This window comes from Tamandua tetradactyla, chromosome 16 (genome assembly GCF_023851605.1).
Source record: "Tamandua tetradactyla isolate mTamTet1 chromosome 16, mTamTet1.pri, whole genome shotgun sequence".
NCBI classification, from domain to species: domain Eukaryota; kingdom Metazoa; phylum Chordata; class Mammalia; order Pilosa; family Myrmecophagidae; genus Tamandua; species Tamandua tetradactyla.
The window spans coordinates 24,250,224-24,322,312 of NC_135342.1; the positions used below are offsets into that span (position 1 = coordinate 24,250,224).

The 72,089-nt window shown below is 40.7% G+C and overlaps 1 long non-coding RNA gene and 4 pseudogenes across 2 annotated transcripts; 2 read left to right on the forward strand and 3 right to left on the reverse strand.

Annotated features, from left to right (window-relative positions):
• Positions 1–11,295: 11,295 nt before the first annotated feature.
• On the reverse strand, positions 11,296–48,324 carry LOC143659185 (uncharacterized). Of its 2 annotated transcripts, XR_013163472.1 has the most exons (7): positions 48,225–48,324; positions 43,358–43,434; positions 41,943–42,057; positions 35,243–35,397; positions 32,765–32,852; positions 22,215–22,366; positions 11,296–11,822 (listed from the first exon to the last, which is right to left on the reverse strand). It is a non-coding gene; the product is annotated as an uncharacterized LOC143659185 (long non-coding RNA). The 2 variants fall into 2 exon arrangements; XR_013163473.1 differs by lacking the exon at positions 35,243–35,397.
• LOC143659960 (cyclin-G2 pseudogene) lies at positions 30,760–31,760 on the reverse strand (annotated as a pseudogene).
• Positions 48,325–48,393: 69 nt separating the features above from the next.
• Positions 48,394–50,006, reverse strand: LOC143658358 (uncharacterized; annotated as a pseudogene).
• Positions 50,007–50,067: 61 nt separating this feature from the next.
• LOC143658360 (microsomal glutathione S-transferase 1 pseudogene) lies at positions 50,068–53,046 on the forward strand (annotated as a pseudogene).
• Positions 53,047–66,381: 13,335 nt separating this feature from the next.
• On the forward strand, positions 66,382–67,025 carry LOC143660215 (peroxiredoxin-like 2C pseudogene; annotated as a pseudogene).
• Positions 67,026–72,089: the final 5,064 nt, after the last annotated feature.

Sequence of the window (72,089 nt, forward strand, 5' to 3'; positions counted from 1 at the left end):
AAAGGTAAAAAGAAGAAAAATTAGATATGACATATAAAATTGAAAAGGCAAAATGGTAGAAGAAAGTACTACCCATACAGTAATAACACTAAATGTTAATGGATTAAACTTCCCAATCAAAAGACATAGACTGATAGAATGGATTTTAAAACTGGACCCATCTATATGCTGTCTACAGGAAACACACCTTAGACCCAAGGATAAATATAGGTTGAAGTGAAAGATTGGGAAAAGATATTTCATGCAAATAACAATCAGAAAAGAGCAGGAGTAGCTACACCAATATCCAACAAATTAAACTTCAAATGCAAAACAGTTAAAAGAGACAAAGAAGGACACTATGTATTAATAAAAGGAACAATTCAACAAGAAGACATAACAATCATAAATATTTATGCACCGAGCCAGAATGTTCCAAAATACATGAGGCAAACACTGAAAGCACTGAAAAGAAAAATGGACACATCTATCATAATAGTTGGAGACTTCAATTCCATGCTCCCATCAATGGACAGAACATATGGACAGAGGATCAATGGAGAAAGAGAGAATTTGAATAATACAATAAATGAACTAGACTTGGCAGACATTTATAGAACATTGCACCCCACAGCAGCGGGATACACCTTTTTCTTAGGTGCTCGTGGATCATTCTCAAGGATGGAACATGTGCTGGGTCACAAAGCAAGTCTCAATAAATTTTAAAAGATTGAAATCATACAAAACATTTTCTCAGATCATAAAGGAATGAAGTTGGAAATCAGTGATAGGCGGAGTGCCAGAAAATTCACAAATATGAGGGGGCTCAACAGCACATTCTTGAGCAGCCAGTGGGTGAGGGAGGAAATTGCAGAAGAGATCAGTAAATATCTTGAGGCAAATGAAAATGAAAACACAAATATCAAAGCTTATGGAATGCAACAAAAGCAGTTCTCAGAGGAAATTTGTTGCCCTAAATGCCTATATCACAGGGGAAGGGAGGGCAAGGATCGAGGAATCAACTGTTCACTTGGAAGAAGTAGAGAGGGAGCAGTGGATTAGCCCCGAGACAAGCAGAAGGAAGAAAATAATGAAGATTAGGGCAGAAATGGATGAGATTGAGAACATGAAAACAATCAAGAAAATCATCAAACCCAGAGGCTGGTCCTATGAGAAAATCAGTGGGACTGATGGACCCTTAGTAAGATTGACAAAAAGAAGAAACGAGAGGATACAGGTGAATGAGATCAGAGATGGAGGAGGACACCTGACCACTGACCCCATGGGAGTGGGGGAGGTGATGACAGGATGCTGTGAACGACTTTATGCTAATAGATACAACATTGTGGATGAGGTGGACAACTTTCTAGAAGGGCATGGACAACAACTTTGACTCAAGAAGAAATAGACGACCTCAACAAACCAATCATAAGTGAAGAAATTGAATCAGTCATTAAGAAGCTCCCCAAAAAGAAAAGCCCAGGATCAGATGGCTTCACATGTGAATTCTACCAAACATTCCAGAAAGAATTAGTACCAATCTTGCTCAAACTCTTTCAAAAAATTGAAGAGGAAGGAAAGCTACCTAACTCATTCTATGAAGCCAACACCACCCTGATACCAAAGCCAGACAAAGATATTACAAAAAAAGGAAACTACAGACCAATCTCTCTAATGAATATAAATTCAAAAATCCTCAACAAAATTCTAGCAAATTGAATCCAGCAACACATTAAAATAATTATACAGCATGACCAAGTAGGATTCATCCCAGGTATGCAAGGAAGGTTCAACATAAGAAAATCAATTAATGTAATACACCGTATCAACAAATCAAAGCAGAAAAACCACATGGCCATCTCAATTGATGCAGAAAAGGCATTTGAAAAAATTCAACATCCTTTCCTGTTGAAAAAACTTCAAAGTATAGGAATAGAAGGGAACTTCCTCAAAATGATAAAGGGAATATATGAAAAACCTACAGCTAACATCATCCTCAGTGGGGAAAAACTGAAAACTTTCCCCCTAAGACCAGAACAAGACAATATGTCCACTATCACCACTGTTTTTCAACATTTTGTTGGAAGTTCTAGCCGGAGCATTAGACAAGAAAAAGAAATACAAGGCATCAAAATTGGAAAGGAAGAAGTAAAACTCTCACTGTTTGCAGACGATATGATACGATATGTTAAAAAACCCGAAAAATCCTCAGCAAAACTACTAGAACTAATAAATGAGTACAGTAAAGTGGCAGGTTACAAGATCGACACACAAAAATCTGTAGTGTTTCTATACATTAGTAATGAACAATCTGAAGGGGAAATCAAGAAACGAATTTCATTTACAATTGCAACCAAAAGAATAAAATATTTAGAAATAAATTTAACTAAAGAGACAAAAGACCTATACAAAGAAAACTACAAAAAATTGTTAAAAGAAATCACAGAAGACCTAAATAGATGGAAAGATATACCGTGTTCATGGACTAGAAGACTAAATATAGTTAAGATGTCAATTCTACTTAAATTGATTTACAGATTCAATGCAATACCAATTAAAATCCCAAAAATTTACTTTTCAGAAATAGAAAAACCAATAACCAAGTTGATCTGGAAGGGCAGGATGCCCTGAATAGATAAAAGTATCTTGAGAAAAAAAAAAAATGAAGTCAGAGGTCTCATGCCACCTGACTTTAGGGCGTATTATGAAGCTACAGTGGTCAAAACAGCATGGCACTGGCATAAAGATAGATATACTGACCAATGGAATAGAATAGAGTGCTCAGATATAGACCCTCTCATCTATGGACAGTTGATCTTTGATAAGACAGTCAAGCCAACTCACATGGGACAGAACAGTCTCTTTAGTAAATGGTGCCTAGAGAACTGGATATCCATATACAAAAGAATGAAAGAGGACCCGTATCTCACACCCTATACAAAAACTAACTCAAAATGGATCAAAGACCTGAACATTAGATCTAAGACCATAAATCTTTTAAAAGAAAATGTAGGGAGATATCTTATAAATCTTATACTAGGAGGTGGTTTCCTAGACCTTACACCCAAAGCAAGAGCACTGAATAAAGAAATAAATAAATGGGAACTCCTCAAAATTAAACACTTTTGCACATCAAAGAACTCCATCAAGAAATTTAAAAGACAGCCTACACAATGGGAGACAATATTTGGAAACTATATATCAGATAAGGGTCTAGTATCCAGAATTTATAAAGAGATTGTTCAACTCAACAACAAAAAGACAGCCAATCCAATTACAAAATGGGAAAAAGACTTGAACCGATACTTCTCAGGTGATGAAATACAAATGGCCAAAAGGCACATGAAGAGATTCTCAACTACCCTGGCTATTAGAGAAATGCAAATCAAAACCACAATGAAATATCATCTCATACCCACCAGAATGGCCATTATCAACAAAACAGAAAATGACAAGTGCTGGAGAGAATGTGGAGAAAGAGGCACACTTATCCACGGTTGGTGGGAATGTCAAATGGTACAACCGCTGTGGAAGGCAGTTTGGCGGTTCCTCAAAAGGCTAAATATGGTATTGCCATATGACCCGGCAATACCATTGCTAAGTATCTACTCAGAAGACATGAGGGTAAGGGCACAAATGGACATTTGCACACCAATGTTTATAGCAACATTATTTACAATTGCAAAGAGATGGAAACAGCCAAAATGTCCATCAACAGAGGAGTGGCTAAACAAACTGTGCTATATAGGTATGATGGAATATTATGCAGCTGTAAGGCAGAATAAAGTTATGAAGTATGTAACAGTATGGATGGACCTTAAGAACATTATGCTGAGTGAGCTTAGCCAGAAACAAGAGGACAAATACTGTATGGTCTCACTGATATGAACTGACATTAGTGAATAAACTTAGAGAATTTCATTGGTCACAGAGACCATCAGGAGATAGATATAGGATAAGATATTGGGTAATTGGAGCTGAAGGGATACAGATTGTGCAACAGGACTGAATGTAAAAACTCAGAAATGGACAGCACAATACTACCTAACTGTAATACAATGATGTTAAAACACTGAATGAAACTGAATGTGAGAATGACACAGGGAGGAGGGCTGGGGGCACAAATGAAATCAGAAAGAAAGATAGGCCATAAAGACTGAGATGGTATAATCTAGGAATGCCTAGAGTGTATAATGATAGTGACTAAATGTACAAATTTAAAAAATGTTTTTGCATGAGGAAGAACAAAGGAATGTCATTACTGCAGGGTTATGAAAATAGATGGCAATTAATATTTTAAAACTTTAACTTATGTGTGAAACTTAAGCAAAAAATGTTTATTTGGTACATAATTTATATTTTGACTAGTGCATTTCCTAATATAACTTATGTAGACAGCTTAATTGAACACCATAAGTACATGGAACCTTGAGTAAGACATGAGATTTTGTTGGTTTGTCCAGAGTGATGCCCCGATAAATCCCAGAGTGATTTGAACAGTGAATAAAATAGTATTTGCAAAGTCCCCTTCGGAGAATGGTGAGAAAAGGGGAAAATTCAACTTCCCCAAGTTGAATTCTTGATACTCTCACAAGCAGTGTGGACAACCAAAGCTATAGTCTGACACCCAATCTTGGGGGTTGTTCATATGAAACTTAACCCCACAAAGGATAGGTCAAGCCTACTTAAAATTAGGCCTAAGAGTCACCCCCAAGAGAACCTCTTTTGTTGCTCAGATGTGGCCTCTCTCTCCAGCCAATACAACAAGCAAACTCACCACCCTCCCCCTGTCTACATGGAACATGACTCCCAGGGTTGTGGACCTTCCTGGCAACATGGGCCAGAAATCCTAGAATGAGCTGAAACTCAGCATCAAAGGATTGAGAAAACCTTCTTGACCAAAAAGGGGGGGGAGAGTGAAATGAGACAAAATAAAGTGTCAATGGCTGAGAGATTCCAAACAGAGTTGAGAGGTTATCCTGGAAGTTGTTCTTACGCATTAAATAATATCACCTTCTTAGTCAAGATGTAATGGAGAGAACTCCTGAAAATGTAGAGCTGCATTCCAGTAGCCATGTTACTTGAAGATGATTGTAAAATGATATAGCTTTCACAATGTGACTGTGTGATTGTGAAAACCTTGTGTCTGATGCTCCTTTTATCTACCTCATCAACAGACAAGTAAAACATATGGAGTAAAATAAATAATAGGGGGAACAAATGTTAAAATAAATTTAGATTGAAACGCTAGTGATCAATGAAAGGGAGGGGTAAGGGGGATGGTATGTACGAATTTTTTTGTTTGTTTTCGTTTTGTTTCTTTTTTCTGAATAGAGGCAAATGTTCCAAGAAATGATCATGATGATGAATATGCAAGTATGTGATGATATTGTGATTATATATGTAGAATGGAATGACTGAAATTTAAGAATGTTTGTGTTTGTTTGGTATTTCAAAAAAAATTTTTTTTAATTAAATGAAAAAAAAAAAGATGCATGCAGGGCCCACTCTGTTCCCTCTGGAACAGGACCAGGGATCCACAGTCAGAGCAGAAGTTGGTTCCACCTCACATTATGGAGGAGGTGGCCAGCAAGGGTGCCAGGAGCTTCTTCTGTGGTTTCTGAAGCTGCATTTTCTTGATTCAGCACTTGCTCATTTAAAGCATCCCTTTAGCTGTCTTCCATAGTTTTAAGGAATTGTATGGTCTTTAAGATTCTTCTCCTGTCTTTGCCTGATGAGAGCGGGGGTGGCACAACAGCTACCTTCAGAGACAGCTTCCAGTGATCCAAAGTAACTGATGAAAAGTAGGTATCAGCAATCAGACCGCACATTCTTGTAGTTTGAGGGGTCAGGTCTTTGTAGCCCACCCAATACCTGCAGCATGAGCTGTGGTTCCCACCGCTGCCCACCACAAGTCTAGGGGGGATCATAGCTGCTGCAGGGAGGGTGGAACTCACGAGTATTTATTACAATTTACCAGCCTCTCTTCCCACTCCTTCCTGGATGCTGATTGGTCAATTTTCTTGATTTACAACTTGACTTTGATGCAATATTAATTTTTAAAGATTTCTTCCTGCTGTACTTGCTGGAAAAGTTCATTTAACAGCCATATGGAATTTCATTGTATGACAATCTCCTGCTGTACTGCAACTCTTCATCCTTCTTTACTTTTACCTACAAACACTTTCAAATGTGTAAGGCCATGCTTTTGATATTTACTTCTTCGTTTTTATGCAATATGCTTCTACTACTATTGATTTTACACATTAACTATTGACCTTCTATTATTGTTGGTGATGAGCTAACTCTGAGCTCCATCCACACTCCCCACTACCTCCCATTATAAGGTTTTGGCTATTTTGATTTTATCAGTATAAAAAGTGATTATATTATAACCATATGATATGTTCATTAAAGAAGTCAACTATTACTCTACAACAGCATTTTTCAAAGTGTTGTCTGAGAACCCACGAAGACCCCTGAGGCCCTTTCAAGAGGGCTGTGCTGTCAAAACTATCTAATAACTCTAGGGTTTTTTGTGGTAGAATTTTCCATAAGCTATGTAATGGATGGTATCGTAACAGACTGAGTGCAAACGCATTTGTGAAATTTCAGGTATCTTCTATTAATGAGATCTGCAGAAATGTAAACAACATCACTCTTTTCACTATACTTTTCATTTGGGAAAGTATACTTTTTCATACAATATATTGTTTGTGTTTCCATTTAAAGGGTTTATTTTTTACTTTTATATAAATAACTGCATATTTAAGATTTTCTGAGTTCCTATTTCTATCATGATAAACCTTGAAAGAGTTAACCAACATAAACCAAAACTCTTTGGAGTCCTCAATAATTTCTAAGACTATAAAAACTTTTGGAGACTAAAAAGTTTGAGAATCACTTTATCAATGAATTTCTGTTGTTTTAGAGCCAACTCCCTCTTAATTCTTTGTTTAGAATACATCTTCCTTTACTTTTTCTACATTCTTCATTGCATCTATCCACAGACCCCAATTCTATTTTCCCAGGAAAATCAGATATCTTATCAAATCTGCATTTCCCAGAGACTCCTTACTTGGAAGCTTTTATTTTCTTCTCTAGTCTGAGCTGATTGACCTCTAATGTATGGTAATGTATGGTGTTGTAACAGACTGAATGCAAAAGCATTTGTGAAGTTTCAGATATCTTCTATTAAGCCAGACATTATTGAGGTATGCAAAAATGTAAAAATGTCTACATGTTTTTTTCTCCTCTACCCTTCTGCACTCATCTGTACCTTATACAGATGCAATCAATGTCAAATATTTTAGAAATATTTGGTACGCAGCCCTCAGCCTGTGGATTTCTTTACTCCTTGGCAAGTTTGTTTCCTCTTGTTCCTAAATCTCTCTCTCTCTCTCTTTTCTTTACTAAGTCCTTATTTTGAGGGCACACTCCATAAATGCTTCCTTAAAAAGAGTGCATGGCAGGTAAATTTTAAGAATCCTTGCATTATATAAAAATTTTTATTCTACCCTTACATTTGGTAAATACATTTGTCGAGTACTGAATTTATGTTTGACTCTCTCTTCAGAATGTTTGAGTTCATACTTTATGGTCTTTTAAGCTGACACTGCTCTTAAGAAGACAAATATACTCTGATTACCTTGGAAGTCATTATACGCCCATTAAAACATTTAAAATTTACTATTCATATTTTTATTTATTCTTGGCTCTCAGAATTTTACAATACATCTTTGTCTAAATACTTATTCATTTGTGTCAGAAACTCATGTCCTTTCTTCACTTTTTAGAAGTGTTCTTGCACTGTTTCTTTGATACTTTTCTCTGCTTTTAAAATCTGCTCTGAGTTCCTGGAATTTTCTTAATCTAATTCTAAATTACCTTTTTAGTGACTTTGTTTGTTGTACTCCTTTTGTCTTTTTACTCTAGTTTCTGGAAGATTTTCTTAACTTGCTTTATTAGGTCTTACACGGAACTGATTGCCAATAGATTATTGGGGGGGGGGGGGGGTGCGTGGACCGAGAATAGAATCCGGGTCTGCGGCATGAAAGGCGGGCATTCTACCACTGAACCTGTGCACCCTTCCAATAGATCTCCAAAATCTACTTTTCTACTTTTTATTAAGAATTAGTGCCTAGATTTAGGTTCCAGACACACACACACACACACACACACACACACACACACACACAAAGAATTAGTGCCTAAAATTGCTTAACCAATTAATTTTTTTTTCTCAAATTCTGACACCAATGTCATAACAGCTTCCTAAAAAGTATTGGAATATTCATTCTGCCCCTCCCCACCAGAAGTTTTTCAATAGCACCGGAGTTGTGTATTCCGTGTTATAAGCCCTGGCATATCCCGTCTTGACAATGACCTAGTGTTTTTGAAAGATGGCTTGTGGGAAGCAGGAATTTTTAAGTCACATTGACTTTGGTTGGGCAAGCTTGGAACCAAGGAAATCTATTTCCCCGAAAGTCAACTCTATGACCGTCTTTTGCTCATAAATTTGGGTGAGGAGGCACTCAAAGTGAAGACACAATTCAGGCAACAAGGAAAGGTGGAGAGATTTTTTTTTCCCCCCCTACAGGAAAAAAAAAAAAATCCCTGATCTGTGTTCTGTTCAGACCGGCGTGGGCCTAGTGAATGTCTTTGGGAGAGCGGCGGAGCAGCAGCGCCGCTGCTGGTGGCCGGTTCGCGCGGCGGCGGGTGGAGATGAGGCCCCCGTGGCGCGGGTCTGAGCACAGCCGAGCCCGGGCGCCTGCCCCAGCGGCAACCGCGACGCGGCCGCCCCCGACAGCGAATGGCCAGCCGGGACCCGCACCGGGGCCGCGGCTCTGCCCACCCGGAACCCGAAGGCGCCAAGCAAGAAACCAGGAGGATGCGGGGAGAAGGTTGGTTAGTGGCCTTAGCTGGGACACCAGCAAAAAGGGCCTGAGAGACTATTTTACCCAGTTTGGCGTTTGTTGACTGACTCTGCGATAAAAATGCATCCCAACACTGGAGGGCCAAGCTGTGTTCCAGTAGCCATGTTTCTTGAAGATGACTGGATAATGACACAGCTTTCCCAATGTGACTGTGTGATTGTGAAAACCGTGTGTCTGATGCTCCTTTTACCTACGGTGCGGACAAATAAGTAAGAAATATGGATTAAAAATAAATAATAGGGGAACAAATGTTAAAATAAATTGAGTAGATTGAAATGCTAGTGATCAATGAAAGGGAGTGGTAAGGGGTATAGAAAAAATAGGGAAAACAAAGGCTAAAATATATTGGGTAGATGGAAATACTAGTAGTCAATGAGAGGGAGGGGTAAGGGGTATGTATGTATGTATGAGATTTTTTCTTTTTTCTTTGTATTTCTTTTTCTGAATTGATGCAAATGTTCTAAGAAATGATGAATATACAACTATGTGATGATGTTGTGAGTCATTGATTATATACCAAGAATGGAATGATCATATGGTAAGAATGTTCGTCTTGTATGTTGTTATGTTTAAAAATATAAATAAATAAACACTGGGCGGCCAAGAGGGTTTGGATTTTTTCTCTTCAAAGATGCAGTCAGGGGCGGGCCACGGTGGCTCAGCAGGCAGGAATGCTTGCCTGCAACGCGAGAGGACCCGGGTTTGATTCCCGGTGCCTGTCCATGTTTAAAAAAAAGATGCAGTCAGTGTGAGGGTCCTAGAGAAGAAGGAACCCAGGTTGGATGGCCGCATCACTGACCCCAAAAAGGCCATGCAAAGTTCCCTGTGATGGAAATGTTCGTGGGGTGTGTCGGAACCCCGAATCCATTGACAATGGAAAAGATCAGGGAATACTCTGCGAGTTTGAGGGGTGGAGGCCAGGAATCCAAAATCCAACAAAAGTCTGGGCTTCGGCGATATTGTGAGAATAATTAACAGCACTGAATGGAATGTGGACGTGGTGGAGAGGGAAAGTTTAGAGTCATGTGTGTCACCGGAAGGAAAATTGAAGGTTAAAACATGGGGATGTATAACACTGAATCTTGTGGTGGACAATGCTGTGATTAACTGTACAGACATAGAAAAGTTCTTTCATGAGCTAGAACAAACGCATGACGCTATTACAGGGAGTTAATAATACAGGGGGATATGGGGGGAAATGTACCTATTGCAAACCATGGACTATAGTTAGCAGTAACAGTAACAAGTTTCATCACCAGGAACAAATGTACCACATCAATATTATGGGTCAGGAATGGGGGTGCAGGTGGGATGAGGGATATGGGAGGATGTGGGTTTTCTTTTGTATTTTTATTTCTTTTCTGGAGTGGTGAAAATGTTCTAACATTCATCATGGGGATGTCTGCACAACTGTGTGCTGATGCTCTGAGCTGGTGTTTGTATTCTTGGGGCGATTTTTATGGTGTGTGAATGTATCTCAATAAAACTGTGTTCAAAGAGAAAAAGACACCATCTTTAAGAGGAACCCGTGAAGAAAGGTCTGGAGGAAAAGTTCCACCCCATCTGTGGAAGCAAGTGTGAAGTCAAGGTGGCCCAGCCTAAAGAAGTCCAGCAGCAGCTGTATGGCTCTGGGGGCCACAACCAAGGGGCTCAAGCAGTCGGGAAGGGAGCAGAGGTCAGAGTCAGAGCTGGAACCAGGCACAGGAACACAGTTCCACCAGTAGGGCCATGGGCCTGCCTATGGTGGCTCCAACTAATTGCCCTATGGTTATTATGGCTGCAACCCCTATGACTACAGTCAGGATAGTACAAATTATAGGAAGAGCTAGAGACAGTGGCCTTCAGAAAAACTGCAAGCTATACCGACCCCACACACTTTGTTTGGATATCGAGTGAACACAGTTACATGCTAAATTTAACTTGACAAACTTTCTAAAGCCTGTCCCATGTGCATCTTCTTTAAAATTTTCCCCCTGGAAATTACTCTGCAGTTTACTATTTCCCGAGCTGTAGTTGTCTTAGGTAGCACGTGGTGTCCCCGAGGCCAGAGTGGCACTACAGGCTGAGATTGTACCAGGTTCCCCAGAGCCAGGTGGGAGGGTCTGTTTCCACCTGCCGCTCTGCAGCCTGCACCTGTGAACCCTGGCTATAAAGAGTCACCTGTTATCTTAGGAAACCAGGGTCACCTTTTAATTTTATATTATTTATGTCATACATTTCTTGCAATGAAAGTGTTAATTTTACTGTAGTCTTTGGTACTTTTTGGGAATTTATTGTATCAAAAGGTATTTTACCTGTGTCCTGATTTTGCCAGGATCTGGATATTGAAGCTATCCAAGCTCTTGAAATAAAAATGTAAAACCCCCGACCCTGCAAAAAAAAAAAAAAAAGTCTTTGGGAGTGTCTCCCTGTTGATTCAGCTTTGGATCACGACTATTCTCAGGAGCGTGGACAGGTCAGTGTGGACTCACACTGAAGATCAATGCCAGGCAGCGCCTCTCAGCGGGATTGCCTTGGGAAGAGATATTGATCAAAGTCTCTGGGATCATCTTCCCCAGGTAAGGCATACCGTTCCACAAATTGGTCTATGTCACAGGGAATGGAGGCCCAAGAAGGAGCACAGCACCCTAAACATGCATCTTGGAAAGCATAAGGCTGAGAATCCCATGACGAACTACAAATGGAGGCACCAGCCCCCTCAGGTTGCTCAGTTCCGGAGTTCTTATGTATATCAGGACCATGGGCATCCAAAATCCCAGGACGCAAGGGGCTTTCTGCAGCAGTTTTGGTGAACAGGGTCTTCTCCACCTTCACTGGCGCCATCTGGGTTGGTGCTTCTTGTGGAACCGTTGGCTGAGTTTGTTTCTGCTGCTTCTTCCATCTGTTACGACGATTCTTAAACCAGGTCTGGGGAGGAAGAAGGTAAGTGGGTAGAAAAGGAGCATGTGACCACAAGGAATTTTGGGGGTGAGAAAGCTAGTCTCACATCTCTTTCACATTTATCTGCAAGGGAGGTCCTTTCTACTTCCTGCTCACCTGTATTCCAGGGGGCAAAGAGGGTGCAGGATTGTAATAGAAATGGTAAAAGAAGAAGACATTGCTCTCAGACCAAAGAGCAAGAGGTGGTAAGTAAAGGGGGAGGGTCTATTAAGAGGGTAGGTTTTCAGGGAGAGAGTTATCACAGCTGAGAGTGTGGGGTGGGAGTCTAGAGCTTCAGGGGATCACAGGGTTCTTCCAGCGTTTTTTATGTCATAGATTACCAGTGAGAAGTTAATTGTAAGGCATCTAGATAATTGGGATGGTCCTGATTAAGCAGACCTAAGAAATAAATAAGAATAGATCCACATTGGAGTATCTGAGATCTTGCCTTAAAGGGTCCTAAGTTAGCATTGTGGATGTGGAGTCAGAAAGGCCTGGGTTTCAATTCCACCTCTCAGTTTATAATCCTTGTAAAGTACTCCTCCTATGTGAGCCTAGTGCTCCTCAACAAAATGGGTGGTCGTTGAGAATAAGAACTGTAAAATGCTTCCTATCAGTCCTTTCGTAGCTGCTCAAAAATAGAAATCATTGTGATGATTAAAAGTATGGAGAGTGACATAATCCACATGAAAATATAAGCCATCCCATGGAAAAGTATCAAGTAATAAAAGGACAAATTCCATTTGCTTGGATCTCTGGAGTACCATAGAGACTGAAGAAGGACTTCAAAACATGCTGAATTGAAGAAAAAGAAAACACCACAATCAGGTAGGAAATGTGTGTCCCAGACCCAACAGCCCAGACCCCTGCCTGTCACTTGGTCCCATGCAACCTGGGGGTTGCGCAGAGGCAGCATGGCCCAGGCACCTCCCAGTGCAAATGCAGACCAGGGAGTCACTCACAGCAGCGAGTTAGAACCACATGCATTTCAAGACACAGGGACCCAAGTCTGCAGAGACCCAGGGTGGGACCCTTGCTCAGGAGTGCCACATATAAAGTGCCCCCAGAAGAAAGAAAGACCATGGCAGAAATGTTGGCAGGAGATGCACACATTCAATCCAGTCTGTTTGCTGTACCACTTAAACAGAGTACAGACCTTTCTGAATGGACCCCCACCTGGATCCCTGGGATAGGATACCCTAATGGGGAAGAAACCAGAGATAGAAAACGCTCACATTAAAAAAAAAAAAGTGGGAAAAACTAAAGTTCTGTAAGACGTTAGAGGTCCTAGAACTGAAAAGTATAAGGAAAAGGGGTCACTGAGGTAGGGAAAGAATTTAAACAAATCATAGGAGCTGGAGAGAAAATGCTACACAAAAACAAACAGAACAGATCAAGATTTCCAGAGAAAGGACATAGGAAAGGAAGCCTTCTCCTGGAGTGAAACAATTGCACACAAAAAAGGCAATGTTAAAAACTGTACCACATGTCCAATGCAAGAATCACGTGCAGAAGAGCTGAGAAAATCTGAACACCTTAAACACAGGCCACTCTAACGATACTGAATAAGTAGGACTAAGCTTCAAAAAAGAGCCTTAACACAAAGTCAATCAACAATAAAACCTTAGGCAAGGGTTTTGGTCTGACCTTCAGAATTAACACATCAAAATAATCAGATGCTAAGACATCAGCAAAAAAATTACAAGCCATACTAAGAAACAGGAAGATATGATTCAGTGAAGGGAACATATTAAAACTTCAGTGAAGACACAGAATTTGGAACAAGTAATCAAAGAAGCTCAAATAAATCTCCTAAATTAATTCAAGGAGATGAAGGAAATAGGGTAGACATACTAGTGGTGGATATAGAGTTAAAAGATATTAAGAAGATGATATGTGAGCATAAAGAAGAATTCAAAAGTTTAAAAAAGAAGCATAACAGAAATTATGAGATTGAAACTACACTAGCAGCATACAACAGCAGGTTTGAAGAGGCAGAAAAAGAAACAGCCAACTAGAAGACAGGACAATCAAAATCAAACAGACAGCAGAACAGATAGACAAAAGAATAGAAAATATTGAACAGTGTCTCAGGGACTTGAGTGACAGCATGAAGTGTACAAACATACATATCTTGGGTGCCCCAGGAAAAGAGAAGGGAAAGGGGGCAGAAAGAATATTTAAGGAAATAATGGCTGAAAATTTCCTAACTTTTATGAAAGTCAGAATAAAACCCTAATAGAATAAATCCTAATAGAATAAAACAAAATGAACCCTAAAAAACCTACTCTGAGATAAATACTAATCAGAATGTCAAATGCCAAAGATAAAAATAATCCTGAAAGCAGCAAAAGAAAAGTAATTTGTCACATATAAGGGATCCTCAATAAAGCTAAGTGCCAATTTCTCATCAGAAACTACAGAGGCAAGAAGGCAGTGGTATGGTATATTTAAAGTACTGAAAGATTAAAAACTGTCAGCTAAAAATTATTTATTTGGCAAAACGGTCCTTCATAAATGAGGGGCAGTTTAAAATATTCATAAACAGAAATTGAGAGAGTTTGTCAACAAAAGAATTTCCAAGAGAGCTCTTCAGGTTTAAAAGGAAAGACAGAAGGGAGTGGTTTGTAGTAGTGTGAAGAAGTGAAGATCTTCAGTAAAGGAAACAAAGGGTAAATGTAAAACCCAATAGTACTGTGTCCTTAATATATAACTCTACTCTTTAATTCCTAGAAAAGTTAGAATACAATTGAATAATAAAAGTCGTATTTCCTGATAATGAACATGCAAAATATAAAGAGATAATGTGGGACAAAAGCAATATACAAAGGGAAAATGGAAGAATATGATGGCAGAGAACAGCTATGCCACTGCAGCTAAGCTGGTGTCTTTTCAAATCAGTAGTTTATAGACATAGGTTGTGTAACACAAACCCCAGGGTAACCACAAAGAAACTATTTTTAAAATATAGAGAAACAGAAATGATAAAGAGATCAGACAGATCCCTTTAGTTGCAAAATAACTATACAGAAAAGGAGGTTGCAATAAAGGAAAAGAGACCAAAAAAAAAAAAGACATAAAAACCAAAGGACAGAGCAGGCCACGGTAGCTCAGCAGGCAGAGCAGTTGCCTGCCATGCCGGAGACCCAGGTTCAATTCCCAGTGCCTACCCATGCAAAACAAATAAACAAACCAAAGGACAAAATGGCTGAAGTAAGTACTGCCTGTACAGTACAAACACTGAATGTCAGTGGATTAAATTCCCCGATCAAAAGACACAGATTGGCAGAATGGATAAAAAAAAAGTATGATCCAACTAAATGCCGTATATAAAAAACTCACTTTAGTTCCAAAGACAGGCTGAAAGTGAAAGAATGGAAGAAGAGAGTCCATGCAAAGAGTAAGTGAAAAGAGCTGGAGTAGCTACACTAATATTGGACAAAAAAGATTTAAGTCAAAAGCAGATTTAAGAGACAAAGAAGGACACTATATATTAATAAAAGGTTCAATCCAGGAAAAAGTAACAATCATGAATACTTATGCAGTGCCCCAAAATGCATGAGGTAAACACTGGAAAAACTGAACGGAAAAACAGACATTTCTACAATAATTGTTGGAGACTTCAGTACAGCACTTTCATCACTAGATGGGACATCTAGACAGAAGATCAATAAGGAAACAGAAAACTTGAATAAAATGATAAATGCATTTATCCTAGCAGACATATGATAGAACATTATACCCCAAAACATCAAGATATACATTCTTCTCAAGTGCACATGGATCCATTCTCCAGGACAGACCACATGTTGGGTCACAAAACAAATCTCAAAAAATTCAAAAAGATTGAAATTATACAAAGCATCTTTTCTTACCATAATGGAAAGAAGTTGGAAATCAATAACAGGAAGAGATAAGAAAACCCATAAATATAAGAAAGTTAAACAAAACACTCTTAAACAATCCTTGGATCAAAAAAAATTACAAGGGGATTGAGAAAAATGAAAACAAGAACACAACATATCAAAACTTGGGGGATGCAGCAAAGGCAGTGTTGAGAGGGAAATTTATAGCCCTACATGCTTACCTGAAAAAAATAAGAAAGAGTTCAAATTAAAGCCCTAATTGCACACCTGGAGGAATTAGAGAAAGAACAGCAAACTAAACCCAGAGCAAGGAAAGAAAGAAAGAACAAAAAGTAGAGCAGAAATAGATTAAATAGAGAACTAAAAAAAAAATAATAGAGACTAAACAAAATGAAAAGTTGGTTCTTTGAAGAAATCAATAAAATTGGCAAACCGTTAGCTAGACTTCCAAAGGAAAAAAGAGAGAGAACACACTAATAAATAAAATCAGAAATGAAAAGGGGGACATTACTACTAACCCCACAGAAATATAAAGATTCATAGGAAGATACTGTGAACAACTATATGCCGACAAATTAGACAATCTAGATGAAATGAGCAAATTCCTAGAAACACAAACCTACACTGACTCTAGAAGAAACAGAAGATCTCAACCACCAATTTCAAGTAAAGAAATTGAATTAGCCATCAAAAAACTCCCAACAAAGAAAAGCCCAGAACCAAATTGCTTCAAGGTGAATTCTACCAAAAATTCCCAAGGATAATTAATACTAATCCTGCTCAAATTCTTCCAAAGATCTACATGGGACATGACTCCCAGGTGTATGGACCTTCCTGGCAATGTGAGACAGAAATCCTAGAATGAACTGAGACTCCGCATCAAGGGATTGAGAAAAGCTTCTCCACCAAAAGGGGGAAGAGTGAAGTGAGACAACGCGTCAATGGCTGAGAGATTCCGAACAGAGTCGAGAGGTTATCCTGGAGGTTATTCTTACGCATTAAGTAGATATCACCTTGTTATTCAAGATGTAATGGAGAGGCTGGAGGGAACTGCTTGAAAATGTAGAGCTGTGTTCCAGTAGCCATGTTTCTTGAAGATGATATAGCTTTCACAATGTGACTGTGTGATTGTGAAAACCTTGTGTCTGATGCTCCTTTTATCTACCTTGTCAACAGATGAGTAGAACATATGGAATAAAAATAAATAATGGGGGAAAAATGTTAAAATAAAAAAAAAATTCTTCCAAAGAATTGAAAAGGAGGGGACACTACCTAACTCATTCTGTGAGTTATGACCCTAATGCCAAAGCCAGATAAAGATACTACAAGAAAATTACAAATTTCTCTTATGAATAGAGATATAAAAATCCTCAACAAAAAAATCCTAGCAAACCAAATCTACAGTGCATTAAAATAATTATACACTATAATCAGGTATTTATCCCTAGTATGCAAGGGTGGTTCAACATAAGAAAATCAATTAATATAATACAATACACAAATAGAATGAAGGAAAATAACCCACATGATCATCACAATAGAATCAGAAAAGGCATTTTGACAAAACTCAGCACCCCTTCTGGATAAAAACACTTAAAAGAATTAGGACTAGAAGTAAATTTCTTCAACATGACAAAGTACATATATGAAGAGCCCATTGCTGACATCATACTCCATGGTGAAAGACTGAAACTTTCCCTCTAAGATCAGGAAGAAGACAAGGATGCCCACTGTCATCACTGTTATTCAACATTGCACTGGAAGTCCTAACTAGAGACATTAGGCATGAGAAAGAAATAAAAGGCATCCTAACTGGAAAAAAGAAGTAAAACATTCCCTATTTTCAGATGACAAGATCATATATAGAGAGAAAATCCTAAACTATCCACAACAAGGCTACTAGAACTAATAAATGAATTCAGCAAAGTGACAGGATACAAGATCAACCTGCAAAAGCTAGTACTGTTTCTATACACTATTAATGAGTAATCTGAAGAAAACTCAAGAAAAAATTCCATTTACAATAGCAACTCAAAGACTTAAATATCTAGAAATAAACTTAACCAAGGATGTTAAGGCCCTATATCCAGAAAACTATAAAACATCGCTAAAAGAAATCAAAGAAGACCTAAATAAATGGAAGGTATTCCATGTTCATGGATTGGAAGGCTACATATCATTAAGATGTCAATCATACCCAAATTGATCTACAGATTCAATGCAATTCCAATCCAAATTTCAACAGCCTACTTTACAGTAATAGAAAAGCCATTTATCAAATTCATTTGGAAGGGTATGTGGCCCCTGTAGCCAAAGCTATCTTGAAAAGGAAGAATGAAGTTGGAGGACTCCCACTTCCTGATTTTAAAACAGCTTTGTACTGGCACAAGGATAGATAGATATATGGACCAATGAAATCAAATTAAGAGTTCAGAAGTAGGCCCTCACATCTATGGCCCACTGATTTTTTTGACAGGCTTCCAAGTCCACTCAATGAAGAAAGAATAGTCTCTCCAACAAATGGTGCTGGGAGAACTATATATTTATTTGCACAAGAATGCAGAAGGATCCTGTCTCATACTATATAAAAATTAACTCAAAATGAAAAAAAATAAGTGCTTTCATCAATTTAAAAAAAAAAAGCATTCAGCGGGCCACAGTGGCTCAACAGGCAGAGTTCTCGCCTGCCATGCTGGAGACCTGGGTTCAATCCCTGGTGCCTGCCCATGCAAAAAAAAAAAAAAAATTAATTAGCTCAAAATGGATCAAATACCTAAAATAAGAACCAGGAGTATAACTCCTAGAAGAAAACATAGGAAGCATCTTCAGGATCTGGTATTAGGCAATGGCTTCTCAGACTTTATGCCCAAAGCAGAGGCAACAGAAGAGAAAGAAGATAAATGGGATCCATCAAAATTTAAAACTTCTGCAAAGCACTTTATCGCAAAAGTGAAAAGAAAACCTACTCAATGGGAGAAAATATTTGAAAGTCACAAATCCAATAAAGATTTAATATTAACATCTTTGGTTAAGTTTATTTCTAGACATCTCATTCTTTGAATTGCTATTGTAAAAGGAAATCCTACAACTCAATAATAAAAAGATAAAAAATCCAATCTTAAAATGGGCAAAACAAATACCCCTAAAGAGTGGGAGAAAGATGAAGATGGTAGAGTTATACAGAGAAGGTAGGGCTCAACAAATTAGTATATTTGTAAATCATTATATTGATATTTCTTTTAACCCCCAGTGTCTGGGAGCAGCTATTAGTAAAAATCTAAAAATGTGGAATTGTAACCCATACCAAACTCTGAAATCTGTTCTACAACTAATTGTTGCAATGTGTTTTGAAATTTATTGCTTTTTTGTATATATGTTATTTTTCACACACACACACAAAGTCTATTGTGATGATAAAAAAGTTCACAGTAGCGCCATTTAAATAAATATTTGGATCTCACATTTTAAGCTCATCACCTCCATTCTAAAACACCTTCTAGAGCAACCCACTGTATTCAGAAATAAAGTCCAATTTTCTACCAAAAAAAAAAATGTGCAAAACACTTGAATAGACATTTCTCCAAAGAGGATATACAAATGGCTAAAGAGTACATGAAAAGATGCTCAACATCATTAAATTTTAGGGAAATGCAAATCAAAACCACAATGAGATACCATTCACACCCACTAAAATGACGACTATTAAAAACAAATCACACAGTTGGCTGATGGACGCACCGATGGAGAAGTATATTGGCAAACGATGGTGTATACTGGTGAACAAAAGTTGTGCTGCTACAAAAAGGAACAATGTGGTGAGGCATGCAACGATGTGAATGAACATGTGGGACATTTGGTGAGACAAAATAAGCCAGAAACAAAAAAACAACAATGGTATGGTCACCTTTAGAAAATGCTTATAAGAAAACAGGGGCCTAGATTGTAAGCTTTTAGAGCAGACACATTAAGTCTTGAGTGGTGATTATTATTTCTGGATTTTGAGAGGCTGTTTTATATATATAACCTGATATCTAGAGATAAGAACGAAGGCGAACAGGTTGGTGTTAAAGTAATTCAGAGAATAGGGGTAAGGAAGACAGTGTCTATATTTTAGAACCACACATACTCTTTGAGACCAATGGGAAAAAAGGTTTATTTGATCTGGAACTGAAATTTTCTGTAGTGCATAATCTAATTGAATCTATCTGTATAGCTCATTTGAACAACTGAAACACAAGAAGCACAGAATAAGAGAGAGGTCCTTTAATCCTGCAGAGATTGTTGTAATGCCTGGAAACATCCTAGAGTATATTAAGCACATAATCAAAAAGTATTGGCAAAGTCCCGAGGGAGGAAAGACTATGGAACAATTAAACCTTACCATCAGGGAATCCCCTGATACTGTGTCAAACTTTAGGGACACCCAAATCCGTAGGCTATGTCCTCGATCATGAGGCTTACTCTTGTGAATCTTAGTAGGTAGAGGAGAAGCTTACACTACCTATAGGCATGCCTAAGAGTTACTTCTGGAGGACCTCTTTTGTTGCTCAGATGTGGCCTCAGTCTCTCTAAACCCAACTCTGCAAGTGAAATCATTGCCCTCCCCGCTGCGTGGGACATGACATCCAGGGGTGAAAGTCTCCCTGGCGACTTAGGAATGAATCCAGACCTGGCACCATGGGATCAACAATTACATCCTGACCAAAAGGGGGGAAAGAAGTGGAATTAATAAAGTATCAGTGGCAGAGAGAGTTCAAATAGAATCAAGAGGCTACTCTGGGGGTTATTCCAGCTTCAGTTAGACCTTGCTACCTATCATAATCTACCAACCCCCAACCAGGACCATTCCAGCCAATCCTAAAGAACACCTAGGGCAATATATGAAATTCCACAAGGGTTCAAGCACTAGAGTAACTTTCCAGAAGCCTACAACCTCCAGATGGGTCCCTGGTCCAGATAAGTCCTGAAACCTAGTCCAGCCTCTCCAGAACATCAGATATGTCCAATTCCTTACCCTATATTAGTGACAGACCCTTCCAATATAAAAAAATTTAGAACTGCCATAGCCCAAACAACCCCAATGAGAGGTATGGAAAGATCAAAGGTGATGGTGGAGTTATACAGAGAAGATAGCACTTAACAAATGAATATGAATGCTGAATCATTAAATTGATATCTCTTTTAGTTTCCAGTATTTTAGAGTAGCTATAAGTAAAAACGTAAAATTGTGAAATTGTAAGCCATGTCAAAGTCTGAAATATATTCTACAACTAATCGTGGTGCTGTGCTTTGAAATTTATAGCTTTTTTGTATATATGTTATTGTCCACAAAAAAAAAAGAAGGAAAAAAGTTGACTGTGATGATAAAAAAGTATTTAAGCCCTCTAGCCTCTTATATTCTGGAGCAGTTAGAAGGAAAAATATGAGAGGGCATATGGTAGCCCATGACAAACTCTGGGATCTGTCCTGTAACCACTTGTTGAAGAGTGCTTTGAAAACTTTGCTTTGTATATATGTTATACTATACAATAAAAATGCTAAAAAAAATTACAAATGTTGAAGAGAATATGAAGATATAGAAGCATTCTTTCTCTGCTGGTGGGAATGTAAAATGGCACAGCCACTTTGGAAGACAGTTTGGCATTTCCTCAGAAAGTTAAGTATGGATCTACCATATGACCCAGCAACCCCATAGCTAGGAACATACACAAAAGAAAAACAGGGACTTGAACAGATGTTTGCATGCTGATGTTCACAGCACCATTAGTCATGATTTCAAACGATGGATGCAACCCAAGTGTCCATCAACGATAAATGGCTAAACAAAATGTGGGCTACACATACAATGGAATCGCATAAAAGGAATGAAGTTCTGGTTCATGTGACAACATGGGTGACCCTTGAAGACATCACGTTGAGTGAAATAAACCAGACACAAAAGGGCAAAGACTGTATGAGCTCACTGATTTGAAAAAATTAGGATAAGCAAATTCAGAGACTAAAATATACGTTACCAGAGTGCAGGAAAAGAATGGTGAGTTAATGCTTAAATTGTGCAGAATTTCTTTGGGGATTGTTGTAAAATTTTAGTATTGGATGGTGGTGGTGGTAGCCCAACATTGTGAATGTATTTAACAGCACTAAATTATATATGTTTTTTAAAAAGGGAAATTTGGGATATATATTACTAGAATAAAACTAGAATAATAATCAAAAGAAATTTTGGGTATATAACATATATATGTATGTCACTAGAATAAAAATTAAAAGAAAAAATAGGACTGTACAACACAATGAACCCTATTGTGAACAATGGACTACAGCTAATAATACAATTACAAAACTGTTCTTTCATGAATTATAACAAATGTAACTCACCAATACAAGGTGTTAATAATAGAGGAGTATATGGGAACTATGTATTTTATATATTTTATGCATGATATTTCTGCAAACCCACAACTTCTGCAACAAAAAATCTTTTTAACTGTGTATGTGTGTGAGCTATACCGACCTTAATTACGGATTCATCCAGGTGGAGAGTTGAAGCCAGTTCTTTTGTGACAATACAGTTTGGATACTTAGTCTCACTAAATATGTTTTCCAATTCTCTGAGCTGCGCATTGGTAAAGTTTGTGCGGCAACGACGAGAATACCCCGGCTTTTCTGCAGAGGAAATAGACAAAAAAAATCTCTCATTAAAAAAAAAAAACAGAAAACATCCAAAACCTTAAACTCCTTGCTTGTATCTGGCCTGGGGGTCAGGAGTTTGGTCTAAAAAGTTGACTCCTGTGGAACCTGCTCCTCACCATCTTGCTGGGATTGATCTGCACCCCGGAAAACCAGTTCCAATTTCCATTGATCAGGGCACATTTTTAAGCCAGAAATGAGGGAAATATTTTTTGAGCCCCTCTCCATAACCCTTGAAGAATGAGAATCCACCACTCTACGACTTTGGGCTCCATTTTTGTCTTGCAAGCAATCTGGGGTCTCTTTCTCTGTAATGCTGGAATTCAGCTTTCCCCACTGGAAAATGGTCTGAGCCTAGTCGAAAGGTAACTGTCTACACTTTCTAGAGGAATCTCATAGCCTAGGAAAATGGGCAAGACTTGTGGAAGAGGCATTGCCCTCAGTGAGATATCATAACCAATGGCATGATGACTATGCTGGGCCATTGCAAGTCAAATAGTTAATAGAGTATTTGAGACCCTAATCAGTCATAGGCTCAGGGGCACTGCTGTCCCGAATGATTGACCCATGAGATAGTAAGGTTATTGATTTAGCTTCAGTGGGGTCAATGAGTAGAAAGGGTATGAAGCTCAGTGACCTGAGAGCAAACGTTGATTTTCCCATGTACTAACCCTGTGACTTTGGGACCTCTACACTTAATAATCTTCCCCTCTGTTTGTCCATCAGTGGAGTGAACTGAGATGGCTCCTTCCATTTAGGGAAGATGGGGGTATCCAAACGAGCAAGACTGTTGAATACAGTGTTGGTGAATAATAGGTGCAGAGTGGGAGTTTTTGTTATTATTTTGAGATATAAAAAAGGCCACGTCATCTAGTAATAGTTGATCTCATGGTCATCCATGTTATATGCACGATTCTGCTTATGCAGGAAACCTTTATTCTTTCTGCAAGAACACTCAAAAAAGACAATATGCTGCCTAGGCACCCCAAGGTGAAGTCAAGAAGGTGGGTCAAGCAGGCCCATTCAAACTTGAATATTTCTCTTAGCTTTTCAAGTTCTGTTTTTAAACACAGAGGACAAACTTCATAGGACATTTGAGGACATTCTCATCATTAAATGAGAGGAATTATAGAGACAGAGATAGAGAGGGGAGGGGCCATTACATTAATAAATGGGAAATTACACATTCAAGGAAAAAAGGACAAGTGTTCTTGGAAATTCATAGTTAAAAAGAAAATATTAAGTATGGGAAGTGAAGAGCCAAGAAAATATTCCAAAAACTAGAACAAAAAAAGCAAAAGTGGAAAAAGAAAGTGAAAAAAAAATAGAGATCTGACCAAAGAGGTCCAATATTTGAATAAGAAATATTAGAAATAGTTGACTAAAAAAGTATGTGTTTGAAAAAAAAATTGAGTATTGTAAAGGAAACAAATTGAGAATGTTTTGAGAAGTGAAAGGCAGAATCATACTCAGTGACCAGTACATAAATGAAAACAAAGCTCATTTCATGAAATCTCAGAACACCAGAAATTTAGAGAAAACTCTAGAAGTTTCCAAAGGAAAATAAAATTTCCAGCCAAAGAAAAGACCTCTGAAAAGCAACACTGCATATTAAATGACAGAAAAAAAAAAACAAGGACTTCAACATTCTTAGACAAAATATTTTCAACCTAGAATTAAATACACACCAAATTTATCCTTCAAGTGTGAAGACAGGATAAAGATGGTGTTAGATAGTCACAGACTCAGAAAACTTCCCAGGAACCTCTTCTTAAAACCCACATGAGGATGTAGTTCAGCTGCAAAACATACAAAAGGGAGGAATTTGTGTGGGAGAAAAAGTGGATCTGCACAAGAGCACGGCAAAGGGAAGTCCCAGAGCGATGCCTGCATATCAGGGTAGGAAGCACGCGGAGCAGTTTCTAGAAGGACAAGAGGCTGCAGGTGGGAAGCGATGGGCTGATGTATTCAACTGAACATCTGCTGTGCTTAGATATTTGGGAAAAATACTGAATATGCCATGGGAAGAAACAACGGAGCATGCACCTGAAAACTAAGAAAGAAGCATCTTAAATATATGAGGAAATTATTAAATTCTCAAACTAGGGGGTTTATGTGAAATGAATCATCATTCTGGTATGGACTAAATCAGTGAATAATATTTATGTAGTTAGATTTCAGTCAATTGATATCAATTTAACCAAAGTTTTAACATACCTGTATTAGGAAGTTGTGGGGGATAAGAATGGAGAGAAATGTGGTTGTGAGTTCAAACCCATCATCTGCCAAAATAAGAGGTCAATATATAAAGTGGATGAAATATTTGCATAGCTCTTTTTTATTCTACATTATACAGCATGTGTCTGAAGAGCCAAGTTACAAGTTTTTTGTTTGTTATTATAATACATTAACATTTTTATCCTGAGTTGTAATCTGTTACCACTTCAAAAAGATCCACTTCAGAAAAACATCCAATAGACACTGACCTACTAGTAAAAAAAAAGTAAGTGATCAGGGTATGATTTATATAATACAGAATACACAACAGTTATATTTACATGCAAGGACTAGTCTATCATACACAGGTTTAAAAACTACCGTTTTTGTGTTTAAACTACAGTTTAAACACAAACTGTGCTATATACAAATGATGGAATATTACGCAGTTGTAAAACAGGATAAAGTTATGAAGTATGTAACAACATGGATGGACCTTAAGGACATTATGCTAAGTGAGAGTAGCCAGAAACAAAAGGACAAATACTGTATGGTCTCAATGATAAGAACTGACATTAGTGAATAAACTTAGAGAATTTCATTGGTAACAGAGACCATCAGGAGATAGAAATAGGGCAAGATACTGTGTAATTGGAGCTGAAGAGATACGGATTGTGCAACAGGACTGATTGTAAAAGACTCAGAAATGGACAGCACAATACTACCTAACTGTAATGCAATTATGTTAGAACACTGAATGAAGCTGAATGTGAGAATGATAGAGGGAGGAGGGCTGGGGGCACAAATGAAATCAGAAAGAAAGACGATAAAGACTGAGATGGTATAATTTAGGAATGCCTAGAGTGTATAATGATAGTGACTAAATATACAAATTTAAAACTGTTTTGCATGAGGAAGAACAAAAGAATGTCAGTGCTGCGGGGTGTTGAAAATAGATGGTAATTAATATTTTAAAACTTTAACTTATGTGTGAGACTACAGCAAAAAATGTTTATCTGTTATGAAATTTATATTTTGACTAGTGCATTTCCTAACATAACTTATGTAGACAGCTTAATTGAACAACATAAATACATGGAACCTTGAGTAGGGCATGAGATTTTGTTGGTTTGTCCAGAGTGATGCCCTGATAAATCCCAGAGTGATTTGAACAGTGAATAAAAAAGTATTTGCAAAGTCCCCTTTGGGGAATGGTAAGAAAGGGGGAAAATTCAACTTCCCCAAGTGGAGAATTCATGATATTCTCACAAGCAGTGGGGACAACCAAAGCAATAGGCTGAGCCCCAATCTTGGGGTTTGTTCATATGAAACTTAACCCCACAAAGGATAGGCTAAGCCTACTTAAAATCAGGCCTAAGAGTCACCCCCAAGAGAACCTCTTTTGTTGCTCAGATGTGGCCTCTCTCTCTCAGTCAACATGACAAGCAAACTCACCGCCCTCCTCCTGTCTACATGGGACAGGACTCCCAGGGGTGTGGACCTTCCTGGCAACGTGGGACAGAAATCCTAGAATGAGCTGAGACTCAGCATCAAGGGATTTAGAAAACCTTCTCTACCAAAAGCAGGAAGAGAGAAATGAGACAAAATAAAGTGTCAATGGCTGAGAGATTCCAGAGTCGAGAGGTTATCCTGGAGGTTATTCTTACTCATTAAATAGATATCACCTTGTTAGTCAAGAGGTAATGGAGAGGCTGGAGGGAACTGCCTGAAAATGTGGAGCTGTGTTCCTGTACCCATGTTTCTTGAAGATGATTGTATAATGATATAGCTTTCACAATGTGACTGTGTGATTGTGAAAACCTTGTGTCTGATGCTCCTTTTATCTGCCTTATCAACAGATGTGCTGGTTTGAAAGGAAGTATGCCCCCTAAGAAAAGCCATGTTTTAATATAATTCTATTTCATAAAGGTATAATAATCCCTATTCAATACTGTATGTTTGAAACTGCAATCAGATCATCTCCCTGGATGATGTGATTTAGTCAAGAATGGTTGTTAAACTGGATTAGGGGACGACATGTCTCCACCCATTTGGGTGGGTCTTGATTTGTTTATTGGAGTCCTATAAAAGAGGAAATATTTTGGACAATGAGAGATTCAGAGACAGCATACAATGCTGCAGCACCACGAAGCAGAGAGTCCATTGGAGATGAAGAAGGAAAACGCCTCCCGGGGAGCTTCATGAAACCAGAAGCCAGTAGAGTAAGCTAGCAGATGAGGCCGTGTTCGCCATGTGCCCTTCCAGCTGAGAAAGAAGCCCTGACTGTGTTCGCTATGTGCCTTCTCACTTGAGAGAGAAACTCTGAACTTCATCGGCCTTCTTGAACCAAGGTATCTTTCCCCGGATGCCTTTGATTGGACATTTCTATAGACTTATTTTAATTGGGACATTTTCTCAGTCTTAGAACTGCAAACTTGCAACTCATTAAATTCCCCCTTTTAAAAGCCACTCTGTTTCTGGTATATTGCATTCCAGCAGCTAGCAAACCAGAACAACAGATGAGTAAAACATACAGAATAAAAATAAATAATAGGCGGAACAGTAGTTAAAATAAATTTAGTAGATTGAAATGCTTGTGATCAATGAAAGGGAGGGGTAAAGGGTATGGTATGTATGAATTTTTTTCTGTTTTCTTTTTATTTCTTTTTCTGAATTGATGCAAATGTTCTAAGAAATGATCATGATGATAGATATGCAACTATATGATGATATTGTGATTATATATATAGAACAGAATGATCACATATATACATATTGATTATATATGTAGAACGGAATGATCATATGTTAAGAATGTTTTTGTTTGTTTATGTTGTATTTTAAAAAATTAATTTCAAAACTACAGTATTTTTATGTACTTTTAAAGAGATTTATATTTTCCTGTACATTTTATAAAGTTAAGAAAGCAAATTCTCTGTACAAAGTGTTGCATACAGAGTTTATATAATCCCATTCTTATGGCTTAATACCACCACAAAGAAATGCTTATGACTATAATACTACACTTTTTAAACTTCATATTCAATTTTGGCACCCATATACTAATATTATTTCTGAAATGTGACTACAACATAAACATAAAACATAATCATGCAGATGTTTCTTTTAATGTAAGAAAATTATGTAAAATGTGCATAACATTTATCAATTCCATAGTCACCTAGTTCTGCTCAACTTCCTGTACTACCTTCAGACAAGTGCATGCAAAACTAGCAGATCGTGGACTGTCTTAATAAAATATTGAAAGAATACTATGAACAGACAATACTTAGGCATTAGAAACACAACTAACAGTCCTAACCTGTTGATTATTTCTGCTTTAGCAGAAACCACAACTAAGACATTACTAAATAAACATACTAAAATACACAGAAATGCTGATTATAATTTCTAAGTGGATAAAATCTGCATCAGAAAGTATATCAATCACTTAAAAAATAAAACAACCAAATGGTGTTTGACATTTAAGAGTCTATCCTCTGTTCTGAGAATGGAGGGAGTGGATCTAAGATAAGCCATTATCTTATCCCTGCTAAGAAAGAACTTCACAGTCCCAGTCTGTTTAAATAAACACAACTAAAAGCTTTATAAAAAGTTTAGGATGTGCTACATTATTCCTTTTTCAAAATCTTGGACAGTAATAAATTGAAGGTAGCAGCTCCCCCCCCTTCTCCCCCAGATAGCCAAAGATCTAGAAGAAAAATAAATGTCTAAAGTATTTTAAATTAAGAGGCACTAATCGATTTGATGGTTTAGGATTAAATATGAAAATAGGCCAGTTCTGATATGAATAAATAGAAGGTAAGTAATTCCAGTCTATGCAATTCCTGCATAGAAGTGGGCTGGATCAGAAAACTACCTACTTCCCATTTATTGCTTTGAAATCTGTACACAGACTTTGAATTCGGACATGGAACACTTCAGTTTCTAAGATGGAAAGCACAGGTGTCTGTGCCATTTAGAAGTTTAAAAAGAAGGTGCAATGATGGTGCTTAGCAATGTGCACATTTTAGTTCATCCTCCAGAACAACTACTAAATAACCAGACACAGTAAAGAACAGCTGCTGGGGCCACGTCAGTGACCAGACACACAGCATACCCCAGTCTGGAGCAGCTGGACTGGCTGCGAGCCCCTCCAGAACCATGAGTTCCCCAAGCTGCGGCGGCCAGCACCCCTCCCCCACAGGCTGCTTCCCAGAGGGGAAAGGAAAGGGACTTTACCAGCAGCAGGGGCTGAGCCCAACCAACCACCAATCGTGGAATTAATTAACAAATTCTGACTACAAAAATAGGCCCCCAGCTCAGGTGAACCTGGTCAAAGTGGAGGTCGTTCATTGGGCTAACGGAAAAAGAAAGAAAGAAAAGAAATGGAGGTTTCTGTGGCTGTGTTTCTACAAAGGCTTGACTGCCTTTGGATATAGCGGCAGGACTTCTCAGGCTGCAACTGCCCCAGGCATAGGCAGAAACAAGCTCGTTTCAGGGCTTATCTCAAGCCTGTGCCATCCCCAGGGGAGGGGTGAAGCCCAACTCAGGTGGAATCCCTCCCTCAAGGAATTCAGACATCAGGGCTTGGTAATTTGAAGCCATTAAAACCAGCCTACAACCTCTCCTCTGTCTCCACCATGCCCCCAGCAGGGAGAGTCTGCCAAAGTTAAAGGTGCCATATCATCTTATGCTGGTGGGACCCGCAGGCAGACAAGCTCCACATATGGGGCAGGATAAGAAAAACAGAACCTAGAGACTTCACAGGAAAGTCTTTCAACCTGCTGGGTCTCACCCTCAGGGAAAACCGGTGCAGATGACTCCTTCCCCCTGACAGGAGGCCAGTTTGGTCCCGGAAAACCCGGCTGGGGTCTATAACACCTACACAGACCCTCCTAAGGGTCGGGGTGGGGGGCACCATACAATCAGGGCAAGAAACAAGAAAACAAGAACCGAAAAATTCTCCTCTGTCAAACAAAACCTAAGCTAGAGGTCCAGAAAAAGCTGAACTGAATGTCAAAGAACAGACAGACAACAAATTCATCCAGCAAGAAACCTGAGGTAAAAGAAGTGAAATCTCCAGAACAAACTAATTAAATGTCTAGATGCCAGCAAAAAATAACAAATCACACCAGGAAAGTTGAAGATATGGCCCAGTCAAAGGAACAAACCAACAATTCAAATGAGACACAGGAGCTGAAACAATTAATTCAGAATATACAAACAGACATGGAAAACCTCATCAAAAACAAAATCAGTGAATTGAGGGAGGATATGAAGACAGCAAGGAATGAACAAAAAGAAGAAATGGAAAGTCTGAGAAAAGAAGTCACAGAACTTATGGGAATGAAAGGCACAGTAGAAGAGATGAAAAAACAATGGAAACCTACAATGGTAGATTTCGAGAGGCAAAGGATAGGATTAGTGAACTGGAGGATGGAACATCTGAAATCCGACAAGAAACAGAAACTATAGGGAAAAAATGGAAAAATATGAGCAGGGACTCAGGAAATTGAATGACAATATGAAGCACACGAATATACGTGTTGTGGGTGTCCCAGAAGGAGAAGACAAGGGAAAAGGAGGAGAAAAACTAACGGAGGAAATTACCACTGAAAAATTTCCCAACTCTTATGAAAGACTTAAAATTACAGATCCAAGATACCCCAAAGAGAATAGATCCAACTAGACGTACTCCAAGACACTTACTAATCAGAATGTCAGAGGTCCAAGAGAAAGAGAGACTCTTGAAAGCAGCAAGAGAAAAGCAATCCATCACATACAAGGGAAACCCAATAAGACTATGCACAGATTTCTCAGCAGAAACTACGGAGGCCAGAAGACAGTGGAATGATATATTTAAATTACTAAAAGAGAAAAACTGCCAACCAAGAATTCTATACCCAGCAAAATTGTCCTTCAAAATGAGGGAGAAATTAAAACATTTTCAGACAAAAAAATCACTGAGAGAATTTGTGACCAAGAGGCCAGCTCTGCAAGAAATACTAAAGGGAGCAATAGAGACAGATATGAAAAGACAAAAGAGAGAGGTGTGGAGAAGAGTGTAGAAAGGAAGACTAAGAGTAAAGGTAAAAAGAAGGAAAATTAGACATGACATATAAAATCCAAAAGGCAAAATGGTAGAAGTACTACCTGTACAGTAAAAAGAAGGTGCACTCTTGATCATTGGATGGAGAGCTGCTAAGACTCATACACAATTGATATCTTCACATGAGTCCTCATTTTCACTTTCATTAAAACAACCCCCCTCTGGTACTGCTGGCAATTCAGGAAACCATAGTGACTGTTGTGGAAATTCTGGGCTGTATGCCTTGAAACAATCCAAACTAACTTCTTGTGACTGTGTTTGCCACATTCAAAAGAATATTTGGCTAGGCATTTACATACTAATTCCCTCCAATAAAAGAACTCGGTGCCATTAATCTTGGAATGTTTCTTAACAAGCAGGAGAATTTCCAATAATTCAATGGATCTCAAAATTTCTCCTTTCAGACTGAAAAGGCACAAAGCTAATACTGATGTTTTTGCTTCTGAAAAGACAAGTCGGCAGTGTAAATTTTCAGCTAGGCTTCTAGTGTATCAGGACTCAACATTGCTTTCATTTTTGAAGTATGACAAAGTATATTAGTGTGATATAACTGCAAAAAGTTTAAGGCAGTAGCAGCTTCCCATTCATAGTGCAATTTTTCTAAAATTATTTTTTCCATCTGTTTTTTTGTCAGAAGCAATACATTGACTAATCCAGATTACATCATGAGTGGATGGAATATTGCACTCTTCTTCAACTATTCTAGCAGCCAGCTAAAAAAAAAAAAAAAAAAAAAAAAAAAAAAAAAAGACTATGCAGCAAAACAAATAGCTAGGCTTCACCTTCCTAAGACCCAAAAATGTGTCCAAAATATTCACCCAGGACAAAGCGCAACCTACAAAAAAAATTGGTGAAACTCCTTAAATCTTCTACTTTGGCATTTCTCAATCGTGAACACAGTGTTATTCTCCCGAGAAGCCTCAGTAAGCTCAGCCCTTCTCGTGGTTGAAATCTCTGTTCCTGTCCCAGATGGAAGTTCAACAGTCCCAAGAGCTGGCCCACTTCACTTCCTGCCAACTTCTCTGAACCCAAATCCTTCATCGTGCGGAAGGCGCGCCTCTGCGGGCGACGCGGGTATGTCCAGAGCTGTCTCCGAGATCGAGGTCGGGGTCCCGCCACCGTAGCGATGCCTCTTGACTGGCATCCGGCCCTTGCCCCGGGCCCCCGCCACCTCCGCCCGGAGCCCCGGCTCCGTCCCGCTGCCCGCGCCGCCCGCCCTCCCGCTGGAACGTGCGCCCTCCCGCTGGAACGTGCCAGTCCCCCCGCACCCGCATCCGCCACGCCACCGCAGACCGGGCACCGCCCAGTTAGAAGTTTTGAAAGTAATTGCCTATGAGTATGGGGGGAGGGGTTGAGGTTCTGCTTTTCTACTGTTAAAATAAAAATATTTTTAAACATAGGAAAAGTAAAGATAAGGGGGAAAATATGTATGGCCCTAGACAAGTAACACATTATTTAAACCTAATTTCAGAAATACTATCTTAAAAGAAGGCTCCTGATATATATTACATCAATGTTTAAAATATCTGGAAACAGAACATGTAAGCAAACTGAAAGACATGCCACAGCCTGGGAGAATGTATTTGCAACAAATATAAGAGAAAAATCAGTCTAAAGGGTACATTGAAAGTATTCTACCGGGCCTTGAGGGGGGAGATGGGCAAAAGTAGAAATTTCTAGCATAAATAAAAAACAGAATGTCCTTTTGATAAAGAGAAGAGGCACATTCTCATTGGCTAATGAAGAATGGAATTCGGAACAAGGGTGAGTTACTATTTAAACCCACCAACTGGTTAACATTTTAAAAATATGATGGTACCAGGCATTGAGGGGATACTGAGAAACAGAAACTCACACATTGCTGGTGGGGGAACAGTTGTAAATTTGCTTTCCACAATGCTCCCCACTGGCATAATCCGGGGTGGCTCCCCAAACTGCGGCCTGGCGTCGGCAAGGTCCCGGGAGCTACCACAGATTCCCACACACTCTCACCTTGGTTTACCCACAACGCAATCACTCAACCCCCGGCCTTTTCCCCAGCTTACCTGACTTGAGCTCCTCTGGGAATCCCATGGTTCAATCCGCTGTGGGCCTCCTGAGTCACTCTGCAGTTCCTCAGTTTACTCTAGGTGTCTGTTGGGTAAAAGTCTACTATTTAAGCAAGTTTTTTTATGTAATCAGGTTGCCACCCTTTCAAATACACCCTTCCTGAATCCCTGTCTGATATCACGCCCTCCGATAATCCAGTCAAATTGGAGATCCTATTCCATCTCTGTGGCTATGCAGGATGCTGGGAATAAAACTGTGATTCAAGACTGATCGTTGACCTCAAATAATGTAAAACAGACGAAAGTCAAGCAAACAAAAAGAGATAAAATGTTCAAAATGTCACTCCAGACAAAAGAGTAAATAAGCAGGATGCTGAGAGGAAGAATGAGTTGGTAGGACAACTCCAAACTGGAAGATGATGGAGGGAAACTGTGGGGGGCAGCTTCTCAAAACTTCTGCCTCTGGGGATGAGGTATCTGGGGGGGAAGGGCTTGGGGAAATGCAAGCCCCTCACCCACCAGGACCTTCCTGGTTCAATGGGAAGAGGTAACAGATGTGGATGAAGATGTAAGCAGAGCCTAAATCAGATCTTCTAACTTATATTAAGGAGTATGGGTTCTGGGCAACTGAGAGCTGGTGAGGAGTGTTTAAGCGAGGGAGTTAAAATATGCGTTGTATTTTCTTTTTTTTACTATTGTACCTCTCTTTTGCCTTTCCCTTTCTTAAGATTTTCTCTTGGTGTTCCATTTCCACTGAGCACCCCAGACCCCCACCCCACATTTTCCACCATCCCTTTCAATATTCTGTCATAAATCCTTTCCTGTCCTCCCAGACTCACCAAAATCTCCAAGTTTATGCTCTTGGAGTTCCCTGTACTTCATCATAACATGGCTGTATTTGTATAGCTATTGTGCTTAAATTTATCTCCATGACAGAGGGCCTCGAACTTTCCTTACTGACCTCAGGGCCCCATTTGGTTTCCAGCTCACCATAGCTACTCATTAAGCATGAATGAAATATTTGACCCTTTCTGGGGGAAATTATGCTTGTAATTGTACATGCTGCTGCAGGATTTTGAACATCGATGAAAGTTTGACTATTGTCACGTGTATTGCAGTATGTGAACATGTTTCTAAATTTGTGAATTTTAAAACTAGTGAATTTTAACTGGTACTTTGTGGCAAAGTACATTGTCCACCAACCTGTCTCAGGCATGTCAGCTTGTGATACTTTTTTCTTCTTTTTAAAATTTAATACACATACCTCAAAGTACACGTATGATTAGTGTATAGTTCAATAACTTTCCCACCCACGTAGCCAGCATCCAGGTATAAAAATAGAATATTATGAACATCACATAAACCCCTCAGTCACTGCCCACCCTTCGTAATGACTTGCCTGACTGCTGACATCAGATACTAGTTGTGCTGGCTTTTGAAATTTATGTTAATGGATCATGCAAGATGTGATCTGTTGGGTCTAGCTTCCTTTGTCACCACGTTTGTGGGCTACATCCCTTTGGTTTGCACATAGTTACAGTTCACCCATTTTCCTTACTATAATGCATTTGCACTACATTGTAAAAACGCATAAAAACGCTGATGGGCTTTTTTGTGGTTTCTGGTTATTAGAAATGGTGCTGCTATGAGCATTCTTGGACAAGATTCGGGTGAACATATGTCAGCATTTCTTTAATTCCTAGAACAGTTTTCTCCAGACCCAGACTTGGGAATTACCATTCTCTAAAGACCATATGCACTTTGTTGAAATGGATTCTTTTTAAGTGCTTTGCTGAACTGCTCCTAGGGCCTCTTATAGTCTAAGATTTCCAGGTAGAGTTTATTGTTTTATTTTAGCAGAACATGGAAGATTTATCTTAGTCACTGGCTCTCAAACTTCAGTATGCACCAGAATCATATGAAAGGCCTATAAAAACACAGAATACTGGGATCCCACTCCCAGAATTTCTGATTCAACAGGACCCATGAATATGTATTTTTAAAATTTTCCCAGTAGACACTTTTGCTCAGGGACCACACTTTAAGAACCATTGTTCCTATCAATCCCAGGGGCAATACTCTGTAGATACTGAGACTTCTTGGTGACTTTTCAGGTGAATGATAAAGACTTAGGCCAATTCTATAGTTGCTATAAACATTACCAAAAGCAAGTTTTAATGGTAGTCTGTTTTTTTAAAGAATCTTTCAAATTTAGGACTTTGTAGAGTCTAGGATATTTTAGGAACATACATACATTTCTTTTCCTCTACAGTTATAATTTGATTATAATGTTCCCTAAAATTACACCCTTAATTTGGAGGCGATGTGACCTCGTGGGGGTCACTTAAATCCTGTAAACGTAAGAGGTAAGTCTCTGTGTGGAATAGAATAGGTAGATGCGCAATGTATTAGTCAGGGTTCTCTAGAACTAACAAGAGATATCAGTAAATATGAGATTTTATGAAAGTGTCTTACACAATGGTGGGGATACATGAGTCCAAATTCTGTAGGGCAGGTCACAAGGCAACAAATCGGATGAGGGTCTTTGATGAACTCCTCAGGAGAGGCCTGTTAGCTGAAGTGGAGATGAAAATTCTCTCTTCTGACACTTCTCCTTTAAAAGCCTGCAACTGATTGGATTAATTATAGATGTAATCAGCCATAAATGCAATCAATTTACTGATGATTTCAGTCCACAAAATGTCCTCGCAGTAACAGCTAGGCCAGTGCACACTTGACCAGATGACTGGGCACTATCACTGCACCAAACTGACACAAATGAACCCAACCACAACACTCAACCATCACATTTCCATTTCCTGGGCATGCAGCAAACTAAGTTCCAGCCTCCCTTGTAGTTAGATTGAGGTTCTTGTCCAAATGTAATTTTTCTGGGTAAAACCAAATTTCAGCTTACTTTCATAATCAATGGGTATTAATTGTCGAGTGTATTTGGGAGTTTGTCCAATCCTTTGTCCTTATTTTACAATTCACACACACACAAAAAAAAGTGGAGTAAGTTGTTCAAGGTTTCATAGCTGATAAGTGTGGCCCTCAAATCTGTGGCTGACTCTTGTGTTCAGGCTTCTTGTAAATTTGAACATCCACTTATTTCTCTTAGTAGACTCTCTGGAGTTTTCCTGATTGCGTTTTTTTACTCCGTCCAACGTGGACAATCCAGGAACGGTAATGGTATAAAGGGCTCCGTGACCTTCAGTAGGCTTTGGTAGATGCCTCACAATGGACTGCCATAACCCTAAGTAGGAAAGAGGCTTACAAGTCTGGGTTCCCAACAGGGGAAAGATGACCACTTTACCAGAGGCTCCTTTTGCTTTCTTTCAGTTCGCTACCAGACCAGAGTGACGGCTCCTTAAGCTGCAACCTGACAACTGGCGTGGTCAGCAGGATGAGTGGTGAGTGGCCCCTCCACCCCAGCAGGAGCCGGACCCAACGGGATGTGGCCCTCCACAAGCTTGTGGCATCCCATAGCAGCTGTTTTGCTGCAGTGGTCTGCTCCAGAGGGTTGGGGTCATGTGAGTCCCACCCCACAGGGGAGTGCGAAGGCTTTAAGGGACTTTAAAGCTGGCATCTAGGTACCCAAGCGCAGTATAACAGAAAAGGTGTCTTGGGTTTTTTTACTATGTTGCAGGAGCAGCATAAGGAGGCTTTAGCAGCACAAGCGCAGGTCCAGAGACTGCTGCAGAAGCAAGAATTGGAAACCCGGGTCCATGCCCTGGAAGAGGAAGAGGAAGTAGCAGGGCCGGGGCCATCTGAAATGGAGGGAATTGAGAGTGAGTTGGCACCACCCCAGGCAAGTACCCCTCCCTTGCCCCATGCCCATCCCACTGTAAAACAACAGGACGAACACAACCAGCTCTTGGCTCCAGGAGGTGGACCGATGGCCCCCCACGGACGTCACACACGGCATATACTCCAGAAGGGCTCCAGGTCCGCCGACGGACGACACACACGGCATATACTCCAGAAGGGCTCCAGGATCTCACCAAACAAGTACGGCAGAAGCCAGGGGAAACACTCCCGGCATGGCTGCTGGGCCTGTGAAACAACGGGGCTGACAGCCTGGAATTCTCAGAATGCGAAATGGCACACACCGTGAATGTGGAGGGGCGCGAACGGGAGAAGGGAGTGCGCCCAGTAAAACAAGGGGTGGAACTGCCGTCCTAATCAAAGCCGCCGTGAATGGAAATGGGCTGGCAAAATTGGTGGTTCCACCGACGTATTGCGGTTGGGTGATTTATTAGCCGCTGGGGTGACCCAGAGACAACTGATCAACAGCCCACTGATGTATTACTGGCAAAGAGTTGCCCCAGGAACAGCAATTCACTTAGCTAAAGGGGGGAAAGCAGGCTGAGCCCCGCCCCTTGCGCTTACATGATGTTTTACGCCTGCGCAGCCGGGACTTGATTGCCTGAGGGGCTGGGGTGGGGCAACGGGGGACCGAAGGAATTTTCAATGTATTGGTCCCCCCACAATGTACAGCGGCGTCCTGGCTCTAGTGGACACGGGGGCAGAATGCACATTGTTACATGGAAACCCAGACTGCTTTGAAGGCCCCCTGACTCACATTGATGGATGTGGAGGGCACATGGCCCGTGTGAGACAAGCCACGCTAATGCCTGGTAGAGGTCGCTTGCTGCCCCAAGCCTCCACAGTATACGTTGCTGCTTCCTGAATATTATAGTTGGCATGGATGTTTTACAAGAACTGACTTTAAAAACCACCCAAGGAGAATTTCAGTTACAGGTGCAAATAATAAAACCTGTGCCTAGAAATCATTCTCACCACTCCACGGTGCACCTGCCTGAGCCCTGAAGCATTGTTAGGTGAAGCAATATTAGTTGCCTGGAGGACAGGAAGAAATTGGGCAAATGATCCTACAATTGGAAAAGGCTGGGATCGTGAGGACAGCCCACAGTACTTACAACTCCGCAGTATGGCCTGTCTGAAAGCTGGACAGCACATGGAGAATGACTGTTGATTCCTGTGAGCTCAGTAAAGTCACTCCTCTCATGCAAGCTGCTGTACCATCAATGACTGATATAATGGATCAATTGTCTCTTTCCTTGGGACAGTACCACGATGTGGTGGAGTTGGCAAATGTGTTTTTCTCCAGTGATCTGGCTCCAGAGAACCAGGAGCAATTTGTGCTCACATGGAAAGTACTGGAATGGACGTTTGTGGGGCCGACGACTGTGTGCCACAGGTTGGTGGCACAAGACTTGGCCATTTGGCAATATAAGTCCACAGTTTATATAACCCCTGCTTCTCTTACAGATCTAGAGGAAGCTGCGGATGGCCTGCACCGCACACTATATACCTGGGGGTGGGCAATCAATGAGGCCAAGAACCAACAGCCTGGATTGTCTTGGGAATTGTCTGAGTAAGACCAAAGTGATCCCAGAAGCCGTGATGGATAAGGTCCAGGCATATTCGAGACCAACTATGGTAAATCAGCTACAAGTTTTTATAGGCCTTTTGGGGTACTGGAGAGTGCTTGCCCCCCCCCCCCCCATTTTGGCTCAGGTCTTGCATCCTTTGTATGCCTTACTTTAACAAGGTGCCCCATGGGATTGGGGAGGTGATCTAAAGCAGGCATTTGCTGCTGCAGAAAAGGCAGTTCCTTTCCACCTGGACATGACCCTGGTCAAGAAAGGTACCCCTGGGACGAGGGGGATGATCAGGAGCATGTTTTTGTAGTAGTAGAAAGGGCAGGAGGACAGGCCCAGACACTACAGGTGGTAGATAAGGCAGTTCCTTTCCACCTGGACGTGAAAGCCTATGAAGCAGGCTTTGTTTGGGGAATCTGGTAGTACCAGGGCAGACGCAAGGTCCCTATAGGATTTTGGTCCCACTTATGGAAGGGAGCAGAGATGAGATGCTCCCCCATTGAGCGGCAAGTAGCTACTGTCTATGCTGCCCTGCAAGCGAGTCCATTACAGACCTGTAATGGGAAACCAGCAGAAATTGCAAGTGATAGAGACACAACCACACCACCCCTGCCCCCACCCCATTGGATGGCAGTGGGTTTGTGGTCCAAAACTGGGCCAAAGGTGTGGCGAGGACTGGACCAAAGGTCTAGATATACAGTGGACACAGCATGTCCCATATAGACTGCAAGCTGCAGAAATGTTTAAAGGTACAACAGCCTCCTGACAGAGAAGCTTAGGGTTTTAGCCCCGAAGGAGCGGACATTGAAAGGGTGGGCTACCTGGACTGGCTATCGGTGTTCTCTTATTAAACCAACAGCCTCAGTGCACAGGCTATTCCCTGTTAGGCTTGGTAAGTAAGGGAATCAGCCTTGTCCTTGCATATACAGGGGGAAGGAAGTGATATGTGGGAAAGACCCCATGTGTGGGAAGGAGGGTTACTATTACCAGCCCCCCCCCCCATATTTTGCAACCAGAGACAATGAATGAATGGACCTCACCCTGGAAAATACTGACAGAAGCCCCTTCCTGGGTGGTATGTCTTTTGCCCTGGGGTGATAGGTACCTCATGTTTTTGGGTACAAACTTGGGTTGAGAGGTGGCCAGCTCCTGTACATGTGTCCCTTCTTGATGATGGGGTGGTTCTTGGCTTCAAGGAACTTATGTCTTGCATCCTGATCATACTAGCATGGCCCAAGAGGACTTGGTTTGGTACTCCCGCCTGGGGCAGAGACCCCTGGGTACCACAGTTCTTTCACAGGATGAGCAGATGGCCTGTATGAAGCCCGAGGGATGAAATTTGCCTCTAATGGTTTTTAGAGCTTTATTATCTCTCCAACCAGGCTGACTGCAGCTAACCGTCTGGTGGCATGGGCACACACCTATGCAAAGGTCCACAATGTCTCTCTTTGCTGAGTGTGTACTAAGTTTCCAGCAGATGCAGCTGAAGGGCACCCATGGCAAATAGCGCCAGCCACTGAACAAAACTGGACCACTATGTTTAGGATGAGATAATCACAGTTCTCTGGCTTGGGAAGAAGTACGGTGAGCAGTTGATGCTTTGCTCATCTGGGATGTGGACAATTCCACCCTGCCCTTTTTGGGTATGCCATCAAAAATGGTTGGAGATAGCTTATGCTGAACATGTGGATTTAAAAGCAACCTCAGAGTAGCAGGGTGGACTCCTAAGTCTTTTTGTAATAAGGCTATAATATCTAAAGTTCCCAAAAGGTGGTGGAGTGGCCACCCATATATAGGAATGTATGAAACCACCCAGATGAGAAGGGTTGTTTTGCATAACAGAATGGTTTTAGATCTCTTGACGGCTGCTGAAGGGAACTTGTGCAATGCTACATATAGAACATTGTTCTGACAACCTGGGGGCCTTGCATAAGAAGGATGAGGAAGTACAAGCCATTCACTCCCTCTCACAGGATCCTTTATGGTCCTGGTGGAACTCCATGACAGGGACTTGGCATTGGGTAAAAGTAACCTTAGCATGCCTGTTGGATTTCTAGTAATATTTTTTTTTTTTTTTTTTTTTTAAGAAAGGGAGGAAGGGAAGGAAAGACAGAGAAGGAAGGAAGGATAGAAGGAAGGAAGGGAGGAAGAAAGGGAAACATCTTGTTTTTATTATATTTTGTTTATTTGTTTTGTTTTTTACATGGGCTGGGGCCGGGAATCGAACCGGGGTCCTCCGGCATAGCAGGCAAGCACTCTTGCCCGCTGAGCCACCGCGGCCCGCCCTCTAGTAATATTTTGTTGCTCACTTAATTGCTGTTGTGGCCTATGGGCCCAAGGAATAGCACTGTGGGATAAGGCATCCCCTAGAATGCACACCATTTAAGGGGTAGAGTGTGGGGCACAGAACCATTACTCATTATAAACAGCCAGCTAAGATGGTCTTCATAAGTTCTGGGGGAACATGATACAGCATAGCTTGTATAACCAGTGATGTAATATGCATATATCTAATCATGTATCCCACAAGTGAAGTCACTTGTTGAAAAAAATGCCACTTTTGTATAATTTAGTATATAAGCGACCACTGCTCTGCAAGCATCAGAGAAGGGCAGAGGGAAATGATCAAAGATGACCACTCTACCAGTGGCTCCTTGGGTTTTCTTTCAGTTTGCTACCAGACCAGAGTGACTGCTCCTCAAGCTGGAATCTGACAGGACCCAATTGCATGGAAAAGTGGTCTGAGCCAGGTCATAGGATTATGGTCCAGCTCCAAACTGCTCCCTTTTACTATGTAAGGTAAAATATTCACAGATTTTGGGGGTTATGGCATGGACCTCTTAAGGGAGCCATCACTCTGCCCACCATGGGATTGGTAGTGGCTGGGGAATAAATTTAAAATATTGCAAATAATAGGGTCAAGACATTTCACTGCAACTTCTGGGATTTAAAGAACATCTGAATATGAAACACCTGTTTTTAAAAAAATCCCAGCTGGCTTGGCTATTTAATAACCTGAAGACTGTGGTTTCAAAACCTGAAATTTGTGGGCTAGGCTTATGAACTGTGAGTACTCCTGTGAGACTGAGTACATGTCAAATTGCCACACGTGAATTAAACATTTGGTGCCTTTTTTAACACAATACATTTTCACTTAAAATTCAAGCCACGTGCACACCAAAATAACTATGCCATTTATTTATGCCTCTAAAATACTTACAATGAGCAACATCTAATGAGCAAATACCACAGACCCAGTGGTGCACCATGGGAATCGCTGGAGAAAACCATTTAAGCCTGGCCTGGTGGAGTCTTTTAGTAAGAGATACATTAAATTATCATGGCACATGGCTGGAGGAAAGGCACTGTCAATTTCCGTCTGCATGAAGCTGGTGGGGCTGAGATGATATAATGTGGTGCAAAAGAAGCCTGACATGCTGGCCTGCTTTCACTTCCTCATATACACCAAGTTCATTCTTGGTTTCAGAGCCTTCTATAAGACAACTGTCTTGGAAACTACAAAAAATAACATTGAAAAGCAGGGAGGATGTTCTAGATTTAAAGAGACTAAAGAGACATGGCAACCTAGTGGAGTGCATTGTCCTTGATTGGATTTTGGATTTGAAAACATCTATAAAGGGCATGTTTTGGGACAACTGCAGAAATTTAAATATGGACTGTATATTAGATGTCAATTGATAACGCATGGCAGTAAGGGTTACAGAGTTGAAAGTTATACATTCAATGAACATTTATGGAGCACTTACCCTGTGACTGGAATTCACAGATTCATGGGACCCAGTCTTTGGTCATGGAAGATTTCCAGGCTAGAGGAGAGGCTGAGCGAACACAAGTGGTGCAGTACAGAGTGTCTGTACTTCACTGGATGAATGACAGGAAGACAAAACAGAGGGAGAAATTGTCTGATAGAGTCCGAGAAGGCTTTCTGTAAAAAGGAGCATGATTTCTGGATTTTAAAGCATGACTAGGAGTTTCCTAGGTGGACAGTATGGGGACTGGCTAAGACATGGAAAGGAAGGCTGAAGCGGATTTGGTGGTATACTGCATTTCTGACATTTTCCCTCTTGCAGGTATTTGTAAACGGCTAACACTATTACCCATCTACTCCTACCAGGGTCTGTGAAGATGGTACAGGTGTGGAGAATGTCTCCGTGACCCATGGATGTCTCCTAAAGAGGAATGTCACTAGACTCCCCGTTATCCAACAGATCTCTCTCATTTGTATGATCACTGGATTCCTAGAGCCCATGAACAAAAGAGTCCTCCCCACCTAGCCCATATCACTGGTCATTAAGACTTTCCCAAACTTAACAGGGTTTTTTAAGGAATGAAAAAAAGGAAGTGGGTCTTCACCAAGAGGGGCATAGCTGTGGGAAAGATTAGGGGACAAAAGAAGATAAATATAATTGCTCCTTGCTACAAGGAGTGAGTGACTAGATTTCCATAATGTCTTTGATGATGATAACAACATCCTTATAGTCTGCTTACTGTGTGTGAGACACCCTGAACATTCCTTCCCCAATTTCTGACAACTATACTGACACCTTATGCAGATTTTATGGCTATAGGGCTGGGGGAGTAAATTTGTTGGAAGGAGGGGACCACGTAAGAGTGATGTTATTGTGAATTGTGGTTCATTTGGGGCCATCTTTGGTGACTAGTTATCATAGCCCCCAAACTGAAGGGGGCTCAGGATTGAAGTCCATCCAAATCAGGACTCTTGAGGCAAATTGGGTATGAATTCTCAGATGCAGCTCCTCTCAGTATATGTTCTAAAGGATGGCCCTGGTAGACAGACCTATAGTAACTGCTGCGGCTAGAATAATATTTCTCCAAGCAATCTCCTTCATCTTTATCCCTGATATCTCCTCATGCTCAGGGAGGTCAGTAATGATTCCCCAGATACAATGATATGACATAGAGAGTCTAGGGACTAAGACTCAATAAAAAAATACGCTGAAATTTTGAAGTGCCTATGGGGACTTCCCCACATACCATCTTTTTCAATCCTGTTCAGTCCAAATCTCTGATATTTTCCCCAATTCTCCAGAAATTGAAAGCCATTTCTGAGCCTTAAAAGCTTCCCTTCTCAATATTCTTTAGTTCTTACTAGTCTGTGCTGGCACCCCTAAGAAAATAAGTTCTGCACTATGATACTGACCTTGATGCCCAAGTTCCCAAGTAATGGCATGCTCTGTGGCACTGTCCATGGTGTTGATGAATGGTGGGTCTGGGCTTCTGCATCCAAGTGAGGGATTAATAAAACAGAATAAAAGGATTTTTTTTTAATCAGCTCAAAATCTCTGTGATGCATAAAGCAGAAATTTACTTTGATATTTATGAAACAAAAGTTCTGAATTGTTTGAGGTTACTCTAACAGGAATTCCAGTGCAAAGAGTTAAAGACTGGAGAAATACTCAACATTCATCAGCATTTCAAATATGGATCACTAGGCAACTATCAAAATCTTCTACCTATTCTTTCTTCTTGCTCCTTATTTTCATTTTCAGAAAACTACAAGAGCAAAACAAACCTACACTTCTCACAATAGTTTCATAAACCATGTTTTTAGATGGTGTGACAGATTGAATTATATATACTTAGACATATTCTTAATCTTAATATTCATTCCTGAGTGTGAACCCACTGTAAATAGGTTCTATTGGAGATGTTATTTTTAGTTAAGGTATGGCCCAATTGAATGAGGCTGGGCTTTAATCTGGATTACTGGAGGCCTTATAAGGAGAAGGACCCAGGGATAAGAAAGAAGTCAGTGGGAACCCAGAGGAGAAAGAAGAGAACGTGGCCATGAAATGGGAAAGCCAAGGAATCCCAAGGATTGCTGGCAGCCAGCACCAGAAAGCACCAGCACCTTCAGGAAGAAAACAAACCTTGCTAATATCTAGATTTTTCATTTACAGCCTCAAATCCAAGAGCCAATAAATTTCCATTGCTTATGCCAACCCATTGGTTGGATTAGTGATAGCCGCTCAGGCATACTAGGACAGATGGCATCTCCTTGATGCCCAGGTTCCCAAATAATGGCATGCTCTGTGGCACTGTCTATGGTGTTGATAAAATAAATACAACATTAAATAGGAGTAATTCAACAAAGGCAAACATGATTCTGAATATTAAAATACTAGCATGTTCTCTCAGCGAAGGGCTGCTGTAAAAAAGTTAGGTAAAATTTGCAATATAATCAAAGAATAAAGAGATACACCATAGTATTTTGATGGCACTACATCAATATTTTATTTTTAGGGAGCACAAGATGAGTTAAGAAGAGCTGGCAATTATTAGAGAAGCAAGATCCCTATTATAAAAGACTTGAATGCCAATATAAGAAGTGTGTGCTTGTTTCTGGAGGTCAAAGTGAGCAGCCCTGGGAAGCTACAAGGCATGAAAGCAACATGGTCATTTTCTGCTGGCATTAGAATCCATTTATTAAGCAAAATCATTAATGAGGACTAAGTGTCTACCATTCTTGGAGAACAGCCCATCCCTGGGGCCCTAGCTGAGAAAGCTGTGGCATGCAGGGAAAGCCTGGTGTGGGAGTTAGTGAACTCTCATTTCATGAGGCCTGGCAGAGATGCTGCTCAAAGGAGGTGTGTGGGAGAGAGTGCAGCAGGGAGGGAGTGTGCCTCAGTTATAACCTGAATATATAACTATAGAAACTGTTTCTTGTGAATTTCTCTGATATTTCCTCCCACCTCCCTTGGTGTGAATGACTGGTGCAGGGCAAGATGAAAGAATAAACTGATATAGAGAGCTATCCTGGAAGATGGCCCAGACCTTAAAAGTGGCTCACCTTCAACTTCCCCAAGTTGAATTCTTGATATTCTCACAAGCAGTGCGGACAACCAAAGCTATAGGCTGAGTTCCCAAGTCTTGGGGTTTGTTCGTTTGAAACTTAACCCCACAAAGGATAGGTCGAGCCTACTTAAAATTAGGCCTAAGAGTCACCCCCAAGAGAGCCTCTTTTGTTGCTCAGATGTGGCCTCTCTCTCCAGCCAACACAACAAGCAAACTCACCACCCTCCCCCTATCTACGTGGGACATGACTCCCAGGGGTGTGGACCTTCTTGGCAATGTAGGACAGAAATCCTAGAATGAGTTGAGACTCAGCATCAAGGGATTGAGAAAACCTTCTCGGCCAAAAGGGGGAAGAGCGAAATCAGACAAAATAAAGTGTCAATGGCTGAGAGATTCCAAACAGAGTCGGGAGGTTATCCTGGAGGTTGTTCTTACGCATTAAATAGATATCACCTTGTTAGTCAACATGTAATGGAGAAGCTGGAGGGAACTGCCTGAAAATGTAGAGCTGTGTTCCAGTAGCCATGTTTCTTGAAGATGATTGTATAATGATATAGCTGTCACAATGTGACTGTGTGATTGTGAAAACCTTGTGTCTGATGCTCCTTTTATCTACCTTGTCAACCAATGAGTAGAACATATGGAATAAAAATAAATAATAAGGGGAACAAATGTTAAACTAAATTTAGTCTCAAATGCTAGTGATCAATGAAAGGGAGGGGTAAGGGGTATGGTATGTATAATTTTTTTTCTGTTTTCTTTTTATTTCTTTTTCTGAATAGGTGCAAATGTTCCAAGAAATGATCATGATGATGAATATGCAACTATGTGATGATATTGTGGATTACTGATTATATACATAGAACAGAATGATCAAAATATGAATGTTTGCATTTATTTGGGGTTTTCTGTATTAAAAAAAAAAAGTGGCTCACCATCAGGTGCTGAATGAACTGAGGAGAAAGCAATAGGAGGAACTGAGAACAGAATCCAAACTTCACTCCTTGCCTTTGTGTGAGTACAAGCCTGATAGAATCCTGTGGCATTCTGAAGGCACAGCTAAAGCATAGGCTGGGAGATGACACCCTGTGGATTTGGGGTACAGTCCTTCAAAATGCAGTATATACCTTAAACCAACAGCCATTGTATGGTGCTATAGTGCCCAGTAAGCAGAGTATGCAGCTCCAAGAAAACAATAAGTGAAATAGAAGTGGCCCCTCTCACCATCATTCTGAAGACCCACTTGGGAATTTGCTTCTGTTTTCTGCAATTTCAAGCTCTGCGGATTGAGAGGTTCTGGTTTTCAGGAGGGAGGGAACACTTTGACTACAGGACACAGCCAGGTCCCCATTTAATTGAAGTTTTGGTTGCCACCTAGTCACTCTGAACTCCTTCATGCCAGGAAACCATCATTCATAGAAAGAAATTACTTGACTGGCAGGAGATAAGACTGCTGCTATGTAAAGGGGGCAAGAAAAGGTATGTCTGGAACTCAGGGGATTCACTAGATACCTCTTGATGCTTCTATTTCAATAATAACTGTACATGGGAAATTATAGCAATATAAGTATGATTGGAGAATAGTAGTCAGGGTTTCATATTCCTCATACAGGAAGGAGATAAATAAAATGTAGTAGACCCCATATGGAGACGCTCATGCCCATGGGAGCAAAACCGAAATCTAAGTAAGTTTCTATTTCCTGTAAATGTCCAGCTCATCCAGCTAACGTTCTCACTGTTAAGTAGTCACCTACACTAACCAATTTAGGAAATGTGGTCTGCATTAAACAATGAAGATTTCCTTCCACTGTACTCTCTTTTTCTGTCTATAAAACCCGTTACTCTCTTTGGTCACTGGAATTCCTCTCTACCTTGTAGTGACTGTAATCTCCCCAATTCATGAATTGATTCAATAAAACTGTCTGAAATCTAATCAAATTTTGCTCAAGTTTTTATTTTAACAAAGGTATGGGTTACCCCAGTAAGCAAGCAACCCAGACCAGAACAAGTTCCTGCCAAGGATTAGAAGTATCTAGAATGATAGTATAAGAGCAAAATTTTAACCAAGACCAACCACTTAGAGCAGTGGAGACTTTATTTAGCTTGTCCCACTAACCTTAACTTCCAATTGCAAATTATTTACAAAAAAAGAAATTGTGACTAACCACCGACCTGATAAAGCAGTGGCAGGATGGAGCGAACTTAAGTGAGGCACAAGTTGACATGAGTGGCACAAAGGGTGAACTCTAACGAAAGCTATCAGGGCTGTGCTCATATCCTTTAGACCTGTTCTCCAGTAGATTTCCAACTGTCAGTATTTCTCTGTGCTTTACAATCTTTTATCTGGAACTATAGATAGCCGTGCTGTCATGCATGCATGGAAATTGAGAAATACTCAACATATAATACCCTCTGGGTGGAACGAGAACCTACAACACGTGAAAGTTTGTATATAATTAGCCCAGTTCCCTCGACCCTCCTGTCAGATCATTCTGAGGCATGTGTCTTGATCTTTTTCTGAGAGTTTTCATGTGGGCTTGAACCTCAGTTGCCAATTACAGTAGCTGGCTTTGTTGACTGCCTGCCTTCCCTGTATCACTTCCCCACGCTTTTCAGTGCCCCATAAACTTCCAATATAAACTACTTGTGATACCGATTAAAAGGGCGGGTTCTCTCTGTCTCTCAGCCAACACGGCAAGCAAGCTCACTGCCCTCATGTGGGACATGACTCTCAGGGGTGTAAACTTCCCTGGCAACTTGGGACAGAACTCCTAGAAGGAGCTGGGACTCAGTTTCAAGGGGTTGAAAAACCCTTCTTGACAGAAAGGGGGAAGAGAGAAATGAGACAAAATAAAGTGTCAGTGGCTGAGAGATTTCAAACAGTCGAGAGGTTACCGTGGAGGTTCTTCTTACGCATTATGCAGATATCCCAAATGGTCCTGCAGAATGTCCAAAGTGAGGAAATAGGACTATCACATTGAATTCCCAAAGTCTTTGAGCTGGGCACTGGACACAGTAAGGCACCCAACTCACAACTTGGCTAAAATACTGAGGGTGGGACAGGCTGGACTTAGGAAATTCCATCTTGAGTAGGCGACCTCTAAGACTTTTGATCCTCATTAGTTCTGACAAATCCTTTTAGCTTTATGCTAATCCTTTCTGCCTCTGCACCTCCCTCAAGATGACTCCCTTTTCTACTTTATAGTAATTACCTTAAAAACAGATGGAGGGCGGGCCACGGTGGCTGAGCAGGTAGAGCTCTGGCCTGCCATACTGGAGAACCTGGGTTTGATTCCTGGTGCCTGTCCATGAAAAAAAAAAAAAAAAACAGCAAGAAGGAAGGTCAGCTCATAAAAACAGGAACTTCTGAATAAACCACCTTACCTGGTCCAAGAGAAATCCCATCATTTCTTTCCAATGTGAGTTATCTGATGGCTTATAAGGCACAAACTCCGAGAGCCGTTTTCTCCACATTTATAACATTTATGTGGTCTCTCATCTGTATGGATTCTGAGATGACGAATCTGATTGGAGCTGTAAGAGTAACTATCTCCAAACTCGTGATAGATATAGGGTTTCTCTCCTGTGTGAATTCTCTGGTGCCTGATTAAATTGGATCTATGAGAGAAGTTTTCCCTGCAGAGGGTGCAGTTATATGGTTTCTCTCCTGTATAGGTTCTCTGATGTCTGGTGAGGTGCATTTCCTGGAAGAACCTTTTTCCACAACTTAAACATTCAAACATTTCTTCTCTGCCTTCTGGACCCCATGATTCGTAAATATGGGGGTGCTGTCCCTCATCACTTCTCCACGCTCAGTGAAGGGGTAAAGTCTCTCTCATTCATGAGTTCTCTCATATATGACAAGGTGTGAACTACAAGAGAAACTTATCCCACCCGGTACACTTAGAGGGTCTCTCTCCTGTGTGAATTCTCTGGCGTCTAAGGAGGTTGATACGGTAGCAAAGGTCTTCCCACACCCAGTGCACTTATAGGACTTTTCACCTGTGTGCATTTGCTGGTGCCTGTGGAGGTTGGAGTTGCAAGAAAAGCTTTTTCCACACGCATTACACTGACAGGGCTTCTTACCACATGGGGGTGCTGATGGCGAATGGGTATTTTGACTGAAGCCTTTTCCACATTTGAAGCACTTATATAAAGGGCTTCCTCTCCCAGACGTGGTCTGTGCAGTGACAGAAGATGTGGGTTCCCATCTGAGTTCACCACACTCCACGCCAACACACAGCTGGCATGCAGTCTTTCCGCTGCATGTGTTCTGCCGTGTCTCCTTAGGTTCTAGTTTTTAGAGAAATTTAGACACGGGAGATAAATGGAGTTTCTTTGGCTGCAGTTCCTTTTGTCTCCCCAGTTCTCTGCAACTTGTGGCTCCCGCTAGAGTGCTCCCTTCAACCCACAGAGGGAGGGTCCCAGTGCCCTTCTGACCACTCACAAGGCCTCCCCTGCTCACGGCTCCAGGGCACCTCCCAGGGAGCAGCTCCTGAGGGTAGGTGTTCTCAAGGGAAACAGCAATTTCTTCCTGGTTCTTAAATTTCTCTTCCCCTGCAGGTTTGGGTCCTCCTTATAACTCTGGACACTGGGACCCCATGGCTTCCCTCCCTGTTCCACCTGGGTGCTAAGGGCTTCCTCATGGGAATCTGAGACTCAGTTGCCTCAGCTTCCCAAGCTCTCTCTGCACATCCTCTACAAGAGGCACAGCTTCCTCCCCACTCGCTGGCTGCAGCTTCTGCACCCTGCTCTGGATCTCCTGGGGCTTGGTGCACATCTCAGGGGGCAGCCACCCATGGCAAACTCCTGGAGCCGGCTGAGAGCTTCGCGAGGACCAGCTGCCTCTTGGAAGCAGAACCGTGGGAAACACAGGTGGGAGGCCCCCTGGCTGGGTCCGCGCGCGTGGTCAGCTTCTGGCTCCAGGTGCTGTCCTTGTCCAGTTTAACTATTGGAAGCCCTTCCCGCTCCTGGGCGCCCAGACCTGAGGCCATCGTCCGGCTCCCGGAATGCCTTGACCCCCAAGCCAGCTGCGCCCGCCTGGACCCCGTGGGGATGCGTGGCATTGGCGGGAGCCGGCGGACCCGCGTCTTGAAGTCCCCAGCGAGGACCAGGCTCCAGACCAGTCACAGCTGGTTCCTGCACCTCAGCCTCAGTCGGTGCCTGATGCCCATCCTGCCGGGGCCTCTCGGAGGGCCGCCGCCCCGCCCCTGTCAGGGACCCACGCAGGACTCCGCCCTCGGCTCCCAGGCCAGCATTCCCGGTCGTAATGTTTTTACAAACACAAGATAAAGGTCATATAGTTGTACAATCATTATCAAAGATCAAGGTGGCTGGGTTACAGCTCAGTAATTTCAGGTATTTCCCTCTGGCTATTCTAATATACTAGAAAATAAAAAAGAAATCTCTATATAGTGATTCAATAATCATAATCATTTGTTAAAGCCTAACTTCTTGGTTACACATCTACTTGTTCCCGGGTTTCAGGGTCTTCTGCTGTGGAAGAACTCAAGCTAAGAGAAAACATGTAATGTTTTTCAACAGCTTTCCATCCTTGTTGCCACTTAAGAAATAGCTTATTACAGATTTGATTATGTATAAGGTCCTTTATATTTTGCCCTTCAGATTTCATTTTCTAGTCTCCTAAATACAGACAGTGAATTATTTGCTTAGTATTCAGGTGAGAAACCTCCTGATGTGTTCCTATAAAATAGTTTCTAAGAATTTTTCACTGCATATATGCCAATTATTATTCCCAGTACCACTAAAATTTACCCCATAAACTCCTTAAAGGCTACAAGCTATATAAACAGAACCAGCTCCTGGTCTTGTCAACCTCAATTCTTCTTTATTAATGAGAATTAAAAAATCATAGACACCCCTGTCTACGTGGGACATGACTACCAGGGGTGTGGATCTTCCTGGCAGCGTGGGACAAAAATCCCAGAATGAGCTGAGATTCAGCATCAAGGGATTGAGAAAAACTCTAGAATGAGCTGAGACCCGGCATCAAGGGATTGAGAGAATCTTCTCAACCAAAAGGGGGAAGAGTGAAATGAGACAAAGTGTCAATGGCTGAGAGATTCCAAACAGAGTCAGAGGTTATCCTGGAGATTATTCTTATGCATTAAGTAGATATCACCTTGTTATGCAAGATGTAATGGAGAGGCTGGAGGGAACTGCCTGAAAATGTAGAGCTGGGTTCCAGTAGCCATGTTTCTTGATGATGATTGTATAATGATATAGCTTTCACAATGTGACTGTGTGATTGTGAAAACCTTGTGTCTGATGCTCCTTTTATCTACCTTGTCAACAGAAGAGTAGAACATATGGAATAAAAATAAATAATTGGGGGGAACAAATGTTAAAATAGATTTAGTTTGAAATGCTAGTGATCAATGAAAAGGATCAGTAAGGGGTATGGCCTGTAAAATTTTTTTTTCTGTTTGTTATATTTTTCTGTTGTCTTTTTATTTCTTTTTCTGAATTGATGCTAATGTTCTGGGAAATGATCATGATGATGAATATGCAACTATGTGATGATATTTTGAATTGCTGAGTGTGTGTATTGGGAATGTTTGTTTCTTGTAATTTTTTTTAATTAATAAAAAATTAAAAAAAAAACATGGACATTTTCATGCGTGAGTCTTAGTAGCGCAATAGCTCTTGCCAATGAGAGCACATATCTCTCCTACTAATTAAGGTCCAGAGTAACTTGACTGTACAAAGAGAACAGTCTTTGTATCCTGCTATCAAAGAGAAATCCATAGCCATGGATCCTAGAGGACTACAATTCTAACATCTATCAACTCAGTTGCAATCTGATTTAGAAAATTCATCAGCAATATCTTTTAGCTAATGGACTATGCAACCCCACTGGTGGGAATGTTATTCCCTTAAGACATTATCTTTCTCTTATATCACTGTAGTAGAGTCTGCTAGCTTTTCACTAAATCTTTTCCCTCTTTTTCCTGGGCATAGAGGTGAGCACATTTCCCAAATTCCCTTATAGTTAAATATAACCACATGACTAACTTCTAGCCAAAGGAGTATATATAGAAGGGGAGGGTGCTGCTTCCAGGCCTGCCACATACAAATCTCCTAAGCCTGCCCTTCCATCTTCACCTCTTCCAGCTAATAGATACAAACCTGCAGGTGACCTGGGAAGCCATGTGTTGATGACAGGGCTGCAATCAACCTGGGTCCCTGAACGACAGCCTGGAGCAGAAACACACACACAGCTGCATGTACACCACAAGTGTGAAACAACTATTAACTCTTATGTGAATAAAAAAAAATAAACTTCTGAAGTATTTGCCAGAATAGGCTGTGGTAGGAGACGGCATGGAGAGGGCAGTGGGAGAGAAGGAGAAAAGTTAGTGTTGGGTGTAAGGCTTAAGGTGTCCCTACCAGCCCGAAAGTTCTTTGCTCCATTTGCTTTTCAATCTATCATTCCTTACAGGGCTGTGCTCCAGTATCCTTCTAGATTCCAGACTAAAATAGAAGAAAAACAGTTGACCTCCCCCAGCTAACGGAGGATGAAGTATTCACGGCCTTTGCCTCCTATTCAACAATTATTCTTTCAAAAACCATGCTTACAAGTACTGTAACTGCATTCTACAGAAAGACAAGAAAGGTTTGTTTGCCAACCCAAAAGACTGCTCATCCTTTGGCAAAGGAGAAAATGCCAAGAAGAATCCAAAGACAGATGATACAGTAGAATATGTACAAACAGCCTCACGTGAATGACCTTGAAAATATTGTGTGCACTGATTTGAAACTGTTATGTACCCCAGAAAAGCCATGAAACTAGCAGAAACTGGAAGAGCCATCTTCCTCCAAACTCTGGAAAACAGTTAAAGGGCTGTAGTATCTGATCAAGTGTGAATCAAAAAAAACGCAACTGAAATACGGTAGAAGGTTGAGGCACTCTTGCTGACCCCGCCCCAGCCCTCCTCCCAGTACGGTGTGGAGCTAACTAGCACGTCCATTGAGGCCCTGACCCTGATCCAGAAGGAGCAGAATAAACCCTAGGCCCGTACTTGGGTGCCTGTGTGTTGGTGCCAGTCTAGTGGGTGGCATCCTGAAAGACTGAGCCAGAGCACTGTTTTGGGGCTCACCCTCCCAGAACTTCTCCTACAGGCAGAAGCAGCCTGAACAGAGTTAAAGCAGTGTTAGAAAGAATGAAATCAAAGGGCCTGGATCAAAGGACTTCTGGCTTTAAGACATACAATACAGCATGCTGGAGGGGGGAAAGTCTATTTCAAAGGGAGTAGAGGGGGCATTCACAGTCCTATAAACAGAAATAGATGATTCTACATTGATAGTAGGAGATTTCAATAGACCAGTTTTAATACAGGATAGAACAATGAGACAGATCAATAGGGAACTAGAATACCTGAACATTACTATAAATCTACCAGACATCTAGAATATTCCATAATACTCATTCTTCTTAGTACAGATGGGTCATTCTACAGGATAGATCATATGCTAGTCACAAAACAAGTCTTAATATATTCAAAAATGTTGAAATCATATCATGTTTATCTTCTTTGACCACAGTGGAATGACACTAGAAATCAATAACAGAGGGAGAGCTGAAAAATTCACAAATATGGAAATTTTAACACGCACTCTTAACCAATGGGTCAAAGAAGAAAACACAAGGGAAATAAGGAAATATCTTGAAAATAAAAACAAAACTATTTGAACCCAGGCTGAGTTCATGCAGAGCACAGGCAGGTGCCACTATGAGATTAAAAATAAGTAAATAAATAAATCCAGGTACAGAAGCAGACATAGGTTTATCAGGGCTTACAAACAGGAGAAGTTCTCCAGCGGCAGCCATCCAGATGTTAGCATTCCGTGAAAGAACAGAAATGCATGAGGCAATATGTGATTTCACAACAAAGACATTCTCTATAGCATGAAGACATTGAGTCTCAAGTATAATCATTCAAGGGGCCTGAAACCTGATGTTTTACTAAGATTAGTGTTTAAGACTAAAATAAAATCAATGCTGTATGCTGTTTTACATCCTGTAGTTACATTCTTCTTCCTCAGGGGAGATTGTTTACTTTCTTGACCTTTGTCCTTGGCTAAAGCAGGTCAGTTACGAGCTTTTAGGAGGGGGACCAGGCATCAGGCTGCCACATTCCACTCCCTCACTCTCCCCCTCCCCATAACAGGTTGCATTGACCATAGCACAGACACTGCATCCATATGCCACAGTAACAACATGAAGACAACAGAACAGGGAGAAAGAAAATCCCTGGGGATGCTTCATGAAAGAAGAAGCCTGGAGAGAAAACTAGGAGATGTCACCATGTTCACCATGTGTCTTTCCAGCGGAGAGAGAAACCCTGAACTTCATCAGCCTTTCTCGAGTGAAGGTAACCTCTTATTGGTGTCTTAATTTGGACATTTTTATAGAGTTGCTTTAATTGGGACATTTACACGGCCTTAGAACTGTAAACTTGCAACTTATTAAGTTTCCCTTTTAAAAGTCAAAAAATAAGAGACAAAGGAATAATACTAATCCAACACATAAGGCAGATAATCCTATAAAGAAATGCCACTAAAGCTGAGTAAGAGAATTAAACCAAGTAGAAAGGGAGGTCAATAGATAATTGGTCAATACTGTGTATGTGCTTTTGCATATGATTTAAATCTTGTGAAATATTACATGAGTGATCAGATGATCAGGAATATATATACAATGTTGTATGTTTATAAGGGCACAGGTTCCTCCTTGTACTGCAGTTAAAATGTCTAAAGCCATTCTATTCTGTAAGAATACTTTCCATAATTGGGTGGTCTTGTCATTTAACAATGATATTGCCTATTTAGATTCATTAAGCACCTGGGCTGTAGGGTTGGCTAAGGCTGTTACATGCTTTTCAGTAACCATCGCCGCTCTGCCTGGGGCAAGAATAGCTAAAGGACCAAACCACCATGGGGTATGCTTCAGTCGATATCTAGAGTTAACCATTTCCCAGTTGATAGGAGTGTATGGTAAAGAATCATATAATGTGTTAGGAACATATGCCCCATGTACAGCATCCTGTCCAACTGTAAGGTAAATAGGGCCATCCATATTGCCTATAGGTCCATAGTCACCCCAAAGGGGAAGCACGTACTTCTGGTCTGTTGGAGGTACTCTGCTATTGGAAAAGGCTATCATTTTGTGGCTTAACGTAAAATTACACATTACTGAGGGTAACCACCCCATATCTCAGTTCCCATTTAGATATTCCATGAAGACAGGGGGAATATGGTTTGAGGTTACAGCTTCCACTGTCAGCGTCCTATTCCATCATGTACGGTCTACCCTAATCATGGTTTATTTACTTGTTCTCTCACAAGGGAAAATATATAAGCTTGAGTTTCATTAAAATACAGTAATTGGGGCAGGCAATGGTGGCACAGTGGCAGAGTTCTCACCTGCCATGCCAGAGATTCGATTCCTAGTGCCTGCCCATGTAAAAAAAAAAAAAAAAAAAAAAAAGACAGTAATTGCTGTGCCAAACATTAGGGACACCCAAATCAATAGGTCAAGCCCTTGATCTTGAGGCTTGCTCTTGTGAATCTTATGTATGTAGCAGAGACGCTTAGCCCACCTATACGTATGTCTAAGAGTTACCTCCAGGGGACCTCTTTTGTTCCTCAGATGTGGCCTTTTTCTCTCTAAGCCCAACTCTGCAAGTAAAACCATTGTCCTCCTCCTTTTATGTGGGACATGATATCCAGGGATGAAAGTCTTCCTGGCAGCATGGCAGATGATTCCCGGGGATGAGCCTGGCCCTGGCACCATGGGATCAACAATGCTATCCTGACCAAAAGGGGGAAAGAAGCGTAACAAATAAGGTATCAAATAAGGCTGAGAGAGTTCAAATAGAATTGAGAGGCTACACTGGAGGTCACTCTTACACAGCTTCAATTAGACATTGCTACCTATCATAATTTGGCAAACCACAACCACAACTACTCCTGCCAACCCTAAAGAACATCTAGGGCATTACATAAGATTCTACAAAGGTTCCATGCACTACGGTAACTTTCCAAAACCTACAACCTCCAGATAGGTCCCTGGACCAGATAAGTCCTGAAATGCAGAGGGGCCAACCTTTCCAGAATATCAACTAGTTCCATCTCCCTACCCTATATTATAGACAACTCCTTCCAACATGAAAAAATTAGAATGGGCATAGTCCAAATCCCCCTAAAGCATGGGAGAAAGATCAAAGGTGGTGGAGGAGTTAAACAGAGAAGATTTGGTTTAAAAAATGTATGTGAGTGCTGGATCATTATACTGATATTTCTTTTAGCCTCCAGTATCTTAGAGCAGCTAGAAATAAAAACCTAAATTGTGGAATTTTAACCTATACCAAACTCTGAAATCTGTTCTACAACGAATTGTGATTAATATGAAGTTTATTGCTTTTATACATATGTTATTTAAAGAGAGGGAGGAGTTTAACAGAGAATATAGGGTTTAACAAATGAGTATGACTTCTGGATCATTATATTGTTATTTCTATTGGTCTCCAGTGTCTTGGAGCAGCTAGAAGAAAAAATGAAAAAACGTGGAACTGTAACCCAAACTTTAAAATTTGTTCTATAACTACTAGTTGACATGTACTTGGAAATCTATTTCTTTTTTGTATATATGTCATAGTTCACACCTTTTTTTTTAAAGCTAAAATAAAAAAGACAGTAATTGGATTTTGGTCTTAAAAGAGAAAGTCTCACTCCAGATTTGTCAGCGTGTCGAATTTTGCTATGTCAACAGGGTGTTCCACATAGACCAGTTAGTAGGAGCTATGGTCCAGGGAAGGCTGGTAGCACCTGAAGACGGCAAGTCCATGCAAACTCAACATTGGGTTCGACTGTGGGCATGGGTTGCCTCAGAAACCCACTGTAGAGAGGTATTTGCTAGGGCGCTAAGGGCAAAAAGAAAGATGTTAATGGGGAACAATAAAGGGTAAATCTTGTTGATTTAACAATGTACATGCAAGAATTCCACTGGTAGATAGTTGGGTGCCAGGCAGAGGGACATTGTGGGGAGGCTTTAAATACCAGATATTCTCCCCCTGTAAATCTTGACAGTCCTTCACCGTGACATCAATCATTAGTTAGGCGCTGGAAGTTCTAGTTAGAGAAATTAGGTAAGAGGTGAGGAAGGTCGGGGAAGCAGCCTTTGAGTGGGAAGAGAGTCAGGGAAAGAGAGGCAGAGAGGACGGCAAGAGGGAGGGAAAAAGGGAAAAGAGATCCGCAGGAGGGCAACGTAAAGAGGGGAAGAGGAGGAAATGACAAAACAGTAGCCATGGGAGGACAACTTCAGGTTTCCAGCAGCAAAAGTTGCAGGGCTTTTTAAAACAGGATGGGATCTGAGACATGATCGTGTAGGCACTTAAAAGGAATTATTTAACAAACTTTAAAATATAAAGCGGTGCCTGTTATTGGTTGATGACTAGGGCCAGCTACAGCTTGGGGGAAACTTCCTACAAGGAATCTTCTCCCAAGTTTGGCCTCCACTCGAGCACACGGGGTTATGCGCGCACGCGCACATACGCGCGCACAGGTATATGCACGCGCTTAGTGTTCACACGCACAATCACGCTGCGCCGTGGTACCGATTTTTCCGGAAACCCTCCGGTAGCCGCAGAGCTGTGCTGGCGGACCGAGATGTCCGAGCTGGCCGCAGAGGGCACGGCCCCGCGGCCGGGTGCGGGGGGTGGCGAGAGCGATGTTCCGCTGGCGGAGGTAGGCGGCGGAAGGCAGGAGCCGGGCCCGGCTGCGGGGGCCCGGGGAGGCGCGGTGGCGGAGCCGGGCCGGGAGGAGGGCCCCGAGAGCGGGCCGCTGCCCAGGCCGTGGCCCCAGCCTCGGACCGGCCCGGGCCTGGCTGCGTTCCCACGGCCCCCGCGCGAGCCCGAAGGCAACGGGCCTGATCTCGGGCCAGCCCAGCCGCAGTGGGGGGAAGCGGTGCTGAACGCCCACGGCAGCCGATTGAGAGGGTTTGACGAACCTAACTGGGTGTTTATGGACATGTGTAGAGCAAGGGAAGTAGCCCACGATGCCAGCTGGCAAAGGCATTATCCCAGCGTATATCTGGATTATTTCACATTTATCGAAGATCTCTTTGCCTCTGTGGCGCTCAGCCGGCTGGCTGCAGAACTCGGCTGCGATAGGCTGAAAGACCGAGAATAAGTAAGTGCTTTTACATCAAAAGGGGAAACTGTTTCCAGCGAATCTATTTTGTTCCATAATATTTTGGGGTTCGTTTAAAACAGTCATTTGCCAGTCCTGCAGCTAGAATACTTAATTTTTTTTATTATTAAGGGAGAAGAGGACAATTCTTCTTGCGTAATTGTTAAAAAAGAAAAAGTATCATCAACAAACAATGGAAATATTTGTTTTTAATTGGCCTCATTTCAAATGTATTAAACAGTTCCATACCTGGATTGTTTGCAATTGGTTACCAAAAAAGAAGAAGAAAAGAAAGAAAAAGAGAGGAAAAAAAAGAAAATAATTGTGACATGTTTTTATCACTGCTTTATTTTTCAAGTAACATGTAGATATTGTAATCCATTGGACTTTGTTTTGCTAGCCTGTTAAAAAAAATATGGGACCATTATCCTTAAAAAAAAAAGGAAAGAAACAATGGAAAAAAGTAGAATGACTCTTGGATCTTTTGAACCTGTTTTCAGAAAAATCCTGATACAAATTATTTTCTTTGGACTGTGAAAAGTATCTTTAATGTTTGCCTCACTTGAAAGATTGCTATTGACTGAACGACCTGCCAGTAATAGAGCCCACGGTGAGGAATTTATAAATTTATTTCAGAAAAAAATGAAGACCAGGAGACCATTGAGGAATTTTGAAATTTCACTGTTTGTATTCCCTTCGTGTCATGATCAACAAAGGCTAATTACTTAGTGGAAGATAAATTTTGTGTTTTCCAAGGTACTTAAAATAAGAGATAGAATCAAAACTGAAAATGCATATATTGCATGTATTACACGTTAAAATATTTTCAAGAATATCTGAATATTGGAATGTTGTGTTTTCTTTTGTTCAACTTTTAAACTTTTTATTTTATTTTTTGAGTAGGTAATACCTTCATAAGGCTCAAAAGAGAAAAAGTGTAAAAAATACAGTGAAAAGTCTTCCTTACCTGTCCCCCATTCACCCAGTTCCCACTACAACCCTTCAGGTAATTGCAGTTATTAGTGCTTTATGATTCCTTGCAGGGTTTCTGCAGAGATAAAAAAGGCAAATATAAATATCATTTGCCACCTTTTAATTCAAAACATGTGCATAGTAGTTAATACCTTGGTTTTTTTTACTTGGCATTATAACTTCCAGACTTTTCTAAATCCATACACAGAAAACTTTCCAATTATCTTATACAAAGGTGTGGCATTCTAGTGTGTGGATACATTGTAATAGATTTAACCTATTATTTATTGATGCATATTTGGATTTTTCCTTTTCTTTCCTCTTACAAACAGTATTACAATGGAGGACTGACTTTGTACATATGAGGCGTGTGCAAGAAAATCCACAGGATTAACTCCAGTGGATCAAAAGGTATATGGATTTGTAATTTTGATAGATATTGCCAAATTGCCCTCCATCATTTTTCACCGATTTACACTTTCATCCACAAAGGATGTGTGCCTGTTACCTCACAGCCTACCCAGTGTACTATATTCTCAGATTTCTGTATGTTGCCAATCTGAAAGGTTAAAATACCTCAGCCCAATTTTAATTTCTCTAATTGAGTGAAGTTGACTATCATTTGATATGTCAAATAGCCATATTGATTTCCTTCCCCACGAATTATCTGCTCATAGCCTATATCTTTCTTCCTCCCTATTGAATTGTTAGTCATTTTCTTATTGATATCCAGGAACTCATTATGTATTAGATTAGCTATTTATCAGTGATATAATTGCAGGGGATCCCCCCCCCCTTTGTTATTTATCCTTGACTATTCTGAAAGTTTTTTGTAATGCAGAAGCTATTGGTATGTAATTAATTTTTATCTTATATGGCTTCTGGATATTTAGACATATTTAGAAAGTCCTTCCCCATCCCAAGGCCATGTTTTCTTTTTTTTTTTTCTGTATGCTGTATGGTGGGGGTCACATTTCATTCCTTTTTCATGTGAGTATCCCATTATTGCAACACTATTTGTTGAATTTTTGTTTGGTTGGGGTTTTTTTGTTTGTTTTGGGAAGTGCATGGGCGGGAAATCAAACCCAGGTCTCCCGCATAGCAGGCAAGAATTCTACCACTAAACTACCCTAGCACCCCCAAGGCCATGTTTTCTTTTAGTGTATTTTAAGTTGCTTTTTCTCCCATTTAAATCTTTGAACCATTTGGCATTTATTCTGATGTACAGTGTGAGTTTTGTAAGATGGCTACCCAGTTGTCCCAGCACTATTTACCAAATAGTCTATCATTTCCCCCCATTGATTCGGGTTTGGATGCCGCTTTACCATATTTAAATTGCATTTGGGTCTATTTCTGGATTGCCCTCTTCCAGGGTCTGTTTGTACTTTTGTGTGCTAGCAACACACTGTTTGAATGACCCAGATTTGTCATGTGGTTTTAGTATGCTTGTTCCCTTTAGCATTTTCTTTTTTAGAGTTTTCCTGCTGTTCTTGCTGGAATCTAATTCCAAGTGAACTTTAGAATCAATGTATCAGGTTCAAAAATAAATACTTGTTTTTATTTCTGTTAGGAGTGCATTAATTTATAAATGTAAATTCTTAGTTCTTTATAATGTTGAATGTTGCTGTTTAAGAACATGGATAACCCATTGGTTTCTTCATAACATCTTTTGTATTCTATGGTAGAATTTAGATTTTTATTCAAATAGGTCTCGCACATTTCTTTTTCAAATTATTCCTAGCTTTTAACATTTTTGTGGCTATTTTAAGTGGTATCATTTGTTTCATTAAGTCTTTTGAACAACTGTTTTAGTAACTCTGTACAATGTCAAATGATAATGATATCTGTGGCATCATCATCCTTTTCCCACCTTTAGAGATAATGCTTTTAGCATTTCCCCATTATGTATGATGCTGTTCTTCTAAGCTGAGTTAGATGTGTTTTACAATGAAAAGTATTTCCATCTGTTCCTGTTTTTATGTGTGTTTTATTTTGTCAGGTATGGTGGCTGAATTGTATTCAAAGGTCTTTTCACCATGGGTGATTATATGATTTTTATGAGACTCATTACTCTGATGAATTCACAAAAATTCCTAATATTACATGTGGTGGGCTGAATTATGTACCCCAATTTGGACATGTGCTTGGTCTTGGCCCTCATTCTGGGGGGTGTGGACCCACGATAAATAGGATCTCTTGAAGATGTTACTTCAGTTAAGATGTGGCCTTACTAAATCAGGTTAGGCTTTGATCCAGATCAGTGGAGACCTTTATAGCCAGAACGAAATTCAAAGAAGGAAGCATAAAACTGCAAATTCAGCGGAACCTGGAAGAGAAAGGAAGAGATGCTTTCACATTCATTGCCATGTGACAGAAAAGCCAAGGAACCCCAGAGATTGCCAGCCAGCCAGAAGATACTGACTCTGTGAGAAAGCACACCTTCTAAGCCTCGGAAACCATGAACCAATAAATTCCTGTTGTTAAGCCAACCCATTATATGGTACTTGTTTTAGCAGCTGGAAAGATCAAACATTATGTGATACAGGAAATGAACCAACCTAGTCAGAATATATTATTCTTTTAATGGCTACTGATGTTGTTTATGAATGGTCTATTTAAGGTTTTTGCATCACTATCCATGAGATTGTGATGTACTGTTACTGCGGAGTCTTTGTCAGCTTTTAAAATTATTGTTATACTCATTTTACACAAAAGAAAAAATTGGAAATTTCATTAAATGTTTTATGCTTTGAAGCAGTGTGAAATGTACTGGTGAAGTAACATATTATTGGTCCCAAAAAAGGAATGTACATCCCACCCTATTACATCGGGTATAATTTGGAGGTAAAATGTGAAAAGTGGTGATAAATATCACTTCTGAGGAGCGTTTGAAGAACATCGCACAGATCCATCACTTATGTTTTCTCTCTGCCTCGAGACTGGGATGTGCCAATGAGGCAAGGCTACTTCAGCCTGAATCCTGTACTGAGGAAGACCTGTGGAGCAGAACCACCACTGACCCAGAGCAGATGTGTCATGAAAGGGAAAATAAACTCTGTCGTCATAAGCTATTAAGATTTTGATGATGTTTGATACCACAGCAAAAATCAGTTGATAGAGTTGAAGTCATCATCTTGGGACTTCATAGGATTTCCCTTTAAAACCATTTGTAATGACTCTTTTGGAAACAGGGCTCTTTGCTTGAGGAAAATCATTTTCTCAGTAACTTAACACATAGCATTTTCTGCATTGTTTATCCTGTATTTATTCATTACATGCCTGTCACACAGCCTTACCTAGCAGAAGACTGTTAAACTGATAGGATTATCAGGTAATGTGTGGCTTCCCTTTAACATTCAACACGTTCTAATGGCTTCTCCTCTTAAGTTCAATTTGAGCCTCACCTTTTCCTGCTCTGACAATGCTGGTGGACGTCTAAAGATCAATAGCATTTCCTTGGATTTCAGAAACCAACCTGGAGTCTGTCTCCATAGGTTCCTCAGAGACCCCAGGGAGGCCATGGACCCTGGGAAGGAGTGCCAGCCACCTGACAGGAGTTAAGGTCCAGCCTAGAGAAAAAGGTACAGACTACTAAACTGTAGGAATTTTGAGACCCTTGATTCCTATGGTTTGTCAACAGCTTAGGTTACTTAAACGTGTTTATTCAAGTGAGAACATAGAGGCTGGGGGAGGCTTGGAGCGATTTCCAAGCAAGGTCCATCTGACTGTATATCCTAAACTCTTCCCACCACAGCATACCGTCCTCAGGGTACACCTGGCTCCTTGAGAGGACAGAGAAGCAGCACTGAAGGTCAGGGGACCACGGGGAGCAGTGGTTAAGAGCATGGTCTCTGGGCTCAGACCACCTGAACCCTGAAATTCTGGTGTTGACACTTGCAAAAGTGTGACCCTGGCCATATTTCTTAATCCTTTAGTGCCTCACTAGTTTATCCCAAATTCTCCCTCCAGTTTTTCAGTCCTGTCCTAATCATCGATGCTGTGTTGGAGGGGCTGGGACATGCGGGCCATTGAGATGTGTGAGAGGAGGAGCAAAAAAAATCTGGAGTTCCTGGAGTAACACACAGGTTAAGTGCATGCACGCACACGGGTCAGTTCTCCTCTTTTCTCCTGATGATGATAACCCATACGTATGTTCTCGCATCTGACTTCCAGACTCAGACGGTTCTGGAGAAATGCCCACCCCCACCCCCACCCAGACGTGGGCACATGGGAAGGAGTTCCATGAAGAAGGCAGCAGACAGCCACCTCCAGGTGGGAGAGACTAAGAAAGGGTAGTTCTTTCATTCCCTTGGCTAATTAAAATGCTTAATTGGTGCTTATTTCTTCTCACCACTCTCCTGCAAAGGGCAAAAAAAAAAATGCTCCTATCTCTCCTGGAACAGGTAGGCCTCAGGGCACTGACTAGATGAAAAAGGGAAACAGTTTTGAAATCAGAGAATGCCTTAATTTTTTAAAAATATACTGACTATTTTCATACCACTAGTAAGACTCAGTAAGAATACTTGAAAAACAAATATCAACAAATCTAATTCACTCATAAACATGCCACTCACCATCATTGCTGATCTTTTGCTCTTTACCCTTTATTTTTTTAAAAGCAGATTTATCTCAAATTCAGCAGCATTTTGTAGTGCTGTCCTGCAATCGTATTTGTAGGCATGTTCTAAAACATGATCTTTAATTGTTTCAAAAAGTCCTGTCATTTATGTAACTGCTGTACCCAAGCCCTCTGTTAGACATTTTTGTTGAACAGCCCCAGAATGGGAACATAGCTCTGTGCCTGATCTTCCTTGTGACTCTCTCTCCTCCACCTTCACTCTGCTCCGGTCACACAGGCCTTCTTGATTTTCATTAGACTTGCCAGATCTCTTACCTCATGGCCTTTGCATTTTCAGATCAGTCAGCACCAAGTCTTCCTTAGACTGAAGATGAAGAAAACTGTACTTGCTGTAACTTTAATTGCCACTAAAGTGAGACTCCTGAGAAAGCCTTCAATCACAGAGAGGAAAGACTCTGGGGACATGTCAGAGGTCAGGGTGAGGTTCAAGAATCCCCACTAGAACCCCTCTTTAAAAGTCCTCTCCTCAGAACTCCAAGACACCAGGGAAAAGGGATCTTGCTGTGACAATGCATGCCAAGCTAGCAAGACAGGGGTCAGGACCAGGTGCCTTCTCTATAAACAACATCAGTAGCCATTAAAAGAATACTATATTCTGACTAGGTTGGTTCACTTCCTTCTCCATACTTCTCCCTTCTCTGGGGGTCTTTAATCCCAACTTGCCCAGGAGAAGAGGAAGAATGCGCCTCTTTTGCTGTCTTGTGACTGACCTGGGTATGGCATGGATGGTCATCCCCTCTGCCTCACTGGGTGGGTGAGGGGATTGGAATGAAAGTGCCATCTTCTCAGCCTGCACCAAGCCAGCTGCCTTTCTTCCTGACTAAACTTTTGGGGAACATTCTACCTTTAGGAGAAAATTGAGTAGCTTTTCTCCTAAAGCTTATCCTCAGCCCAACTTCAGCTGCACCTACATAACCTGAAGAGGAACTGAAGGTGGAGAGTTGGCACCCAATTGATGGGCAAAATTAATAATTTTAAAACACTCAACATTTACATAAAACTTAATATGTTCCAACCACTGTTTTAGGAACATTCCATATATTAACTTCTTTATTCCTCATAACCACTCTATGAGATAGATACTATCATGCTAATTTTACAGATGAGGAAACTGAGTCACAGGTATTAAGTCACTTATAGAAGGCTGCATAAATAAACCATGCACACAACTCCCCAGAATATTCACAGAAAGGATGAATTGTACCTCAATAGAAAGGCCTGCACTTTCCAGTTAAAAGGTAAGATTTGAGAAGAGATTTTTAGGGCTGATTAAGTGGCATGTTCAGAGTTCTCTGAACTTTCTCCCAGCCTGGTGAGTTTCTACCCTGGCTCCCCAGACCTCACCATGAGTCCTTGAATAGGGAGCAGATGAAGAGTGAGAGAGTCCACAGCTTGACCTTGAGTGCAGGGCAGTCATTTGAGCTGTTATTCCTGAGACTGGAATTACCACGTGGCCAAAGAGATGTGGTGGGAGAAGGCATTAAAAGAGAAATGTCAACTAGGAAGTGAATGGTACAATACCTGGGGCCTAGTAAGTGCTCAAAAATGGTCGCAATTATGATGATACTGAATGAGGCTCAGGGGAAGGCCATCAGCACCAGGGACCACGGTAACAGATTACTGCACCTCCTCATCTGTCAAGGAACTGTGGGCAAAGTAACTGAATACAACCGCTGGATTGGGGTATGTGGAGGCTTCACCCTGACCCAGCAAGGCCCTGTAGCTCGCATCTGGGGAAAGCTTGCTTCCGCCAAAATGACTTGGGGGAGAAGGGAAACTGAAGCCTAGAAAGACATCAGGTTTCTTGTCAAAGATCACACAAGTAGAAAACCAGAGAAAAAGTGCTTGGACCCAAATCTAAATGACCCCAACCATTTCAGCTGTGTTCTCCGCCTCGGGGTATAAGTATAGAGTCCCCTAAGTATAAAAGTCTGTAATAATTTCCTCTTTGTTATTACCTGTGACAACGTTAGCCACCAAGCCACACAGGGAGGGGAGCTAGCAGCTAAAGCATTTAGAAGAGATGCAGCTGTCTCCATTTCTTTGTACCAGGATTCCCAATAAAACTCTGCGCTCTCTATGGCAAAAAGGTTCAAAGGCTTGCTATATACAGGAAATCTTAGCATTGGAGCTAGATTTAGGACTTATTTAAGAAAGTGCTTCTTCCGCTTGTCACCAGAGATAGATTCCAGGGGGAATGCTTATAGCACAGGTAATGTAGTAAATATTGCCATCCGTTGTCAGCATTCACTAATGTTTATAAAGAAAAGCATTTGTGAAATTCTTAATAGGTCTGGGAGAAATGAGAGTAACTTCTCCCCTGGATTGGAGACCCATCATTTTCCTGCAGGGTATCCTTAGATAGTGGTGTCATGAGAAGCACAACTACCTATTCCTTTCCAGGTTGTATGGTGCTTACAGGAAGACGTGGAAGTAAAAGGCCATCGTTTACAAACTGCACCTGTGGAGCGGGAATACAGCTCCTCCAGGTGCGCCCCTCCCGGCCGCGGCCCGCGCGCACCCAGGGGCCCTCAGACGCAGGGCGCATGGTCGCCGCAGCCCGGGTCACGCGGCAGGTCAGCGGCCACGCAGCCTCCACGCCGAGTGGCCCTGAGCGCCGGCAGCCCCTGGCTGCCGCAGTGGCCGAGCTGCCCAGTGCTGGACGCCTCCGGGAAGTGGGTGCTGTTCCGGGAGCGCCGGGCCATTGTGGTCTTCGTGGGGCATTTCCTGTGTTACATCTGCAAAGAATACGTAGATCTGGCCAAAATCCCCAAGAGTTTTTTACAAGAAACAAATGTCACCCTTATAGTGATTGGACAGTCATCCTACCATCATATTGAGCCTTTCTGCAAACTGACTCTCATGAAATCTATGCTGATCCTGAGAGAGAAATTTATAAAAGATTGGGAATGAAAAGAGGTTAAGAAATTGCCTCCTCAAGACAGAACTCCCATGTAAAGTCAAACATGTTCTCGGGAAGCATTCAGAGCCTGTGGCGGGAGGTGACTGGCCCTCTTTTTGATTTTTAAGGAGACCCGGCTCAGCAAGGTGGAACCCTCATCTTAGGTCCAGGCAATAACATTCATTTCATAACCCCGATAGGAATAGACTGGATCACGTCTCTGTTCGACAGCTTGTTGGAGTTCAGCATGTGAACTTTACAAGCAGACCTTCCGTTATCCTTGTGTGACTCAGTAAGAAGTGCTCACTTTCAGTCGGATCCTGGGGAATAGGACCTTAGGTTTTTGGGATGCAGTATCCTCATATCACTTGCTGACCTTTCCAGTCTTCCAGGACTTAGAAAAACATAAATAGAGAATGTGACAATTGAATTGCATGTTGCAGCGAAACTGCAAAGCTCTATAAAGCTATAAAATTTAAAATGCCATTCTGAACATTTGTTTACATCATGGCATATCCATTCAAGGGGAAATATTTCTTTTGCCATTTAGATTATACATTCTTATGAAGACTATTAGTCTTCATAAACGTCTTAAGACTATTAGGGTAAGGCAAAGCAACTCAAGACCATTTTATTCAGTGAAAAAGCAGGGTATTAAATTGTATAAGCAATGTAATCCTATTTTATATGCATATGTTTTTATTTTTGTATGCTTGGGGAAAAAAAAAACTGGAAATTAACCCACCAGAATATTGCCAGTGAGGTGTCTCTATATGGAAGGATTACAGGTTTTTATTTTCTTCTCCATATATGTCTATATTTTCCAACTGCTTTATTATGAGCATAAATAATTTTTTGGGCCAGGAAAAGGTCATTAAACTTATATGAGGGAAATATTCCTATATAACAAGCTCCACAATGTTACAAATTCAATAGGCTACAGTTCACATGTTTTCATCCTGATTGTTTTACTAGGAGAAAATGTGGCAAATGGAATGAATACCTTTCAAATAGTCCACGTTCAAAATATCTTGTCACCACACACCCGGTATCAATTTCACTAGAATTCCTTTTTTGCATGTGAAAGGGAAAAAATATTTGCTTTAGGTATTTAAGATACTATATTTAAAATATGCTCAATATATTTTTTAAGGACATATTTTAAATTTGCCCAGAAAACCTTTTAACTTGAATGTACACTGTGGTTTAGTTGTACATTGTTAGAGAGCTGCATGTCACCTTCAAATTGCTTTTATTTAATGGATTATTGTCATCATCTATTTTTCTAGAATCTTAACATGTTTTAACATTGGATGTGTCCCAGAAATTCTGGTGAAAAGTACACCAAAATGAAAATTTGTTAGTTATTAACAAGTAAAATACTGCTTTGAACTTACAGTACTTTTATATAAAGCCTATGAATTCACACAGGAAATATATATGTAATGTCTCCAAATATCTGAATGTTGTTTTCATGTATGTCTACATGAACAATTATGCTTTTAATCAATAAAAGTGTAATTTCTCAAAAAATGTTTAAAAAAAAAAAAAGGCACCTGTTGAAGAAGAAGCTGCTTAGAAGCAATGTATTAAATAAGTAGTGGTTTTCCAGGAAACACAATGTCACTTAAATCATACTTTAAAATTTTGGAAAAAGAGAGTAGTTCCATATATATTGAAGGCCTTGGTATGTGAACATAAAACCATAAAACTAATTGTCCCAAGAATGTGAATTTGTTCACATTCATTCAATAAGTACTGAACATGTACCATGTACCAGGAACTATTACAAGTGCATGAATAAATAATAAGCAGGTGGAGAAGGATAGGTGTATTAGAGTGAAATATTTAGCAGTATTTCACATGGCCATGATTATGGTTGAATTAGGAACAATCAGAAATGATGACAATACAATTGAATTAACAGCAGAGTCTTGGACAAGCCAGCAGGCATTCTCATTAGCTTTCAAACCACAGTCAAGGGGGCTGTTGCATGGATAGGGTGAGAACAGTGGTTCTTAGTTTTGGCTACACATTGAAACCACTGGAGCTCTTAAAAATCCCAATGCCAGTCTGCCTCTGACAGCAATCAGGTCAGGATCTCTGGGGGAGGGAGTTGGACATAAAATACTTTTTAAAGCTCCCCAGTGATTCCCAACGTGCATACAAGATTGAGAATCCATGGGTAAGAATAGTTTGTTGCAGGATTGATATAAATACATGGAGGATATCCTCCACAGGAGATACTGGGGAGGTTTGGAGAAACGCTTTATCTAGGTGTGGCCTAATTGTAATTAGCCAAACAGAATGCACACTGCGCAGACATGATCCCAAGACCAACATTCACAAGCGATGAATGGTGAGTGACAACTTGGACAGAATTTCTTACAGTAGTAACAATTTCAAAAGAGATCAGCAAATCTGCAAAATTCCTAAACTTGTTTCTAGCAAACTCTTGTTTCTATCAAAAATTTGATTTGGCTGCCCTCTAGTAAACAGAAGACCGAGCTGATGATGGAGCAGAAATGATGGGCTACACTTTCCCTGGTGGTTCTAACTGGAACATGGAATCTGTACAACCATTTTGAGGATGCTTTGAGGACTGACCTTTATTTAGAGGTTTATCTAGGAATTTACCTTTCCAAGTTCTGTTCACATTAGTGGCATAGGGGAAAGGACAGCAAGAACATATTAAACTCTGACAGCAGAAGAATGTTACAAAAACTTCAGCTAATTGAAGAATTGAAAGGAGGCCCTCCTTTGGGTCTGAAGTTCCTGCCCCAAGGTCAGACCTGTATTGGTTATGTGTAATATATAGACACATTTATATGCTGGAGAACTCCTAGAACCTGTAGCTGTTTTTCAAAAACAAATAAAAACAATCCAACAAAACACCCAGCTAGTAGTGGGTGTCAAACTCAGGTCTTGCTGCTCCAGAGATCATGCTGCTACATAATTTATCACTGAGTCTCAAACATAGTCTCCTACAAGAATCATCAGGACTGATAAGATATACATTATCACCTATATAGAATTCTTGTAAAATGTGTTTAACCTAAAACTAATAATGAGGAAACAGTCAATTCCAGAATTAAGGAACATTCTTCAAGGCAACTGGCCTGGAATCTTTAAAAGCTCAGTGTCGAGATAGCCAAAAACAGAAACAAACAAAAAAAAAGTGTGGGGGAGGAACCATTCTAGTTTAAAGGAAACTAAAGAAAGACATTAGCTAATGGCCAATGAAGAACCAAGGCCTTCAATTCAACAGGCTGTGAGAAACTGAATCCTGCCTAGAACCATATGATAAAGTAATCCCCTTCCAATCCAGTATCACAAGCTTACCATCTGATTTCAGATGGACCTCAAAAGGCAGAATTAATTATTCATAAATATTGGTTGGTGTCTGCCCAAGGAGGATTATAGCCATTTATTTTAGCCTCAAATTTCTCTTTAAATTGTATATGTTCTTTTCCAGGTCAGGGAAATACTTTGTTAAATACTGGAGACTCTCCAAGCAGCCCAGGACAGGAACAGTTATAGGAGACAACTCTCTACCTCCAGTCCAGCTTGGAAGATCCCATAACAGAGTCTCACACTTAAATTCCAGAAATGCTGTCAGACATATTAGCTAGAGCGGCAAATAATACTTGTCATTTGGATTTTATAAATGTAGTGTCTGGTCAAGATTGGATGATAAAATCTTTTGTCTTTAAGTACCTAATCCCACCCAACAAAAAAGAATGAAATCACTGTGGCCAATTGTTGATGGCAACAAATTGAATGGTTTGCTACCTCAAAATATAAAAAGTAGTCTTTTCTTTCTTTTTTCTATTTTTCTTTTTTTTCTATTTGCTGAGAATCTTACAACTTCAAGTTTGTGATGCCCTAGAGTGTTAATAATATGGATTTTTTTCATCCTTTTGTTAGTAAAATATACCATGACCTCTTAAATATCCAGCACGATCTGCCTTGGAGTGAAGAAAGCACAGTTGTCCGTCTTAATTCCCCACCTAAGAGGTAAGCCTTAGGTAGGTGCCACCGGCAACTAGAGCAGCCACAGAATTACTGGCCCATGTGTTGACTCCCTTCAGGATTTTGAGGCCCAGTTTGAATCCTCTTCGTATTCCTCAACAACCACCATAGAACAAGTATTTTTAAATGCCCATTCACGATGATGATGATAATCTAATTGCTTTAGTATCTGATTAAATCTACTTTGGCACATATCTGGTACATGTTTATATGAGTTATACTTCTACCCACCCTAACCCCAACCCCACCTGTTACAGGGTGCTACGCAGCTGCACTGGAGCTTGCTCCAATCATTCAACAGTTGAATTTCACCACGTCTGCACAACTGACTGTGCTAGGTTCTTGAGACAGAACTAGCTCTGCAAGGACTTTGCTCCCGCCCACCCCATACCTCAGGTGTACCTTGTTACCACAGTCCATCATGCCATCAATCCCTTTAAGTTATTCTTCTTTTTTTTTTTTTTCCTTCTCCCCAGTAACAGGGTGTTGTGGGGCACACCAAAAGAGAGACCACATAATTCAAAACTGCAAGCCAATTTAGAGTCTTTATTAGCCGGCTGGCAACTGCCTCAGAAACCTCCAAGAAGGAAGATTCAGAGAGCAGCAGCCCCGAGGTTTTCAAGGTGTGCTTATAAAGGCTAAAATCATGTTGTGGTTTGCAGTTGCTAGCAATCAAGCATAATCATAGAAGCAGAAAAATGCAGTTAGCTGTTGCCAAAACACATCCCGTTCCCCCAGTTCCATAAAGTTGGTTACTGTTTAACTCTTGGGGACTTTCCCAGCTCAGGCCTGATTTATTGTTCCTGTTCTGTTACAGGGGAAGTAGAGAACTGGACTTGGCTATCTTCCCCAGTTGGAAACATGCACATTATCCTTCATGGTTGTTGTTGCTCTCTTAGCTTACTTACCTTGTTGACTAGATTGTTTCAGGGATTTAGGGGTGAATGATTTCCCCAGAGCCAAAATTCAGGCAGCCTGCAAGTGGTAAGCATGTTATCACAGTGGCTGCTCCCACTGCCATTGGCATCAGTTTTTTTTTTTAATCAGCCTTTTCTTGATCTAAGCTTTTCATATGTCATTTGTGGTTATAAGAAAGAGCTGGCATTATAATTTTATGCAAGGGGTTTTAACTGATCTTTCCATTTGTGCTGAGAATCTTTGAGACCGATTATATTAGATTTATAATCTTATATAAGACACTTAGTAGTCTCTTGAAGGAAACCAATTTATGATTTCTATAAAATTAGAGAGATTTATGGTTTTATTTTACAGCTCCCTCTGGATGTTGGCTCCCTTTCTAATTCAAAAGTGCTTTCCAAA